The sequence below is a fragment of the Scleropages formosus genome, chromosome 4, assembly GCF_900964775.1.
Source record: "Scleropages formosus chromosome 4, fSclFor1.1, whole genome shotgun sequence".
Lineage (NCBI taxonomy): Eukaryota > Metazoa > Chordata > Actinopteri > Osteoglossiformes > Osteoglossidae > Scleropages > Scleropages formosus.
The window spans coordinates 19,931,929-20,004,017 of record NC_041809.1 but is presented as its reverse complement, the minus strand read 5'-3'; the positions used below and the strand labels follow the sequence as shown (position 1 = coordinate 20,004,017).

At 40.4% G+C, this 72,089-nt stretch overlaps 1 long non-coding RNA gene across 1 annotated transcript; it reads right to left on the bottom strand.

Moving 5' to 3' along the window:
• Positions 1–20,468: 20,468 nt before the first annotated feature.
• Positions 20,469–66,186, bottom strand: LOC108936139 (uncharacterized). Its single transcript, XR_001966254.2, has 3 exons — positions 65,958–66,186; positions 21,330–21,423; positions 20,469–21,199 (listed from the first exon to the last, which is right to left on the bottom strand). It is a non-coding gene; the product is annotated as an uncharacterized LOC108936139 (long non-coding RNA).
• Positions 66,187–72,089: the final 5,903 nt, after the last annotated feature.

The window sequence follows — 72,089 nt, the reverse complement described above, 5'->3', positions numbered from 1 at the left end:
TCAAGGTCTTCCAATACTCCTCCTTGGTCAACAGCGTGGGGTTGAAGAATGATGAAGATCCCTTGCGTTGGATACAGACCACATCCTTGATGGTGAGGCCCAAGAGTCATAAAACGACTTAAAGAGCAAGCGACTGTCTGGAAAGCTACTGTCTTCCTGCCAGTTTTTCAGCTGAAAGTGAATGGTGCTGTTAAAAGTGGTCTGCATCACAGGAATCCTCATCTTCACCATGGAAGCCATTGTCATCTTCTGGATCCTCAGAGCTGTCAATGTCAGCGGGACAGCTGGATTAACTAATAGAAACCCTCAAAATAAAATCTCTGTATCACTGTGGGGATGGCAGTCAAGCCATTTAAAACCCTGCACACTGGGCTCCATTCCTGCAAGGGAGCAGAACTTCTCCTCGAGAAAACTGCTGTCAGGCCACACACAGTCCTGCATTATATTCCACTATTCCCCTGCTAAAATCACCAGTTCTACACTTAATCAAAAGGCTGAGAAGAGATATGTTCACTTCTTGTGCATGTACATGCCCTGTTTTGCACAGTAATGGGGTTTTCCCTCAAAGATTCCAGAATTTAAGGTGGTTAGGACATGCAACGAAACACAAAAGAATGGTTGGGAATAAAATTTTGCTAATACTCATACAAAATTCACCACCCTGCAGCTCTCATTAGCACAACAGTCATTAACAGTTAAGCTCACTCTCACAAACATGTCAAAACACTTTGACAATGCAGATAACATAATGAGCAACAAGGGATGATGGGAAGTCTCTCCTCACCCCATCACTTCAATATTTACAGCATAAATATTTTGTATATGATATCACAATGGTCTGTCACCTAAATTTGTTTGTCGGTTAACTTTTTTATTGTGTCAGTCATTCAGTTATAAATAACTATAACAGCTTTACTAAGTGTGACACGCATGACAAACAGAAATACAAACTCTTGGTCCTGATCAGCCAAGGAGGGGTCACAATTAGGTGGTCATATTAAGTGTAACCTATGACTGCACTGCATACTTTACTCAAGCTCCTGTATCTATCAGCTTCCCTGTATTAATAACCCCTGTAACCATAGTCTTTCTTATGTTAGAACCCATGTAACTGTACACTTTCCTGAATTATAACTCCTCTAACTCTATGCTTTCCTACATTAAAAAAAAATGATTTTCACCCAATTTCAAGAACTGCTTGTCCCACTGTCCCACAGCAAGCCAGAGCCTATCTCGGAGACACTGGACGACAACCTGGAGAGGGTGGAGCAATCACAGGGTAAAACAGCTTGTTCAGGGGCATCATAGCTGAGGATCGAACCAGCAATCTTTAGATCCAAATGCAACTGCTCTAATCATGATGCCACCATGCACCCTGCAATTGTTTTTTTTTACTTTGCAACAAATTATCTCTTTTTGCTCCTCATCAGTTTCTAAGATGAAATTCATAAAGCTTTTCCGAAAGTGGACTATTTACAGACAACTGTATGTGATGTTTATCCACTTTTTCACCACTGACACGTCTGTGTAAGCGCCACAAGATCATTGTCTTTTTAAGAAGATGTTATATTAGAATGTAGCACTGGTGTACAAACGGCATACACTCACATGTCTTTTACACGGGGATGTCTCTAAAGCACCTGTGCATCACCAAGCACTGTGCGATTTTCCATACAGGTACATTTTTTCTCCTTTGACTAATTCCCTTTGCCTGGCTTAAAGAAAGTAAATAATGAAACCCTCCTTCAAACAAGCAGCTCAACAGTGACAGCAAACAGCGAATGTCACTCAGTGATTCACGCCTTCGTGGTCGAGTTAAAGGAAAATATTTACTGTTGAATCACCACATTAATACACAGGTACTACAGACAGACAAAGCAGTAGGAGATAGAAAGTCTGACTGTAAATCCTGTATCAGTTACACTGCACTTTTTCACGCTGATAAGAACTTTTTCTTCAATGGAGCCAAATAAAAAAAATAAACCCAAAGATGAAGTGTTAAAAACTACAGCATTTCTCTTTCTACTATTAGGTGTTGTCTTGCCTCCTCTGGGTAAGTGTTTCAACATTTACTTTGATTTTAGTTTAATCAGAAGCTAATTCATTTTTTCTCTTTTAATAATAATGTGCAGCAGATGGCATAGTGCTTAGAGTTGCCACCTTGCACTCAATGGACCTCGCTTTGTCACTTTAAGTATTCTCATTTTTAATTACTCTGGCTGCCTATTGTTATTTATTGTTACTGTTATTATTGTTATTGTTATTGGCATTATTTATTAATATTGTTTTGTTTTTGTGCAGTACTGTCTATTGTTTTTTATTCATAGTCTGTGGAGAAGTACTCAAACAAGAATTTCATGGTACTTGTACTTATGACAATAAACATTCAGCTTGAACTTTTACCCTAAACTGCTCCAGTAAAGATTACCCAGCTAAATAAATGGATAAATAATTATTTTTAGCTTAACATTGTAAGTCGCCTTGGAGAAAATTGTTAGATAAACGTATAAACATAGATGTTCTTTGATCCATCTAGTAACTGGCTCCAGTACTGTTAGTACCAGCACGGACGGCACAAGCACTGGCATCACCACTGGAAGCATAAGTACCGGAAGCAGCAGTACTGACACCAACACTGGAGGCACAAGCACCGAGAAAAGCAGTACTGACACCACCACTGGAGGCACAAGCACTGGGAGCAGCAGTACTGACACCTCCACTGTAGGTGAAAGCACAGGAAGTAGCAGTACTGACACCACCACTGGGGGCACAAGCACCGGGAGCAGCAGTACTGACACCACCACTGTAGGTAAAAGCACAGAAAGTAGCAGTACTGACACCACCACTGGAGGCACAAGCACTGGGAGCAGCAGTACTGACACCACCACTGTAGGTAAAAGCACTGGGAGCAGCAGTGACACCAACACTGGAGGCACAAGCACCGGGAATAGCAGTACTGACACCACCACTGTAGGTAAAAGCACAGGAAGTAGCAGTACTGACAGCACCACTGGGGGCACAAGCACTGGGAGCAGCAGTACTGACACCACCACTGTAGGTAAAAGCACAGAAAGTAGCAGTACTGACACCACCACTGGGGGCACAAGCACTGGGAGCAGCAGTACTGACACCACCACTGTAGGTAAAAGCACTGGGAGCAGCAGTGACACCACCACTGGGGGTACAAGCACCGGGAGCAGCAGTACTGACACCTCCACTGTAGGTAAAAGCACTGGGAGCAGCAGTGACACCACCACTGGGGGCACAAGCACTGGGGGCAGCAGTACTGACACCTCCACTGTAGGTAAAAGCACAGGAAGTAGCAGTACTGACAGCACCACTGGGGGCACAAGCACTGGGAGCAGCAGTACTGACACCTCCACTGTAGGTAAAAGCACTGGGAGCAGCAGTGACACCAACACTGAAGGCACAAGCACCGGGAGTAGCAGCACTGGAAGCACTAGCCTTCCCAGTTCCTCCACTATTCTTACTACCCCCTCCAGCATGGCCAGCGCCCAAGTTGGCAACACTGCACCCACGTCAGTGACCTCAAAGAGCCTTACTGTCACTTTCACTGTCCTCACTGTCAGCATGTTGAATGTATATGCTCCCATCTGAATTCAGAGCACAGAAAAAGGAACCAGGACCAAGTTGCACAATGTCTATGTCAGTTCAATAAATAGTCACCATTACTCCAAATTAATGTCACTTTTTCACTAAACCATTTTACCAACCAACTTCTACAACTGCTTATCCCGAATGGGGTCACTGTGAGCCGGAGCCTCACCCGACAACACAGGGCGCAAGGCTGGAGGGGACACATCCTGGACGGGACACCAGTGCGTTGCAATGCACCCCAAATAGGACTCGAACTCCAGACCCACCGCACAGCAGACACTGGCCAAACCTGCCGTGCCCCCACGCCCCCCTAAATCATGTTACTTTACTATTAATTTCATTTCCTTTTACACATTTGTTTATTTCTAAAATAGAAAAAAAGCTGTACAAAATGTTTCTGCAAGGACACAATACCTGACTCTGCGATAAATACTTTAGATAAGAGGCTCAAAAATGACAGTTTGTACAAATGATAGTTAAATTATTAATGCATTCCCGTGAACTGCTGTGAGCGACTGCAGCTGAAGTGACAGTACCAATTGTCATTTTTCGGTGAGGCTGATGTTTTAAGTTAAGCAGCATGATCAGAGATGTATGTTTTAAATGCAGAACAACTAACGCAATGCATTCAGTCTCAGAAGGTGACCTCACGGCCAGATATAAAAATGATCAAATATGATTTAAAATCTCTTTTGTAAGCTAACGCTACACTACTGAAATTGTGGGGTGGAATTTTGTATTGTAAAAATTCATGATTAGAAATCTCCCTATGTCTGTATGATGTGCTCATAATTTCTCAGATTTAAAGCTTGCAATTCCTGGTGTATTTTTATGCACACACATGTCGCACGGAAGTTAAAACAAAAAAAAGTCCTAATAAAAATATTGTTGTATTACCTTGTAATTATTTTCATCATTTGAAATACTGAGGTGTGTAATTTTAGAACACTGTACCAGTAAATGAGGGTGGAAGCTTTAGAAGTCCACACCTAGAGGGGGCCCACAAATTAGTTTTATTCGGGGGGAGCAGAGAAATGTACTTTCAGCAGGCCAAAAATTCCTTTTTACATCACGTTTATAGATTCCATATAAACTACATTATTATTATTATTATTTAAGTGCTATGTAACTTTAATGTAGGCACTACAGGAAGGTCCCTTTTGGGCTTTTAACCAATTGCTTTTATTTTATAAATACATATTCCTATGTTCTCTGCCACATGACAGCTTCAATATTTACAGAATTTTGCAATTCACAGGAAAGCGTGGGTGGAGCATTGCGGTAAAAGCCATTTTATTCATCTAGCCAGTGCCAATAACCACTTGCCCTGAAGCAGGATCATGGTAGTCTGGAGCCTATCCCAGCAGGAGAGGACACCACACGAGGTGCATCCTGGACAGAATGCCATTCCTTCATATTACAATGTTCCATATGCTCACACACACATTTCAGACAATTTAGTCACCAGTTCTTCTAAAACACATTGCCTTTGCACTGTGAGTGAAACCCATGCAGAAATGCAGAGGACATTAAATCTCCACAGACTCTGGCCCAGATTCAAACCCATGTTTAAATGCTCACCCCAGGCACTGCGAGGGACGCTACTAACAGGTGAGAAGACAGATGTCCGACACGAACGCGCGTTGCTGTTATGTCCGAACACGGACGAAAAGTAAAATGACCCCAAGTGCAGAGTGTATTTATAAGTGCGCAGTGCAAACTGTAAAGTACCGGGTAGAGGTGAAACAATGAACTCGGAGCAAAGAGACACACAGTGTAGCCCCACAGAGGTGAAAAGTGAATCCGTGAGTAAGACTTGAACATGGACACATGACGAAAGACTGGAGAACAAGAGGCAGGAGTAGACAGGATGAGCTCTCGGGACTGGAACATAAACACCTATGGAACAAACTGATGGAACTAATGATCGCCAGGAGAGCACAACAGAAGCACTGATTTAGAATCTGTAATATCTCCTCCGCCGCTTGATCTTTTTATACCTCAGCAACTACCAGATTGTGAACATGTGGATGGGTCTGGGCTAGTGGCAATGAGTGACGCCTCCTCTGGTCTGTAGGGGTATTGTACCCGTGGGTCGTGACAGATGTAAAGTAGAGACCCAACCATTCGTTTCGTCCACTCTAGAGGGCACATGGTTTTATTCTCCCAAACTGTTACTGTCATAATGTTGAGTCTTAATGCACCTTACAGGGGAAAAGGACAAGGATTTAAATGATAAAACTGGTTTGGGGGTGTGACATAGACAACTTTGTAGATATCCTAGATATATAGCGGAAAAACACGTTTTTGCTGGGTCTGACAATAATAGGACGAGGACTCTGAGTTGCAGAATTTTGGGGGTTTCCATGGGACTTTGCTACTGTGGCCTTGAGCGACTCAATTTTTATAAACTGAGTTGATAAAAGGCGCAATAACAGTTTCAGATTAAAGGTCACTCTGGATAATGGTGTCTGCAAGGCACGTAAATAATAATAAATTATGCTCCCTGAACCTTGATTCTTGCGGGTATTACATGTTTGAATATTTAATTGAAACTCAAGAGTGATTAGTCAGACATGTAGAGAGCAGAGTCATTAGGAAATGGGAACCTCTGTTTTGACATGTACCCCAAGGACAATTAAGCCATTGGTAATTATCCCATTACGACTTTTAGAGACACCCCCTTTCTTAACATTATTGTTCTTAATACTAGCAGGCATATCGTATGTAACAAGGCAAGGCTTTAGGTACACATGGCTTTTTAAAAGTACCCGTTTATTTGCACACACTGCTGTCGTTAAGGGCGTGAATTTGTAATCTGAAAATGCAACAGTGGAGAAGTACTGGGTGGCACGATGGTGCAGCGGGTAACCCTGGTGTCTCTCAGCTCCTGGCTCCAAATGTGGTAGGGATTGTAGTAGTACTGTGAGTGTGAGGTGGTATAATAAGAACTGTAATGTGCTTTGTTTGCAATTCCAAAAGAAAATGATGAATATTTTATAACATTAAAATAGATATCTGAACTGCTTGTCCCATACGAGGCCGCGGGGAACCGGAGCCTAACCTGGCAACACAGGGCGTAAGGCTGGAAGGGGAGGGGACACACCCAGGATGGGACGCCATTCCGTCACAAGGCACCCCAAGCGGGACTCGAACCCCAGACTCACCGGAGAGCAGGGCCTGATCCAACCCACTGCGCCACTGTACCCCCCTCAAAATAAATGTGTAAATCCAAAACAAAATTATACGGAATAAGCCTAAAAGAGCAGTCATGACAAATATGTAATAAAACATAAACAATAAACAATAAAAAAAGTAGAAGTCAAATACTTTTGCAATAACACCAAATACTTTCACTACCTGAAGCAGGGTATGCAGTTGTTAATATTCCAGTAAAAATATCCATCTGCATGGATGCATGTTAATCCATGTTATATAATATGCATGTTGCTTTGGAAAAAAGAATTGACTAATCAACATAATGTTTCTACCCATAATAATCCTCACTCTGTACATCATCAAAGGGTACATCCTACAATTGCACCACTGCAATACTCTCCAGTTCAGGTTTATTGACACTGGAATGCAGAAACAGCTCCCAGGATGACTGAAAGAGCAGAGGGAATGCGGAACGCAGCGGTAATTCGGCGCAGGTCCGTGTCCTGTGGGCACTCGGCCCATGTGCTCCGGCATCACTGGCTGGCACCTCAACACTGTAAATCAGCCTGACAAATGCAGGGCTGCAAAGAGTATTTGATTTGCATAATATACGGCTCATTACCTGCGTGATGTAAATCCCCTGGCTCTGACATCAAATCCAATTCCCATTAATATAACTGTTTGTCATACATAAGTTAACATACTTAAGAAGCAAATGGAAGGACTTTGTTTCTCAGCTGCAATGCAGAGCAGCATTCCTTGTGTTGACGGAAGAGTCTCTTCTGACAAGTGTGAAAACAAGGAGCCAGTGGTTCAAGAGCTCTTTGTCCTGTAAGTGCAACGGTAGCTGCAAAGCAAATATGCTGATGTTCATGATTAAATGCATTTGCGTTTATTCCTTTATCTGATGGTATTATTCAAAACTACCGACAATGTTCACATACGCACACATTGGCTGAGGCCACGGCGAGCTGGAGCCTAGCTCAGCAACACAGGGTGCAGGGGACACACCCAGGATGGGACGCCAGTCCATCACAAGGCACCCCAAGTGAGAATTGAACCCCAGACCCTCCAGAGAGCAGGACCCAGCCAAACCCGCTGCACCACTGCACTATAGTACTTCTAATTTTTTACCCATTTACACAGCTGGGTAATTTTACTGGAGCAATTCAGGGTAAGTACCTTGCTCTAGAGTGTTACAGCTCCAGATGGGATTCAAACCTATGGGTCCAAATGCAGGCGCTCTAACCCCTACACTACCTAACTGTTTCAAAAGAAGAAACAGCTGGAAAAGTTCCTAGAAAACACTCAGTGAAAAGGTAAACAGGCCATTCTTGTTTGTTGTTATTGCTTAACTGTGATCCAAAGGTAACATGCCCTTACATCCTGCTTACAGGAAGGCCGGGTCATGTAACCGGTTTCAGAACTGGTTTCCAAGATTTTAATTGGCATCGTGTCCACTTTTATTATTGATCAAACAGGGCATCTGAAAGGGAAAGGGAAAAGCCTGCCATGGTCACACAAGGCCAAACTGAAGAGAATGACTGGTAAGCCATTCCCGCTCGGCAGAAGATCATGGGAAAGACATCTTGATGCCTCGGGCCTGGTTGCTTCCCCCCATCAGTCAGTAGGTGTCGCTGTGACACAGTCAGGCGAAGCACTGCTCTCTTCTGCTGCCTCCTCAAGTGAGAGCCACAGTTCCGGTCCGTTCAGAGGGGTATCGCATAGACCTCAGTGTGCCTGTCCAAAAACTGGTATTCTCTTCATGAGAGGGTGCTTTTGCATTAAGGTACATGACATGAGTGGCTGGTAGCATACTGGTTAGTGCTGCTTCCTTTGGACCCAAAGGGTTCCAAGTTTGAATCCCACCTTCCAGCTGTAGTGCCCTAGAGCAAGGTACTTACCTTAAATTGCGCCAGTAAAATTACCCAGCTGAGTAAACGGGTAAACAATTCTAGGTGGTCTGACATTGTAAGTTGCTACGGAGAAAAGCATCGGTTAAAAGTATAAATGTAATATAAATAAGAAAAAGTACATGAATGGGCAGCTTATAGCACTGCATACCTGCTGTTTCAATGATTTGTGCAGGTGTACGCTTTACTTGACTCCTTTAATGTCTTTCCTTCAAGATTGTTTTTTAACTGCAAAACCCTGACTGCTAGCCACCAGCGGGCGGCGTGGTGATGCGACGGGTTCAGCTGGTGCCTGCTGTGTGGCTGGTCTGGGGTTCGAGTGTTGCTTGGGGTGCCTTGCGGCGGACTGGTGTCCCATCCTGGGTGTGTCCCCTCCCCCCTTCACCTGCGCCCTGCATTGCTGGGTAAGGCTCCGGTTCGCCGCAACCCAGCTCAGGACAAACACGTGCAGGTGTTGTGTGCATGTGTACTAGCTGATGCTTAACAAGTGGTAATGAATCAAAGGAGGAGAAAATATAAGAGATGGTATCCTCAGTAACAATGAGTTTTGCAGGCTTGTATTAGAAAGAGTGAAATACAAAAAAATAGTGTGTGTCTAGTTATATCTTCTTTGGTCATAAAAACAAAAATCAGAATATTCAGTACACCGATTAACTGGTTAATCTATTGTAGCTGGCAACGGATCATTTTAATGTTAGAATCAGTATAGATGTATAAATGCCTGCTTTCAGTTATGCAGTACTACGCTGTATGTGCAGGATAGCTAATCAGGTGTTTTCTTACATTTGATGTGAAGTCAGAATTAAAAAAGGGACTAGAAAAGCATTCATTTTTTAGAACGATCCTTGGGGTCTTTGCTCATACGCAAAAGAAAAATGACCAAATTACTGTAGTTTATATACTTAACATTACCTCATTCCGATATAAACAATTACATGCTTTATTCATAGTTCTAGTCATGCAATTTTATTATCAACCAAAGCAATTTCAGTTTATGTCTTTCTCCAGGGTACAGTAGCAGAGTTTGTCCCGTGAGCTTAATCCGCAACGTATAAACTGCAAGAGAAAGATCTCGGCGCCACCTGCTGCACCTGACCTGCACATGATCCGGCCTTCCTGTATCTCTTGTCTTCCTGCAAGAAGCCTGTGTACGCTAAGAACAATCTAGGACAACGCTATTGCTTTTCAGTTTTATTGCTTTTAGTGTTTTTAAGCTCTCCCTCTCTCTTTCTCTGAGGAATATTGCATCTAATCGCAGCGCAAGCATTTGCAGAAAATCTGTACCGGGCAATTGACAGGGACATTACCATAATTTTATTTCTGGCTTATTATAGAAGGCTGAAATGTAAACTTTTATAATGACAATACAAATGGTTTTGCATAATTACATACTTATAGCCAATAATTACCTAATTAAATCCAGAGCTTTACCTATTCGTTTGCACCGTAATTATGGCAAAATGCTTCCTTTCAAAGACAATGGGATATGAAAGAAGTATTTCAAACACACTACATTAAGAGCCAGAAAAGACATTATGATTTTTCAGAAAACAAAATTAATACATATTAATGGGACTTCATTCCATGGCAATGACCTGAAGGAACCTTAGAGATTCATAGTTGTGGGTTCAAAGTGGGGCTCAGTTTTTCTTATGTGGCACTTGCATGTTCTTCTGCAGTCATGAACATGTGGTTTAGGTGAACTGGTGACCCTAGCGAATGCGTGTAGGTGAGTGTGTGCGTCTACTGCGCTGGACAGGTGCTCACTGAGCACTCTACGTGCCTTTGCCTCCCCATAACTCATTCCACATCCCTGTTTAAAGAAAATGTTTGCAAAACTTTAGTCCAACCATATTAAGAAGTATAACATCAGCATTTAATTGCTGTTATGTATAGTCTGCATTTGACCAGGAAACACATTTGAAATGTTTCAGATTTCCAAGACTGGCATCATTAAAGATTTAACTATTAGAAACTGTCATAAATGCACTGAACATGTATCCATATACTTATCACTGCCATTGCTGACCTGAGATTTCCATCCTTTTGGAAGCAGCTGGGTAAATTACTGGTTTTCATCCATTAATCCTGTCTGCTAAGTGCTGTTTATAGTTGTAGCCAAAGCACTGCTGTGCTTTATGATGAAGGCAAGGACCAGAAACACGATGTTAATCTTTACAGTGTTTGTGACAAAGGAACAGTTTTAACAGTGTAAAGAAATAGGTGCAAGGCTGAAGGCTGGGGTGGGCACATACAGGACGGGATGCCAGTCTATCACAATGCACCCCAAGCGGGAGACAAACCCCAGACCCGCCAGAGAGCGGGAACCAGCCAAGCCCACTGTCCTGCTGCACCCCCTCCGCACTAAGCCACTTACGAATATATATAAATACACAAAACAGAGCAATTTAACAAAACAAATGCACAAGTATTTTACAGCCTGAAGCACACATCTTTGGACTGTGGGAGGAAACCAGAGCACTTGTAAGGAAAGGTACACATAGATTGGGAGAACATCCACACAGGTTTGAATCTATGTACGAACCCACAGCCCACGACCTGTGAGACAACGACTCTATTCAAAGTCATGGAATCTCTTGTCATTTTCTAAAAACCGACGGCGAACCTTTACGTAGGATCCAGTGGGGTTCCCGTTTTTTCTGTTTTTCTACCAGAGTTTTCATTCCCAGTTGTACACCTAACTCTGCTCTTACAGGATAAAGAACTCTTGAATCAGTTCCTCTTGGTTTTAGAGTCTGTTGCCAGAGAGACTCCACAATCTACAGTAGGAACAATTCACTGTAGTGCTGTTGGCAAACAAAGTCATTTTATTTGCTTTTAAAATAACTTACGTATGAAAAACACTCAAATCGATAGAAAGTGGATTTGATGTCAGAGCCCGGGGATTTATTTTCTGGTATCTGGAGGATCACAGACATATTTCGCACTGATAAAAAAACCGATGGACGTTGCAAAGCTATTCAGCTGTTCCTAAGGAACACACTTTAGCCACAGGATAATCCAATGGAATACATTAAAATGACTCGTCCTGGTTCTTCGAAACAAGCAAAACTGACCGAAACAAAATCAACAGGTGTCTGTAGCGCTTTTGAGCCTTGTTGATTAGATTAATGCATGAAAATGACTGGACTGAGGTTCTTCTGGACAAACGGTGACACCCCCAAGCTGAAGCTTTAATATTTTCTCCGTCACGGTACAAGCATAAAATAAACCGGTGTGAGATTCAAGAAGGACGCAGGTACCACGGAATGAGCGTCTGCAGCAGGCCATCATTTTTGTGGTTATTTCTCGAAATGTGGTCCGTGGTTCTTGGTGTTTCCATGGCAACCGACTCTGCTTGTGTATACTCTTAGGACATGGTCGGTCAATGTACAATTTAAATGAATTCCCCTAGGTGGTCCCTCAGAGAGCGCACTCTTTCCCCCATTACCGAACAGGACTAAAAAATCTTGACAGTCCCCACAATCATAATTTACATACATTTCCATTCACATTGTTTTACTTTGAGACACTGTTTTGGGCGAACTCTTTCTGAGGTGCATGGTGCTGGGATGGTGGATGCAAGGAAGTATATTTTTTCATATTCAAGGTTCTGGTTAATGAACTGTACAACATGAGCAAAGAAAAGGAGCTTTTATCAGTGATGGAGACTGAAGAGTCTTAGGCACAAGGCCAAGCTGTTCACACTGGCAAACAAACACTTGCCTCATCGAGCGTGGTCCAACTTATTGTATAAACAGCAATAAAGTACACTGTCTCACTTTGAAATCTGTGCTCAGTTTGAACCGGTCAGAGTCTAATGCTCTGAAACTACTAAATACATCAAACTGAAACATTGCATTCTTATAATAAAGAATAAGCTTTAATGAATTATCTAGAGTGACAGTATATATCTATTGTAACCACCCTAAGAAAGTGTTATAGATTCTCAGTTATGTAACTGAGAATTTGATTAAAAGGTCATAACATCATTACATTATTGTTATTAACAATTAATAGCCACTGAGTTGTAACAATTTTCCAAAAAGTGAGAGTATGCTCAGCTTGCTTGTTTAGCTCAGCATTATTGTTTGGGTTTTTTACTGTATATGGTTGAAGGATAGCCTCTGCTAGGGGGATATTCAAGTTCCCTTCGGGGTCTGATGGGAAGGGACATCGAAAAGATGAGGTCAGTACATCTTCATGCCAGCAAAATTAAAATTAGATTATACCGAAAATAAAATTATACTGCCAAAGATGGATGCTTTTAAACTGTGAAGCTCCATTTGTGTTTAAACTGTCCTGCGTTATTCCTGCACAGAGGTCATGACTACAAAGAATTACTGTTGATGATTCTTTTTTATTATTTTTCCGGCCTTACCAAATGCTCAAATGGTAATAGAAAATATAAATAAGATTTTGTAAAACATTTCCCATTTTTTTTTACAAAGGTAATCTTTCACTTCCTACGTTGATTGATTATTCCAATGCGAGATGTACCGGGGAGCTGAAATACATCATGTGAATGTTTGGCATGCTATTATTCCACTTTATCATAATATGTACTTTGGGCCTACCATAATTCATGCTCTGGGCCCTTTCACACTGCAGCCTGGAATAGAACAGCTGACAACTTTTCTGGCCATGATAAATGTTTAAATAAGCCTTAAAATGTTTTCTCTCAGAATGGCAGCAAGCCCTGAGTGCAGGCACAAAGAAGGAAAGGCAGCTCAGTTGTAATATACTTCACATTTAGGATTTGTTTAAATTTCTTTTTAATAGTGCAAGATGCTAATTGCAAAATGTTACTGAGTTGCCTGTAAATTAGCAAAAATAAGAGACACAAGACCTTGCCAACAAGTAGTCTCACAGAGGTGGCGTTTTGTATTTGAAGGAAATGATGTATGGCATTGCCAACAACATATTTGATATATTTGATATGGACAAATTTATATCAGTACATAAGATTTGCCAGCAATGAAGAAGTCATGTGGCCAGAGGAGGTGATCTCTGGAGCTCTCCACTTTCCGTAAGGCTGATAAAGCACAATTACTCTGACTGTGATGCCAGGCAAAGCAGTGGCTGTGGGCAGCGACATCTAAACTGATATTTTATGTACTTGCAGAGGACTCATGTTGGTGTTGAACAAGGTGCCTTGAATTGCTCCACTAAAATATTCAGCTGTATATGTTGACCAAACTGGAAGTCAGTTTGGATAAAAGTGTAATCTGAGCACATCACGTCATCTCAGATATCAAAGGTGTTTCACAAAGCATTTTACCACATTTCTCAGCTAAATTGGAAAAAATGATTTAAATGTTTTGATTTGCCTCTTTGTTTACCATTGCCCCAGCTTCTTTTTAATCCAAACAATAATGTCAATACAGTCTATGGCAGATGTTAATTTTATCTCTGAATTTCATCACATTGTGAAAGTATAATATTTGGAATAGCACTGATATTACCATAGTAACATTTCCCCTCTTCCACTAATGGATGATGCTTCATTAAACTTTAATGGTGAACTCATCTTCTGTGAAGTCTATATTTTCAAATGATAATGAATATTTACCAAGTTCACGTTGTTTTGCTGCCTGTCACTGTTGCCGTGTTGACACGTCGTTGCCTCTGCAATTAAAATTCTGTTTTGGGTTGCTCCCTTGCATGTATTTTGTCTGTTGAAATAACTGAAACTTGTGTTGTCCTGGCGAGAATAAACAATCAATACTACTGCATTAAAGTTGAAGTTAAGTGCCAAGAGTGTCACAATCAAAATAATGTGCAGAGCGGCCAAGATGCATTAGAAGGAAGCTTCCGCGGAAATAATCTGCATTCCGTGAAGTAACGTGCAAATGAAATTGTTCGGATTTTCCTCCTCACTGAGCTTTCTGCAGCGAATGCATTATTTGCAAGCGATACTGTAAAACAAAGAAATTGTGGAGCTTATTGAGAGAAGTGTGCTGCTATTCTTGTGGTTAATATACTGTTAAATAATGTATCATTTCATCTCCTTGCAGTAGTGTAGTGGTAACTGAGTGGTGAATTTAATGGTACTCTCACACATTCATCAATAGAAATTGCTTTTCAGGCTTTAAAACTATGTTAAAGTGTCCTTTACACAACCTGTTTGAGTTAATAAGAGATACACATCGTGGAGTAACATTTAAGGAATCAAGTGTATGTAATAAATTTTATGTGCTTACAGATACTCTGAATTTGTAGAATTTCACTGCTTAATTAATATAGAAAACTCACAGTTTTATGAAAGTTAACAAACTATGCAGATTAAACAAATTAAACATCTGTTTTCTCATACTACATAACAGTAGCTAGTGCAGAAAATGGTTCTTGGTCTCAGCTGCTAACCTTGGCTGAAGTTGGAAAGAAAGGTAGCTTTTCACAGAAGCCTCTGTAATACTGTTTATTTGTAGTCGAAAAAGAATGTACTAATGTTCTCTTGGCTGGATTATCAGAGTAAAATGAAATTAGATTCTATACGTTCTGTATAGCTCCTACAGTAATTTTGAAGCTTGGAATTAATTGATTTATTAATTTTGTTAGTTGGCCAGTTATTAAGTTATTTTGCTGTATTCAGAATTAGTAATTCATTGGTTAATTTATACCTTCAAATTCAATGTATGACTGTGGTTTATGGGGTTTGCGAGCTTCTGCAAGCATAATTTGAACATATCAAATATAACATGGAAATTACCACAGAGTTTTACATTAATTATGTATTAACTCCAGTGCATTATAATAGAAATGAAGTGGATTACTGAAGTAGGTTGTAGAGAGCAGACAGGAATGAAAGAAACTGAAAAGGCAATTAAGAAAAGGCACAGCCTACTTTTTTGTAAACCGTTGCTTTGCTTAGAATGACATTTCTCTCCAATTGAACATGGATCATGCACATATATTTCATTGTAATTGTATCAGAATCTAATGGGGATCCTGTACACAGTGCTCTTGTTTAGCATTTTATTTCAAGAAAGTGAAAGCACTGGAAATGTGATGATATGAAATCTGGAAAGAGTTTAGTATATTAGAAAGTGCTGCTGTTTCTTAACACAGACATCCTTTTGCAGTAGAAAAAAAAAATATTTTTGGAGCTGCCTTTGCAAAATGTTCTGGCGGAAGATGGGGCCATGCGTGCTTGCGTGTGCATGTGTATGCGTTTGTGTGTGTGTGTGTGTGTGTGTGTGTGTGTGTGTGTGTGTGTGTGTGTGTGTGTGTGTGTGCATGCTGGTATTTTCTGCCTGTGGTAAATGGGAGATGTCGCAGATGGACATCCATATTTATTAAAAATAAAAAAAAGAAACACTGGAAGACATGAACTGCAATCATGCCCATCCAATCTGCTGAAATCTACTAGAGATGGTGGGCTTCAGGGGCTTCATTACCTCTTGCTTGGCCCACAGGCTTTGAAAGAATCGGTGTGGTCTAATTTAAGGGGCCTCTTTCAACTACAGCCCCAGTGACAACGGAATGTTAATTATTGTGGATGAAAATTATCTGCAGAGTTCAACCAATCATTCCCATGTTAATTAAACCTACTCCGAGAGAATAAACATGTAATCTTCTTACCATAAATTGTTGATGTACTTGATGGCAGCCAACCAAAGGATACTGATGAAGTCTAACTGATTCAAACACATTCTGCTTAAATTTTTGCAACTGACCAAAGTTTTCTTAAATAACTATTTTACATAGAGTGTCTTTAGGCTGAAATTTTATTGGATTTCTGAATGGCACTTTCAATAGTATTGTTGCACCAAAAAAGAAATACAAACCTTAAAGAAACACAAACAGCAAAGTTCTGATTAAAATTAACATTTACGTAAAGCTTATTACATTTCAGGGAGGCTGGGGGCATCATGGTTGGAGTAGCTGCCTTTGGCTCAGAAAGTTGCTGGTTCAATCCCCCCCTGGCTATAGTGCCCTTCTGCAAGATGCTAGTTGTGCACTTCCTCCAGTACATTCACCCAGCTGTGTACCTGGGTAACTAGTTGTGGTCCTGTTGTGGACTGGTGTCCTGTCCAGGGTGTGCCCCCTTAGCCTTGCAGCCACTGTCTCTGGGATAAGCTTTGGCTCACTGTGACCCCACTCGGGAAAAGCGGTTATTGAAATTATTTGGTTATTGCATTTCTGGGTGGCAAAGCGGCGCAGCAAGTAGCCCCAGGGTGGAGCAAGGGAAGGTGGATTCAGTACCCACTCAGTCTGTGTGAAGTTTGTATGTTTTCCCTGTGTGTGCATGGATGTGCTCTGGTTTCCTCCCACACTTCAAAGACATGCTATTCAGGTGGGTTGGTGATGCTAAAATTGCCCTCATTGTGTGAGTGTGTGCATGTATAGTTATCCTACCCAGAGTATACTCCCCTTCTGCATTGCACCCAATGAATCTGGGATAGACTCTGGTTCACTGTGATGCTGAATAGGACAAGTGATAAATGAAACCGGATGGGTTGGATTATTCCATTGACTATGCGCAAACAGCAGATACAGTAAAATTCATTTAGATATGATTTCAAAATCCTGAACTTCTCAATAAATGATTCTTATAAATTTAGACATCCATCCATTGCCAACAACCACTTGTCCCAAGTGGGGTTGCGGAGAGTCGGAGCCTAACCTAGCAACACAGTACTGCGATCGCTGCAGCTCAGCTACATTCACGTCAGTTTTGACATCAGAGAAATGCTCTACATAATAAGTCAATCATAAATCAAAGAGGCCAACGGGCTGTACTTAATTCAGCTCTTGCCATAATTTATTCTTTGTGGCTGACAATAGTATATCTTATTGACTCTTTCATTTTCAGTCATTCTGCAAGTTCTGCATCTGACTGGCTTTGCAGATTTATGCACTTTTACTGGCCTTAATGTCCACCTTGTGTCAGATAATGTGATCGGAGACAGAGCTGTAGAGATAAATGCTGATTTTGCACAACTGGCTGCTGCACCTCCAGTGTCAGATTGCTTCATTTTAATGTGAAAGTTCATGCAATAAAATATGTGAAAGTGTGATGCTAATCCACTGCCATTCCCTCAGGGCAAGAGTTATTTATAGCCATATTCCACACCAAATACACACACACACAAGAAAAATGATGGTTCAATCTATTTATTTGTTTGATTATTTATTTTAATTTGTGGTGTTCAGCTTGTGAAAATGCTGCTTAATCAAATAAATCCAAATAAAACAAAGCTTATTACGATGGCACGTATGTCCAGATAACATATACTGTGAGGTAAAGGTTGAGAATTATTTTGGGATTATAATGAAAAGGCAGAAACCTCTGAGATTATTATCTTTTATTAAGATGCTTCCGTATTTATTTAGAGTTTATGAGGCTAAGATAGGGTTGGCAAGAGAGAAAAGAGACTAGGCCTTCTGGCAGCAGCTCTGTGTGGAACAGTCATGGCAAGCTTGATCTCACTGCTGCCAATAAGCTCTGTGAAAGAAAATAAAGAATAGCTCCATCAGACAACGAAACAGCCATCTCTCACATTTATACAAAAATATTAGTAAATGTTATAATCCATGTTTCATATGCTGTAAATACATAAAGTTCGCATAGTGCTGAAACATTCAAAAATGTACAGCAACAGTTGTGTGTTTTCAGATTAAAAAAAAAACTTGGATGTAATTATAACAATATTGTGTATCAGCAAAAAAAGAAAACTAGATGAGAATTTTATCTTTGGTAGAGACCTGAGGTCAGCAGCAGCTCTGACATTGGTTGGCAGCATCTTTATCAGCGTTTCAGTTGCATGACTGAAGTGGGTAGTGCTGGAGCATGGGTTCGAATACCGCTGAGCTGGAGTTTGCTCGATTTCATCTCCCTCATGTTCTCCACAGGTGCTCTGGTTTCCTTCTATATTCAGAAGACATGTATTTCAGGTGATTTGTTGACTCTAAATGGTCAATGGTGTGTATGGTGAGAGAATGAGTGTGTGATTCCCCTCTGCCCTTTGCTTGAACCACCACAACCCTGCATTGGATCAGCAGCTATTGCAAATGGATGGATGGAAGTCTATTTTCTTGAGCACTATTCAAATACTGTACTTTTTTTTTAGTTTTGCTAATTTACCATCATAATTGGTTCTTTAGTGTCGGTAGTCTGGAATAATATATATTCTTAAAGGGCACTTCACGGGTGTAAGGCAATTCCACATCAACCTACAACTTAATTTCGGCACAGCATTTGAACTCTTCAGCACATTCATGTCAACCTGAAAGAAGTTTGAAAGGTTTCTATGCAGCTTTTTCCTCCCATTCGCAAAAGGTCATGATCAAAATTGCCGTTAAGAGGAGTAATTGTCTCCTGTGCTTGGAGACCGGAATGAGAACTTGAAGACTGTGTGGTAAACTAACCATGATAAACTTTTAACAGGGTCAACAGAAAAGCAAATAAACACCCACATGTGTGGTCATGTTGAAAGACACACTCAAATAAAGCCTTTCTCTTTTAAATGCAAAGACATGGCTGCTGTCCCTGGACAATAACATCCATTCATAATTGCTTGTTTTTTAGCCATCTGCGCTCAATTCCATGCTTTTCAGCTGCAATTGTGTTGCGCGTGTGACCTTGAATCGCGTAAACACTCGGTTCACATTTGTGCTTCTATCTTATTGAATTCCAACAGAAGGAGCCCATGAACATTTCTTTAGAGCTGGATTAAGTGATAAAACTACACATTTTTTTCCCCGCATATGAGGTGCTTTTCTCTTTTCATCACAAACTTCATCAAACTCTTTTCATCCAAATTGCATTTTAACTGTTATGCTGAACAATATCCGTCAGAACATACTGTATTTGATTTTTCCTAAAATTGACTATGGCCACAAAGGGGAAAGGATTACCATGGGTGCTGCAACAGATATTGCACTGATTTTATGAGTTTTGTGGTAAATTACAGTTTTAAATGGAATGTAAAGTAATTACCACTGTTTCTAGTGGACCTTAAATGAAACACAGCATTCATGAACTGTATTTGTGAACCTCAGCAAGTTTAATATTGTACACTTTTAAAAACTTTAAGCAAAACTAATGAGGCAAAATAGCAGTATGTCTTCAGTCGCCGTGTGACCCTCTGCAAAAACACTGGATCTGTTTGTCTCCTCCATTGGCTTTCACATCATACATTCAAGACTTGAAGGCTTAGACTCCCCTCCCTTTATCCAAGAACATTTGGAGATCTGAAGATTCCCCACAGAGATGGTGAAAATTAAAATAAGAATTCTACAGGAACCTTAAAAGACAGAGGATGCATTTCAAAGCTCGGAGGTGTTTGTTTTCCTTTGTCATTGAAGTTGTTCCTCCGAAGGACCTTGGGAGAAGTGGTACACTGAGTCAGTTGGGCTTCCGTTTGAGTTTACTAATTACCCTGCGTTTCGCTGTCCCTTGATGCTGTGTTAGCTATAGACTTGTCACAATGTGGGCCACCAATAGTCACAGACCTGGGCAACAAAATGAATGAATAGCAGAATAATTAAAGACTTAACATGTCAAATCTCTGGGTTCCAGGGGAGATGTTTTGATGTTTATATACCCCAGACAATATTTCACACGGACTAACAAATTACAGTCCGATGCTGATGCAAAAATAAGTGCACTGTAGAGCTTAATATCAATTAACTTAGTCTCTTTTCTTTCAGATGCATTCTTTACAATCCTTCTTGGGTTACCAGGAAATTACACTGAAATCCAGCTCAGCGGATGAAGTTATCTGCATTCCACGTGTAGCTGCAGTAAAGAGCGACTGATGTTGCGGGGGGGGGCTGATGTCAGTTCTTCCAAAAAACTTTGGCAATTGATGAACTATTGCCTGTTTTCAGAGACATGGCTGAGGAACAGTGATTTACAACGAGCAAGTGCCCGCCTGTCAGTAACTTGCGGTAGAATATCAGTCGGATTATAGCAGACTTGGGTGCAGCACACAGACAGTAGTGCAGTGTAGGTAATGGATCTGGCTGTCTTCTCTAACACATTCAGTCAGGATTTTAGAATAGTACTCCTCCAGGTGATTTTTAAGTCATTGAGATATATCATGTTCTTCAGCATTAGTAGGGGGTATCCGTAAAAACACTTAATTTAGCAACATCCTTAACCTTAGTAGCTAAAATAAATATCTCGCTGAAGAAATTGTAAACACCTACAAGACATTTTCTATTTTTGAAATGTCTATTTTATATCAGCTCTGTTACTGTGCTTGAAACTGTTTTGTCCATATGATTCAATTTAGATTAGGACACAGTAAACAGGCATAACAGGCCACTTGCTAAGGGAGGCCTTTCTTTCCAGGGAGGAGGAGCTGCATTTCAAGATGTGTTTCAGGAGAAGCTGCAACACTATCCCTGCTTCAGGCTCCTGAGATGAAGAGGAGATACAGAGATGTGAGGGTCTTCCAGCCTTTCCCAGGTGTTCAGGTGTGTGCTCTCATTCTGCCCTTCCGCTGGCTAATGCTCCCGTCTCACTCCGTGGACATGGAGGGTATGGCTGAGCTGACCTGTGGGAATTGTAGAAGAAATAAGGCTGAGAGGATAGAGGCCACCAGATGTTCAAGACATCACTGGTGTCTGTGATCTAAACAGGCAACAGAAGGTCAAAACAGTCCATTCTTGATGTAAAGCACATACCTACAGGTTCTAGGAGGCTAATCCATTACTCGATCAAGGCGGAGTGAACAGGAAAGCAGGCAGAGCAGGCCTGGGAGCAAAAGAACAGTCACACCTGTACGGAGCAGAGACAAGGGGTATTGTATAAGCAGAGATTCAAGAGTGGCACGATAGCTGTGTGACTGAATGCAGGTTTGATTTCCGCTCACCCTGTGAAGAGTCAGTGTGCTCTCTCCATGTTCACGGGAGTTTCCTCCCACAGTTCTAAGACATATTTCATTGGTGGATTTGTGATGCTAAACCGTCCGCAATGAGTGGCTCTGTGTTAATCTACAAATGGGTGGAGTCCTGTCCAGAGCATACCTTGCCTAACATAGTGCTCTATACTTCTGGACTAGCTTCTGGAGCACTTTGACCCTATTTTAGGATAAGCAACTATTTATAGTGAGGGAGTGTATGAAATAAGGGTGAGTAATTCTGAATGGATTTTAACATCTAGTTGTTTAAAGACTTTACTGTAGTTTGGAACATGTGCAATGGAACACACAGCTGACTTCCAACTTGTTTGGCTTCTGGCACTAGGCAGTCTCCCTCTAAGCTATAAGGTAGAATAATACTGCAGAATACACACACACACACACACACACATTTTCAGAACCGCTTGTCCCATATGGGGTCGCGGGGAACCGGAGCCTACCCGGAAACACAGGGCGTAAGGCCGGAGGGGGAGGGGACACACCCAGGACGGAACACCAGTCCGCCGCAAGGCACCCCAATTGGGACTCGAACCCCAGACCCACCGGAGAGCAGGACTCAGTCCAACGCACTGCGCCACCACGCCCCCCACTGCAGAATACACAACAAATATACAACAAATATGAACACAGTTATACGGCCACACACGAACCACTGAACATACGAACATAAATGGTGTAAATGTAAGCATAACAACATGGAGCTCAGGGATTTCTAAAAAAAATGCAATGTAATGTCTATAACCGCTTGCCCCAAGCCGGAGCCTAACCACGGCAACACAGGGCGCAAGGCCAAAGGGGGAGGGGACACACCCTCGATGGGACACCAGTCCCCCACAAAGCACTCCAAGCGGGGCTTAAAGCCCACACCTGCAACACAGCAGGCACAGGCCATAACCACCCCACCTCACCATACCACCCCCCTTCTGAAATAAACTGAAATGTTATTTTTTATATAAAAATTATGCTTGTTTTTTTTCTGCTTGTATATATCCAAACAATGTAAGGGTATACTTTAACATTTTTTAGGTAAATTGTCTGTAAAAGGTTTGTTTTTTTTTTTTCTCCCAAGGTCAGCAATCCTTATAAATGAACAGGACACAAATATGCTAGGATCAGACCTTGCATAGTTTTACCGAATGAATCCCCAGCTGGGAAAATCTTTCTCCAATACTTAGGTGAGGCTTTATATTAACTGGACCGGTTGTAAAACCTTGAATAGATTGATGTCTTAGTTACTCTGTTTGATGCGCCATGCTGAGATTAGTTAAATTGAAATGAAATTGGGTGTTAAATAAATATCTGGCGGAAACCTGACAGTGACAAACGAGAAGGTGAGCGAGACTCAGAGGTTCACTCTTCTTAGGAGACCCATTGCGTTTTCTCTGCTGTCCACTGCATTGTGCTGAACCTCAGTGATGCCAAAGAGGTTATGCAGCTTTAGGTATAAACTCTAGAACTTGTAAATAAATAAAAAGTCAAGGGAGACTGCAATATTCACTTTAAAGTTCACAAAGAGTCAGAGTCTATGAGTCTATGACTTTTACAGTTGGTGGCCATTTATTTTTATTTGGAGCCTTACAGTTAATTTACCGTAAAATGGAAAAGCCAAGATGAATGGAAATTAACCTTTGTGCTTAGTTTAAGTGCAGACAGGTTTGGCGGTCAACCAGGATGCACCAAAAGCAACAGAGGATGGAGGGCCCAGGGCAGGAGGCAGGAATTGAGGTCATTATGACATCATGTTAAGGTACATGGAGAAGAGCAAAGATTAGCGCTTGGAGAGTTAAGGTGCATTCAGTGGAAGAGGATGGAATAAGAGAAGGATGAAGAAGAGGGCCAGAAAGGGGTAGCGTTTCCAGCAGATCCCTTTGGGTTCATTACATAGATGCTGGGACAGAAATGCTGTACCAGGTCCTCTGCTCAAAGTCAGAAATCGACACCTACCTCCAAGCCATATGCAACCATTCCACCAGAGACCAGGAGCTGGAGCTGTATAGGTCCTTATGTAGTCCACTGGTTACCTTGGACCAGGGTGGCCACTCAGCCACATCTGAACCAAATAAACCCAAAATCCCCAATAACGTAAAAAGAGTGACGGACAAAAAAATTTAGTTGCAGATTCTTAATCAGCTCTGTACTGCATTTCCTAGCGATTATCTATCAATTCTTGCTCCATGTTTACATCCTTCTAAAGTCTTGTTGACAATGTGTTTGTTTTCTAGTTGAAAGCTCCAGTCCTGTCTGCGCCTGCCCTCCGCACCCTTGTCCCAGTCCTGTGTCTCTGCCCAGTCTATGTCTTATTACTGTATACTCAGTCAGTTTCCCTTACAAGAACACTCAGCGCGTCCCTTCGCTACATGTTCCTTGTCTCACTTTGGCACTTTCTTTCTTTGCACCGTGCACATAAATGCATTCATTCTGCTTTTCAGAACATCACCCTTTTTCTTCGTATTTGGACGTACAGCAAAACACGACCGTGTCCATGTTACCTCTGGACGTGACAGAAGTTACAACAGACTGTTTGGAAAGCAAACGCAAGGTCAACTGATGGCCCAGGTAGAGTACCCTTCAAGGTCTAAAAGCAATACACAAAGCTATTGCATAGGTTCTGGAGGATGCTGAAGGTCATGTGGAGAAGCAATGGAGTTATTTTGAAGGAGTGCAGATCCTTGAGGAGAATTCAGAAAGGATCGAGTAGTTCAGAGTTATCTCTGTTCAGTGTAGAAGGTAAAGTATTCTTCAGCATTGTCAAATGGTCTTTAACAGCACTCTTCCTCAAGAATGCATACAGGATATTGAACTTGAGCGCAGAAAGATGGTACCTCGTTAGGTATTGCCCATAGAATTTAGTCACAAAATACGAATATGGTTGTAAGAGATGGTGGGATGCAAATTTCTAAAAAATGTAATTTTTACATGACCAGGAGAGTAGTGGGTCTGAAAGAGATGTTTTTAAACCCTTCTTTAATATTCAAGAGGATTCAGCTGTTTTGAGGGAGAGAGGGAGCTCATTCCACCACTTCGGTGGCAAAACCAGGAACCTACAGACTTTTGGTTTTCAATCCCTTGTAAGTGGACCCACCGAGCAGCCAGGGGTTGAGGAGCGTTGGAGTGTAGGATGTGATGCACTCTAGGCTGATCATTTAACCATTTTTTTAGGAAATAAGAATGCAAGTAAGTTAAATACAATACCATTCATGAGTTTAATTAAAAACTGAATAACTCATGGATTCATCTCTTCCTCAAACTAGAAACAAGCTGATCAGACTGATAGGTAACGTAATCTGGATCTCTCACTTCCAATCTTTTGCAATGCATGGTGAAGATTTCACAACCCAAATTTTAGATTAACCCTTGTTCTAGCAACTATGGATATGAAAAAGCAAAAATGTATCCAGTACAGCAAGTAATTGCAAAATGCATCAACCACATCACTGATAAAGTTAAATAAATAAAAACATATTCAGCCATTGAAATGGGTTCAAGCATGTAACAAGATGTAAAGACTTGGAGACCTCTCTGGTTCAAACCATGAGGAAGGTCACATGGAGTCATAGGTGCAGGACAGTCTCTGAATCGCATTAGTTCCCCCTAAAGTCACTTTGCCGCTTTCATGTCAACACACGATCCTCACAACAGGAAGAACTTTTTATAGACCCATTTCTAATTCATTAAGCTGCCCACATGCACTCAACATTTAAGAAAAGGGCTTTCAAAGGGATATTTCACACATATGGACAAACAGGCTGTCACACAAGAAAACAGACACAGAACCTTGTGCAGTGACTCAAACAGCTTATTCACAACATTCGTGGGCAGTATTTATAATAACAGGAACTGTATACTCACAAATAGTCTCACATTTGTCTAATTATTCATACTATTCCTTTTGGTCAAGAATGACTGAGCTCTCATGTGTGCAGTGGTAAAACAACCTGAAAATATTAGTGCAGGCAGAAATGGTTAAGGACACTGGCACTGGGTAGTCAGAAGGTTGCAAGTTCTGCCCCACTTTTTGCTAATGCTGTGCGTTAACCATTTACCTTGAATTGCTCCAGAAAATACTCCAGCTGTATAAAATAGTTTAAAATCTGTGCAATGAGTTTATGAAATAAAGTATACTGAGAGAAGTGAAAAAGAAAGCTGTGCCGAAGGTTCCAGGATATCATTGTCTAAGTAAGCCTGTTTGTACAGAAAGATTTTTGATATGTTCAATCCAGAAATGATAATGTACAGAGTGGCATTGGAAATAATTTATACAAACTTGGTGTTTAGGAAGCTTATACATGGTGAGTCTTGGTATCCAAGACATTGGCGTCCAAGGATACAGAACAGCTGTCCTTAAAAGAAAGCGAACACACGGTGAATTAAGCAAATTTTACAACAGACAGGCTTTTAGGATACTAGGATATGACATGTTTTTTGTTACTGATAAAAATGTGACAGAAGTGTTTACAATTAAAATTGTTTACCAGGGCAGAGAACATTCTGTATCTAAATCCCAGAATCAGTTTTGAGAAGATCAGTTTTGTTGCAAATGAACTGCTCATTAATTTCCACTGACAGTGTGGTGCCAGAGTGCTGCAGGGTAATCTTGCACATCATTCTTGCAAGCGGCACCCTTTACACTTGCAAAGGCCAGACGGGGTAACACAGTTCTGTCCGAAACAGCGGAGAACATTTCAAAGCAATAAAATTTTCAGGACACTGGCTCCTCAAGTTATAGACAGTTCTCCAGTAGAGTTCTGAATTTCAGGAAGTACAAATATTTTTTCAGTTTTTCATTGTATTTTCTTCTGCTGTCCGCTGTTCAAGTGTTAGGGATCAATTACAAGACCACAATCACTGCACATGTAAACGGAAAAGTCAGTGCATCAGAGGTTGAAATGGTCAGGATTGGAAATGGTTAATGACACTGCTTCTCCTGCTGAAGGTTGCTGGTTCCAGTTATGAGAAGGGCGATACTGTCATGTTACTTAACTTTAATTTCTCCAACACTACAGAAATAGATAAATATGTTTTACAATAAGGTACCTTCTTCTGTAAAAGTCAGCTAAGCAATGGAATAACAAAATGATGACTAGGGAAACTATGAACTTAAATCCACCAGCATACACATATCTTTTGTCTTTTAGTGTATGGTACTGAATCTGTCTGCACTAAGTACTGTGCATTAAATTGCTAGTACATTTGCTATACCAGTGAGATTAGAAATCTGTTGCTCATAAATTAACGTGCATTGCCAAACTTCTGCGACTATCAAAATCCTCTTGAAGAAATGGTTTTTCAAAGCAAAGACAGCTTTATTAGATACTGTGCTATAAAAAAAAAATCCACTGAGAAACCACAACAAATGCATTTATGAATTTACTAGCTGTTCTTTTTTTCAAAAGAGGGAACAAGAAATCATAACTACTTAAAGAAGTCTAAACAAAATCACTTAATGATAGATTTCCTCACCGCATGAAGGTCAAGGTACAATACCTGATCTGCTAATATAAGTATCCTATATGGCTTTTATCAGCTAAAAGTATACATATTACCCATGTTATAATAATGTAAGAATTTCTTTGATCACACTGAAAACATAGTAACAGAAAGTTCAGTATGACAAAAGTAAATAAGTTTTAAGAAAACACATCATCTATCCTAAGTCTAACTGTTTGTGTTCATCATGAGACATCTGATTTGTTTCCCCAGCAGCAAAAGTCACTGTTTTATTAAAAAAGCTGCTGGAGTTTATTGTTTTATTTCCTACTGTACATATATATAAACTGGTTACACTATTAATGTTATTTTTATATGTTACATAGTGAATTATATGTATTATCTTATAGCATGTTATGTTAGTGGAAGAATCGTCATTCTTATTATGTAACCTGCCCAAAGGTTCCTCTAAAAGTTCTTATTATTGGAAATGGGAACTAACGAGGACTCAAAGAATTAATGTCCCTGTGGGTGCAACACCCAGTTTAATTTTTCACTTGCCCGTAATACAGACTGCCACTTGGAGCACTGTGTAATTACTGTGTGCTTCCAAAAACAAATTTCAGAGGAATGTTCAGATGCTAAGAATGAAATCCACATATTTATTTCACTTTCAGGATGAAAATTTCAAGTTGCTCCGACAGAATATGTAGAGCACAATGAATTATTGCACTATAACAACCCTTATTAAAATATAAAAATGCCAACCACTAATGCTACAATAATTGCTCTACACAAATACAGCATGCAGCCATTAAGTCAAGTCGTCTACAATAGATAAAATGTTACAGACACTATTTTAGCTTCTTCAAATAGTCAATTTGTTGCTCATGTTACTAAAGTGAAAATCACCTACTAACGGTCTTTTAGAACTAAGTATGGAAAAATACAACAAATGAAAGGCGAGGTGATTTTTTTGGTCAGCTCCATGCATTGGTACTTTCAGATGGACCAGTTGCAGAAATAGAACCTTACATTTCTGGTTGACTGGACTGCTTCATGCCAAGCAGGGAGAGGTGGACCTGTGCTAAAAATGAGAAGTGCTCATCAACTGTACATGGATTATATACTTTCCATGTCTGCCCCCTGTGTCCTGTGAAGCTGATTTGATTTGCCAGCTGTGCATCCTGGTATCTCACCAGGGGAGTACCCGGTTCACATGAAACGAGGCCGCGTCATCCACAAGATGGGCATTAATATTTCAGTAATCACTTGTCTAGGATAGTGATTGGGGGCTGATTGCTTTAATCAGCCCCATATTGACGTTGTGTATGGTTAAGGAATTTCAGAGATGGCCCTGAACAGCAAAAAAGGACTTGCATTGCCAGATGTCTTTTTCAAAGACGTTGACCCGTTACACCCGATGACCTACTGTATCGCGGCCATGCAAAGATACCTCTTTCCACTGTCAAGGGCACAGAACTAAAACAGGCCTCAGCACATTTTTGTTTTAATGTTTTGTATATGTCTTAAAAACTGAATCCATGGCCAGGAAGGATCATTCCTAAATACCGAGCGAGAAGTATTCTGAACATGTTTTGTAAAAAGGGTTTCTTTGTACGCTGTCAAAAGAAAACGTTTTGTAATTCTAATAGTGATGGCAAGTAAGGTGCAAAAAGAGCAGCGTGCGTATGGAAGCATCCCTTGCAAATTCCGTAAGATATATTTTGTGTTATTTCATGGTGTCTGACCGAACAGCCAGTCTTATTAAACACCATTTTGGATCCCAACTGTCATTTTCTTTTAGCAGTGTTTTAGGCAGCATCAACGATTTTGTGCTTCAATGTGAAAGCTCTCGTTGCTTCTCGTCTGTGTCTATAGTAGCTGTGACCTGGTGTTCAACGGTGGCTCAGTGTAATTGGTGTCACTCCACTGGGGCGGACAGGAGAAGCTGGAGCAGTTGTCAGATGTCCACTGCTCCTGTTATGGGTGGTACTTCTTTTGGGTCCAAGAGTGTCTACGCAAATGGCAGCTGGCTGACAGGCAAAGCCGGCCCTACCTCATAAGCGACATAAGCTCCATGGCCGCCGGGCGGCCCTCTAACAAATTAGTCTTGCCCAAAAGAGTGCGTCTGTGAGTGAGCTGCTATGTCACAAATTCCATGAGCACAAACTGGTGAATGTCAATCATGTCCCAGAAAAGAAGGAGCGGAGAAGAGAAAAAGAATAAAAGAAGATGAAGAAGAAAGGTACAAGTTAAGCAAGTTAAGGCAGTATTTTTCCAGGTTTTTAATTGCAATGTTATTCAATTTGTGTTTACTTGGATGAAGTGGCAGCCTTAGACAGGGAATTGTGCCGTTTTTCATTATTAAATAAATATATTGAGAAAACATGTTACCTGCTTAAATATTAATAAAAAGAAATAGGAAGTTCTCAATATTTCAATATTATTTTTTGATATTAATTCTACTGTTTTTCGCTGTCATTATTTTAAAAAAATCATTTTCCCCTTTTATTTTACTACATCCAACAAACTTAAGCGGTATACATATATACACTAAGTTTGTGTACAGTAATTGCATGAAGTCAATCGAGAAAAGATACTGTAGTATTGATTACACAGTGAGGTGAGTGGGGTCTAATTAAAATCCTGCTTAGGGCTCCCAAAAAAGCCAGGGCCGGGGCATACGCTTAGCATATTGAGTATATTATATTGAGTATATTAGTAGTGCATGGCTGCCATTTTTTATGAACACCGTAGCGATTGACGCAACAACTAAATGATGGTGTTACCAGTGGCACTGTACCATTATATTGTTAATTGTCTTCTTTGTGTGGTTTATCAGTTTTGCCTTGATGGTCATACATGTGAGCGAAAAATAAAAGTATAATTAAAGAGTCAATTTGTAAATCCAAGTTGATTTCCCAGGATGACGAATACGTGTGGAGAACATGAGCGTGAGACTTTACACTGTGCTTATGCTTACATCTGTAAAGCTTCCCAAGCTAATCGCAGCCGACAATTTACTGGTCCAGTTGATTTCATCACAGCGCTTTACATATTCAGTTTGACACTGAATACAGATGCCACTCTTAAGATATGTAAAGCAGATCATTGGGCTCCTCTGTTAATTCAAATAATTAGATAATTATCTTCCATAATCACTGGGTCCCTGGTTAATTTGCTATAACAGCAGTACAGATCTGCCTGGCCACTGCAATAATTACATAAATAATTAGCTGTTTTTAATCCACCTTTCTAAGACTTATTACCTGTTTATCACGAGCTGTTATTTTGAAGGCCTCTTGGCCACACAGCTGCTGGTGGTTTCCAAGTGACCCAGAAAGAGCTGGGATAAGGAATGTTTTGATTAAAAACTGGCTGTGAAGATTTTGGCAGCTGTATCTTCCTTCTCATCGATGGGCATCGCATTTGCACTAATAATTACAACGGTGGCAAGCTTTGGCTTCACCTGATTAGAATGCTCCACCCTGCAACAAAATACATCACAATTCAATGACAAATTGACAAAATGGTACAAGACATGGCAGTGGTCACTTTTTGGTGTTCTGCCAGCAATGGGGAATTTGTCCTGGTGTGGCATCCAACTGGTTTTCAGATCCAGGGATAAATTGATAGGATGCTGCTTGGTGGGGGAATTCTATGGGATGTCATCTCCAATAAAGAATCAATACGCTCCCTCTGCAGGGACGTCTGAGAAATCAAAATTGGTCTCCATGACAACCCAGCCATCCTTCACATGCTCAAGCTTGCTTTTTCTGAAGAACGTTTTCTTTGAAAGATTGAAGGAGGTTAAACTTGTTTAGGGTTTATGATCCTTTTTGCTCCGTGAACTCGAAGGGGTGCATACTAAGCAGCAGAAAAATACAGTATAATGCTGTACTTGTGCATCACTCAAGTCCGTAAAAGTTAAACCTGGAAGAATATTTCCAACATATTTGACATAAAAAAGCTTTGCTTGAATGCACAGAAGTACATGGTACCATGCAATGTGCAATTTAAGGTAATATCATTCAGCGTTTCTGTCGCTATGGAACCTGAAAATGCCACATTTCATTTGACACATTTGTGTTGTGGCAATAAAACATGACGCTGGAAACAACAAATTACGAGGACCAATGTATTCAGGCATTTTTTCTCCAAATTGTTATGGAGCAATTCAAGGTTAGCAGTGCATGGAGGGTTTATATATTATGTAAAGGAATACCAGCGCTGATATATTCTGGTTCAAGTAATATCCATGAGGCAAAAGTAAGTCAAGTGGTTCTTTCATTTCTCTGCAATTGTAAATCTGCTTCTGTGGAAATTTGTTGATCAGGAAGGGAATATTTTTACATATGCACTGCTCTGAGCAAACAGCCAGAAAAAAAGGTACTTATATTAGTGGGGATAATTAAGCGTAGACCTAAACAGGTTCACTAATTATTTGTCTATACAGAAATCATTATCTGTGTAAAAATGTGAAACTTTTAATAATATAAATTAGCATAATTAGTGACTGGAGTAAATTTGGGAATAAAAACTTATTAGAGGGATAAACATGAACACTTATCTGAAAAAATTAACGTAAAGTCTCAGTTTTTGAAGAATGTTGTCAACATCAGTTTCTTTGATGAGCACTAAGAAAAAGTTTAATTTACAAAGATTAGCCTGAACAGTTTTTGAACGATTTCATCTCGAAAAGTGCAACCATTGTGAGTGAAGTGAGGTACATAATGGTATAATTAGCAAATAACACACTTGTGGATTATTTATATTATGTTGAACACTTCTCATATACAGCATTGCCATAAACAATGAAAATGGTTGATTATGTATTTTATGAACTCACCTTTAGGTGTGATGATTTGAAACAAATATAATTTAGACTTATAAATGATCTGATTCCAAAGAAAAGATCAGAGGAGCACTCTTCAAATTAGTGCAAGTTACTTCTTCTTCAGCATCTTGTCAGGGACTGAAGGCAGACATAACACTCAGTGTAAAAACTAAGTTGTCCTGAGGCTTTAAATGTTAAATTTAATGCATATTAGTTAGATCAATGATTCCGCAGCATATCCCTACAAACGCTGTATAAAGGTTAGAGGCTGCAAGAAAACATCAAGAACTCATCATGGAATATTAAAAGAAAATTAAAATTACGAACTGTGACAGAAGTGTTTACGCCACTCATAAAAATGGTCATTAAACAGTTCAGAGGGGTTACGCACATCTTTGCCCTAGTATTCTTTAAATGTAAAGTAAACTTTATTGGCAATTAAAACCTTCTGAGCAGGAGTTTAATGGAAGTACATTATGTCAAACTATGGGCGCACACATTTAAATATTTGTAGTTGAAAGAAAGCATATATTTCTGTAAATGTAAGAATAAAAGCAACACTGAGGTAAGGTAAACTGGCGATGTAACAAGTGGATGGAGATCAGCAGTAGTCTTCCCTGCCTTAGAAAGGTAATGTGTTCTTAAAAACACTTTATAAAGTAAATTCTCATAACTCAAAGATGTAATTACCATTGTTTTTAATGGTACAGATTTTTCTAATCCCCAAAAGTGGCATGTATTTGTACTGAAATACCACCAAATCTCATCAAAGTGAAAACAATTACTTAAAAAAATGAACATTACTTACCGTATTGCAACACCACATCATGAGTCAGTTTCTCTTTATAATTACTGTGCAATACTGTATTGCCCTCATTCAGCTCTTTCATTGCTACTATATACCGTACGCTGAGCAAAGTGTGGATTTACTCCCATTTTGTGCTTCAGGTGGACTGGAAATGCTAAACTGCCCTGAGTGTGAATGTGTGTGTTAAACTGCTCTGCTGCTGACACAGGGACATAAAGTCAAAAACTGTCCAATGCTGTCACCACATAAACTTTATGGGGTATGCTAAAATAAACTTCTTTCTACACAAAAATTATGAATTACGTATAATGCTAAACGTTTATAAAATACACTGTAATTCCAACAGACACATAAATAATCAACATAAAAATTGAAACCATAAAAACACCTACACAGAATAAATATGCCTATAAATCTGATCCGCAAATGTCCGACTGCATCTCTTCGTGTTCACACGGGTTTCCTCACACGGCCCCGACTGCCAGTAGTGTATGTGTACGTGTATGTATGTATGTATGTATGTACGTATATGTGTGTATTTATGCATCTATGCATGTTTGTATGTGTATATGTATTTATGGGTACATTACACTACTGCACTGTTTAAACATACAAAGGATGCTTCTGTGCAGCAGTGTCATGTACACATAAATAACACACACACATTCACACTAAGGATACTTCTGTGCAGTGTATCTAGCACCTTGCAAGTCACCTTGAATAAAGGTATCCGCTAAATACTAGTTAATAATCACCGTACATTGCTTTGGAGAAAAGTGTCTGCAAAATGAATAAAGGTAAATGTGCGGAGTTGTCAGGATTTGTGTGAAATTCAGATGAGGTCCTCGGAAACACAAAGCAACACCTCTTAAATCAAAGCTGAGGTATGAAAGGAAACGTCTCATAAAGTCGCATTCGTGTAACTCAGATGGGTGCACCTTTGGGTGCGACTGTACCCTAAAACATTTTTGCTGAAACAGACACCCTTCTCTTGAAAAACCAACATCACTGTAAACTTCTTACATTCACCTTACAATGTCTAAATCAGCTACTTACAACAATCTGTATGTCTCTATCACAAACTCTAAATTACTGCCTAAACTGTAGATTCTTGTCTGCAGTAACAACTTATAAACATGTTAATATTAATTGAATTAAGTCATAAACACACAAAGGACTAGTGACTTTACAGGCTTTGAAATGCTGCAACCCACGAGCAAGTGAACGTTAAATAAAACGGGAGTCTAGTCCAATTTAGGTTACAGATACATTTTTGGGATACACGCACATCACTTAATATTTTGAAAAGTATAATCTTAATATTAATAATTCATTCAGATTGCAATACTGGCCAGCAATGGCTTGTCTGAGCGCAAACATGTAATCCCATGCACATATGTTTTATAATGGTATATATTGTAAACACAAAAAATTTGAAAAAAATAACAAAAATATCATACATAACTGTAAATGATGCAGATTTAAATTATGCATATTCCATGCAAGTTTAAATGTGTAACAGATGCATCAAAACAATAGACAAATAGGCACAGGGGACCACGTAACACTAACATAATTTTTTTTTAAAGACCGTATAAAACTACACACATGAAATTAGAGCTATGAATCTCCTGGAACTGTCTGACATACACAACTGCACAGTGAAAGACTACCACCAAACGGGTGACCGAGAGACCAGGGATAAAACAAAACGATGTATGATGAACAGTGCTGTGTAGACCCTGAGGGTACATACTGCAATTTCCATGTATTACAGTGCATTTGTATTTTCCCAGCTCTGTCTTAGCAGTTACTTTATGAACTTTAATAGGGCATTCATGAACTTTAATAAGGACGAACCATACTTAATCAGGAGTATTACAAACTTCCCTGCCATCACCTATGCCATCAAATACTAATATCTTTGTACACATTAAACTATAATGGAATTAATGTAAGGGACCAGAGTGTGAAACAGCTCAAACATTAACTCGTGAGGTGACAACTTTCCACTGTGGGTGCCTCTGAGCCACTTCTCATACGTCCTGCAGTCAGTTCTTTTGAACATAAATATGATCCCGATAGGATTTTAAATGTAATGTACTCATGCATCAGACTACTATATTCCATTTCAGGATTTATACAGCCAATCAAGCTTAAAGAAATAGTGTTAACATTCTTCTCTGTCCCATTATTTGCAGCAGCTGAATAGTTGTCATTTTATGTAATCAGTACCACAAATCTTATTACTCACCATGTTGGTGTTAGGTGGGACAGTAAAAGTCATGCGGTTTGAATGGGTTATGAAGGGTTACCACATGGAGGTGATACTGACAGGTTGTACTTCACCTGACGAAAAAAATAATGATTAGCAGATTGAAGTATTTCAGACCATTTTACAATGAATTGTGCATAACAATGCTTGGGTATAGAGGATTTAGCTTTGAGCCTCTAGGAGGAACCATATTGCTTGGCCCCATGAGAACACAAAAGGATAGTCAATGTAGGGATAATATGACATGAAGAAGAAAAACACCCTCTTTCAATCCTATGGTTTTACATGTTACACCATACTGTAACTAATCTTCGGCATCTTACCATTTCCTTACAGTAGATAAGCCTATCATCGTGTGACAAATAGAGTTTATTTTGCCGTTATTTCAACAAAATAAGCCATAGAGAAGTGGTGTCAAAAATTTTGATGATGTACAGCATGTGCGCGTAAATCCTATGACTCAGCCGGCAGAGTGAATAATTATCATTTTAGCATTTTAGTCCTCATTTTCTGGAAATGTCATAAAACACCCAGCTAGGAGAGGGCAAGCCCATCCAAATGTATCCTATGAGACACCAGGTTGTAGAGCACACACTTTTGAGGTTAAGATACTTTTGGGTTCACATCTACCTGAAACTGGAAAAATTGATGAAAAGATGCCGGAGGTGCATTTTAAGCACGATGCTACAGCCCAGTATTCATGCACCCATGAGAGCATTTTAGCTTCCTGGCAGTAGGCTTTATGACTCTTGATCCTGCATCTGACGGCTGGGAGAATGAGCAGGGGAATGCTCAGTACATTTTAAAAGAATGCTTCACACTTTTCTGCACCTTGAAGAAAAAAAGCAATGGGATTAACATCTGCCTCAGTTTAACCATTTATTGTGGAACCAAATGCAATAACTTAGTACTCAGTGTATTATCTTTGGTGTCCATCCTCACCTTCCAGTTAAGAAATCTCTGATTAAGAAATATGTTTCAGTCATGAGAACCATCAATCGTTAGCCATTCACTACGAGTGAAGGAAATTTGAGAAAACTAAGCACTGCTATGAAGTTAAAAAAATTCAAAAGAATCTTTTCTTCAGTGTTCTTTGATATGATGTAACCTGACCCTCATAGGACAGTTGAGATACTTGTGGCCATTGGGCAGCAATAAAGTTCAGGATGTCTGGGAACTCATTATGAACGAAATAGTCAAAAGGTAAGACTGTACATACATCATGGAGTCTGGGCTAGATCCATAGTAGTTAGGACTGACAAACACCCATGTGTATGCAAATTCTTCTCTCACACCCAAAGCGAGAGAAGAAACTTTCATCATAGTCATCCTAGGAGCGTAGTTTGCTGATAGTCATAATGGGAACACAGAACACTCAGTGAGATGGTAGAAATCCCTCAGCGTGGCACTGCCCCTTGAAGCATTTACTCAGCAACTAAAGTAGCATTCGTACTCAGCCAGCACTTATAAGAGAAAGCTGGAGATGGAAACCCGTGGTCACTAATACACCCATCAATTTTATCCAAAGGACATTCATTCTCAAAAAAATTCATCTGTAAGGCAACTGTGGAAATTATTGCTATTATTTCTTATGAGTGGATCAGTGCCTAGACCAGCAGTTCACTCAAGGGTCACCTAGAACATACAGCCATTCAACATTAAACCCCTTTTAATATTCATAAATACCCTGAGATAGTATGGTATTCCATCAGGGGTGTGCCCTGGCTTGCCTAGCACTCTGTGCTTCCGGGACAGGCTCCGGACCACTGCAACCCTGGCTTAGACGAGCTGCTAACAATAGTGAGCAAGCAATCTTTATAAAGAAGTGCCTCTGTTAACTTGTTGCCCTCTCTGTCAAGCTTCATAAGGCACTACTACCGGTGTAAGTAGCATGGTAGTTAGAGCTGCCACATTCCACTGAAAGGACCCATGTCCAAATTCTGCCTCTTCCTTGAGGAAGGCACTTACAAGGTACTTTTTGTGGAAAAGGATCAGCTAAGTAAATATAAATTGAAAACACAGAGTGGACTAGTGAGTAAAGTGAGGACTATGCCTAACGACTGTGTGAGTTGAAAAAGTTGACTAAAACATCTGTTTTGTCATCCCTAGAATGACCTCAGCTGCTTTTTTGGACTTGGGTATATAACTAAAACTTATATATAATATTATTTATATATTTTTAAAACAAATTATAAAAATATCAGTTTTATATTTTTGTTTGTGGGTATATTTACCCCCACTCTACCAACAAAAATCTGAAGTTGCAACACCTTGCTCTCTACAGTGCAAATTTAACTGTGCTTGACACAGTCCCAGCTCATGTTAATGACTTTGCCAGTCTCAGATGCATCATATGGGACTACCAGTCATTGACATGGACATTGTCCATTTACCCTGCAGTGTATTCAATATGATCATATCATACCTGCCATTGCTTGCTGAAACATGGAAGGGGTCTCACAAATAAAAATGTAGCAATTAGATATAAACTGAAAGGTGTCAAGAATGCAAAAGAGATTTCCTTTCATTTTGAAAACAATGGATTCTCTCTGCAGGCTGCAAAATGAATTTCAGCTATCTTCACTTTGGAAAACAAACTCAAAACACACAAAAACAAAACTCCAAACACCAACTCTCCACATTCCTATCAGGGTCTCTGTATTAATAGACTTTAATTAATCCAACTGACTGCACCTGGTGCATCTTTGTTTGTAATAAACTCGACCCAGGTGCTGCTGTCAGTCTGGGAGATTGGCATGTGGTCTGGACTCCTGTATGCCGCACTAAATTACTCTCATCACTAACATTTTGTTGATCTTTTCCTTCAAAATATTTTCTTTGTTAATAGGAAAGCAACAGGGGTGTCGTCATACAACTACTGAGCATGTATACCCCGCATTATGAAATTTGTGCGTCCCAGGAAGGGCAAATTCACATCAGAAAACTCAGCTTGCAACTTAATCATGTGTGCTTGCTGTGTTGCAGAAAGCCGCCTCTCAACAGGGATTGGAATATCTTGAGCTATGTTTGGTGTTTCTGGTCCAAGCTCAGCTTTATCTGGAATCAGTGTGACAAGCATCATGTCCACCTCCTCCTATCGTTTTTAACATATTGAGGTGATACAATTGTTATGAATAACTCTTGTCGCCGTAAATAACCCTATGATCTACATCAGCAACTTGGGTGACCTTGCAGTGTCCTCGCCACTTAGTGAGTAATTTAGAATAAGAGGTTGGCGGCAGTACCAGGACTTTACTTCCTTGTCCAAAGTGTCTCTGTGTTGAGTCTCAGCTGTTCAAATATGACAAACATCTTTGATCAATGTGTTAATGTGGTGCCACAGCGTGACCCCAAGACTGTAATTTTGCTTGCTGGTCTGTGAAGTACTGTACCTCATCTTTGCTTGGGTTTGAACTCTCCGCTCAGATTTCTCTAACGAGCTCTGAAATTCTTCTGAATTATTGCCATACAACAGCTCATAGGGTGTGGAGGTCTGGGGTACCACCTTTGTAACAAACAACAGGGGATCAAACAGTTCATCCTTCTTAAAGGTATATGAACAAATAATGCAACTACAGTATATAGTTACAAATAATATGTTTTAATGTTTTATTAAACCTTTCCATCAAGATATAGTTTTGTAAATGAAACATATTTGTGTAAATAGCTTTAATTTCTAATCTGTGGAGCTCATTCAGTGTACAGTGAAGTGATCTGTATTGGTCTGTGAATCAACATAGCAGTGGGTGGGCAACAGTTAGCAGAAATATAATGTACTGACCCTATTTGCTGGTACTGGGTTCTCAGTAACCAAAGCAAACTAATGCTTTCAAATGCTTTATTCCGAAGGCCCACTGAGGTCCATTCCAGCATTTTGGAAAATGGTCCCGATCACCTACAGGAGCTGCATCAGAGCTCATGGAATGGTTGGGGGTTTACACATTGGCATCTGGTGTTTCAAACACATATAGTGCCGTCATGTAACAGGTACCTATCAATGTCTATTCTGAATCAGTCCAATAAAAATACTCTGCTTTGTAATTAGGTAAACAAGTGTTAGTAGCTTTGTCTTCACAAGTATCAGCTAAATAAAGATTACATACAAATATATAATGAAAATCAAGTGCATTTTGAACATATTTGACTTCATCTGTGTGCAGTAATTAAGCCAAGGGGCATAAAGGTAAAGAAGAAAATTGAATATTACCAGAAAAGAAACCAAAATGAAGTTGGGGAGGGACTGAGAGGTTAGAAAAGCAATAGTAGATACAGTATAGGGACTTTCCTTGAACAGAAGAAGGAAAAAGAGTAGACATTAGATATCGTCTTTTGTAGTATACACAACTACTACAAGCAAGAGCCAACTTTATATTTAGCATTGTTTTGTTCTAACTGTATAAATTAGTCAGTTGAGAGACTGGTGGGAAAGGCTCCAAAAGCCACAGAACAAACGAACAAAACACTCAGGATTTTTTCTCTACACAGATTCCTCTGTCCCATTATAACCTAGGAGTAATGAGACTTGTTATTCAGACATAATAAGAATGCAGTAATTTAAAATATTCTTACATGCACCCTAGTCCTTACATATTTTGCAGTACATTCATTAACATTTAGCTCCATACAGTTGCAAAGCATTCTTTTATCTAGTACAAAATGTAGGTTTTCTTTTCCGTTTCAAGTAACTGGGAAGAAACAGCAACTGTGAGACTCACCTTCTACACAGAATGTTGCCTCTGAACTCTTTACGATGCCATTTACACAAATGGAATAGGGTGACTTCATTACCATTTTAAAATTAACTTAAGATCACCTTTGACTGTGCCTGTTTTTCTAAACCAGTACTGAGCTTTAGCTGTTTTTTTTTTTTCCCTTCAGTCTCATTCAGCATAAAGCATGTTTACACTGTTGAAATCAAAACGGAATCTTTATTGTCTGCCGAAGGTCAGGAGGAAATTAAAAACAACCTAATCAAATAATCCATTACATAGGGAATAATTGTGCCCAAATGTCAGCATCTTAATTAATTGTTCTCTGTCCGAGTGGTATTTTTCACATCTATACAACTCACCTGACGTAATTATTTTGGTTCTTCTTTATTATATTTATTTATGGCTATTGGGCAAAATGTAGTTTTTTTTTCTACATAGTGAAACAATTTTTAAAATATAATTGCGCATCAAATTGTACCTCAGTCGAGCAGCGAAGAAGTAGTATGTATCCATAGCTAAGATGGAATGTCACATTTAGCCCTCATCTTTTTAGGCAATCCTTAAGTAATACAATATTTAATTACCTTTAGAGCTCTTTTAAATGCGAATGTGTTATTACACATCTGTGGTCCAAAGCCCATTTGATTATGATACAGGGAGACAAAGATCTCTGGTCGAAGGTGAGATGATCTTGATAGAGGATTTGAAAGAAATATGTGGCTAAAGCATGAATTAAAAGCATTGATGCAGAGCCAGCTTTTCAGAGAGAACTGGCGTTTCATTATGCAGCTTTATGTCACAATGCAGGTTATGTGGAACACCAAAAAGATTTGCATCTACACATTGTGAAGCTCTTTATATAAATCCCACATTTGGAATTTGTGGTAGTTCAATAAGACTGAAGGGTTTATACTTTGTAATATCATTGTGTGCCTTCCCTGAAGTCCTGAGCCGTGCCATTGAATCTGTAAAAATAAACAATGCATACAATTACATATTTTTAGTTTATTGTCCATTTAATAAATGGGACATTGTTTCCTTTCGTAAGCCTTGAGTGTCAAAATTAGGATGAATTTGTTGAATACACACACACACACATACAAAAACAAATTGTGTTCTTTGCCAGTAATTTAACAAATGTCCAGTATCATCAACTCAACGAAAATGATAAGCTGGTTATAAAACATTAATGTATTTTAAATTTGGGATTTTTCCAGCAAAGAAGGAGATACAACATATGATGTCTACATACCAGTATCAGTAACATAACCTGCTCTGATACAGTCTTTAAGTGTTTTCAGGATTTTTCAAATGTTACATTATTTACATTGAATTACTATTTTTTTCATTGAAATGGGGTTTTAAAAACTGACCTCCTAACTGCAGTTTGCTGCTTATATGTTAAATTTAAAAATAATAGCTTTTTATCTCTATCAACTTTTCAAATAAATAATATGAATACATAGTCTTTCTTCCTGAAACTTTTATTTTCCTGAAAATAAAAGCATAGCATGTCAAAGCACTGAATAGCTGTACATTCACATCTCAACAGTACACTTACTATGGTGTATAAACTGTGCAGAGACTTCCGATACAGACTATACTTCATAAACATCTAATGTCTTCCACTTTTCCCCTTTACATTTCTGTATCTGCTTTGCAGCCTTTCATCAGAAAGGACACATCTTGTGAATAGAAGAATTGTGATTTATGGGTCAAGAAAGCTGAAGTAAACGAAAAAGCCTTGGAAAGTGTTTGTGGAAAAAAATGGACCTTTCTCAAACATATGAAGAAACCCCATCAGTTTCAAAGGGCATTCAACATTACCCATTTGACAGAAGCACTTGTGAAAGGAGTAGAACTAAGGTGAAAATTGATGGTCTGTTGCTCAGGCTTTTCACAGTTACTCTAGATACTGAAGGACAATGAGAAAATACAACAGCCTTCAAAACCGTGGCTTAAATTAAAAATGTCGAGAACTTCACTCTGCTTTTAATATCTCCCAGGCAACACCTGAATCATAGGTCTCTACCATGTCTGTCAACAAAAGCTGAAATCTAAGCTTGGGACCTGAACATAAAATTCTCTCCATACAAATCTCAGCCATTAAATCAAAAGCAAAAACTATTTCTTCAACATAATGCCTGCAAAAAAATCCTGTCTTTTCTTTTGTGAGTGGTACTTCTCCGCTATTTATTTTGGCTGTAATATGGAGCAGATTCCTGTTGAAAAGAATCATGGGCAACTATCCATAGCCTGGTACCTACACAATGGCCAGTGCTGCTTCATTCAGGGAACCCATGTTGCCCAGACCTTTGATTTTAATATCAGACCATTGTTCCCATGGTGTGACAGAAATGCAAAATCAGATGCAACTCAGATTGGGACTGGTGGGAAGTGAGCATGTAGTAATCATAGTTGCCATTCAGGTTTTCCATTTACACCATGCAAAATTTGGAGCTTAGACCCTCTGGATTTGCTTAAAAGCGAATCTGTAAAATTGGATCTATATATGAAACACTGAAACTAAAATGATGAATGAAATATGAATTTGCTTACATATTACACTGTATGTACCTTTTTGCTTTGTACCATATGCAAGTAATGAACAGTGTAAGAAAACAATATATCTAGTCAGGGTGAGGTGTCTTGGTCCTTTTTATGAGACTATACCAAGCAAACAAGGAATGAATGACTCAGCGGTTAGATGTACTGTAAATAAAAGCCGCTGATAACAGAGAAAATGCTCCGCAAAGGGAGGAGGGTGTTGAGTCATGTGCTCCTTTCTATGCAGTTGCTGAAGCAAGGAAGGGTGGCAACAAATGAGTTGCCTAAACTGTTCTTCAACAAGGGAAAAAGCAATGAAAAAATAGAAAATAGTCATATTGCTGCTGAGCCTGTAGAGTCTAGAAGAAAGATCAGTAAGAGTGCTAATGAAAGCGACTAGTAAGGAGGGACATACTGTTGCAAAAGGTGTCAAGCATCATTAAAAGACTTAAGATTACAGGTTATGAATCAGTAGTAGCAAACATCAGGCATACTTAAACTAGTGGCTGTAGCATCCAACTGCTCCATCCCCCCAAACCCAAAATGCTCGGTGCTGGTACAATCGTAATACTACATTGCACCTTTAAAATTGCATACAGTGCAGAAACATACCTCTCAAGAATACCTTCACTCCACAGAGACTCATTATAAAGCTTTTCATTAATAAGCTTTTTTTTCCCCCCTCTGTAAAAAGTTTTTATTGGATTTACAATTCTTATAATTGGTTGCTGAAGGTCTTTTCCAGGGCAAGCACTGCGAAGCATGTTAATTTTATAATAAGGATCACATGTTCTTCAGTTTTGTCTGAAAACTAGGATGCTCCAAAAGCAGTCTGCTGGCAGTAATTGTTTGATCTGAACAGCGCCACCAATGTCTTGACATGATTCATTCTAGTAATCATGTTTTTTCTGAAGTGCACTTTGTTTTTCATAAATAATAATCTGCCATAATGCCTGACAAGTGAGCCAATATTGTGCATGTCACCTTCCTATCATCTTTTTAATTCTGAAAGCATTAACTTGCCTTAATAGTATGATAAAGAGGAGCCTTGTGAGGGATCATCTATTGAAATTGACAGCCTTTTCAAAAGAGCATGGCGTGTGAAGATGTGAAGAGTTTTCCGTTTGCTCTTTGTTAACTTCACAAAAGAGAATTTGACTTTTACAAAGGACACAAGAAGTACACAGCCTGTATTAACAGTGTGGTATGTTTTCATCCAAGAGAGTAATTCCACATTCACATGATCTACTAATAGCCAAAGGCAGGGCCTGGACCCCCAAGTGCACAGGAGTCTGTGGTGAATTGATCACTCTTCCCATGCTGCAGGCAAGACATTGCAACCATCTGAGTGGAGCAGGAATGTCACTGAAGTAGGTGTTTGTTCTCAGTAGTGGCTGATGTACACTATAGCATGACCGGAAATATCTGCACCACTTAACCTTCTGCTCAGAATAGATGGGCTGTTATACTACCCACATGCAGCAGGTAGTATAGTGAGAAGAGTGGCTACCTTAGGAATCAGGCTCCAGGTTGAAACCCCTCTCCTGTTAAAGCACACCTGAGAGTAGTACTTACCCTCAATTGCTCCACTAAAAGTTACCCTGCAGCATAAATGGGTAAATAAGTGTACGTAGAATAATGGCGCAAGCTGCTTTGAAGAAAAGTTTCAGCTAAATTAATGAATGTAAACGTAGAGACGTGGTATTCGTACATCCATGCAGAAGTGCTATAAAGCCCAAGGAGCGCTTCGGTACTATCATAAGCAGCGAGCCATTGACTTTCTGTCTACCTGAACCCATTCTTAAAGGATTATAATGTGGTTGTTATAGCCATGTGATGAAAGATGTAAAGGCATAATAAGACACAACGTTAGTGATACAACATTCATTAATGATTTCCTTTGCTGTTTGTATGTTATCGCTTTCAAGCATATGAGTGATGATTTAAGCAGTAAGTTTAAGAGAATCCAGGTGGAGGGGTAACCTCTCAGTGCCTCATTTCCTTGAACAGTTTTCCTTGCCTGAGGTGAATTACCAGCCGGAAGAAGAATCAGCTGTCAGAAACTGACAGACGTAGATGAGAAAGGGAAGCACACCTGGACAAAGTAAGAGAAGATGACACCGCTGCTGCAATGGCTTGCGGGATCTTTCGAAGGGGTCAAATGCACTCATCTCTCTGCCGAACAGAAACGCTTCGTGCCATTAATGATATGGGGCATAACTCGGCAAGGGCAGCTCGAGCTGACCGCACTGAAAATCCCAAACATTGTCAAAAAACCCAAGAAAACAAGGAATCGGAGAAATCTGTCGAGTCTTGCTAGAACATGCACCGCCTGCGCAAAATGCACATGATGTAATGATAGTTATTATAGTGCCAGTTGTTTCAGTGTTTAATGTTTCAGAGTCATTTCTGTGAAGTGCTTTGAGACAATGAGAGAATTCTGCCTGGCAATTACCAAAGCACTAGCAACAATAACAACAACAACAAAGTAGGACTGAAAGCCCTCTCTGGGAGAAAGCAGATGCTTTTACATTTGAAGGTGTCTGACCCATCGTCCCGACTGGGATGGCCATGAGAGCTGGCGTTCGACTCCATTGTTTGAAACAGTTGGCCGTGCTGTTACAAATTATCGAAAACAAAAAAACAGGAAAATGCAAGACATGCCTGCATCTACATTTCGATCCTTATTTTAAGGATTACGGGGTGGTAAAATACTTAATGAGAGGTGAGGTCGACCTTTTTGTTCTGCACAGTTAAAGGTAGTTGAGGCTGAAGTAGCGATGCACTAACCCTATCATGTCTATTAGATCTAAACATGTGTTCATTACATTTATTTTTTGTATCAGAAGCTTTTCTCCAAAGCAAATTCCAATGAACTCTATGTAGTGTCATCAGCCCACACACCTTATTCACCAAGGTGAATTACACTGCTAGATACACTACTTACAATGGGTCACTCATCCATACATCAGTGGGACACACTCTTTCTGTCACTCACACACTATGGGTGAACCTGAACAGCATGTCTTTGGACTGTGGGAGGAAAACAGAGCACCTGGAGGAAAGCCACATAGACATGGGGAGAGCATGCAAACTGCACACAGGCTGAGAGGAGATCGAACCCACATCCTCTCGCTCAACCTAGGCGCTAGGGGTTGCACAGACTAGTCAACTCGTCGATTTGTTGAATTTATTGCTCTGTGATGACGCTTTAAGCTTGACATTGTCTAGTCTCTGATCACGTGATTGACGCTAACGACATGGACGCCTCCGAGAAGAAAACAGATGAGGAGGCTGGTGGGTCACCGCAGTTAACCGGCAGCGGTTCATCAAGCGTGTGGAAATACCTCACTAAAAATGAAGCCTGTGCTACTGCCATTTGCAAAATATGCAAGTCCATCCTGAACAAAAGTACAAGTGCAATGCACAGTCATCTGAAAGAAAAGGCATCTGCTAACACTATCAGAGAAACGATCCAAATTGGTCCGTGTACGTTGCGTTCATTCTTTTTTTGATTAGAAATTGAAAAACAAAATGTGAATTACGATGCCTTCATTCATTTTTTTTGTTTTAAGAATGAAAAAGAAATTATGAATTAACTGGCAGAAAAATGAGAAAACTGGCTTTTAACTGTGTTTCTGAGCACACACACAAAAATGACAAGGACTTGTCTAGTTCATTAATTTTCTCTTTCCGTTTAATCATACGAAGTGTAGAAATCAAAATCTCACAATACCAAATACGATGAGTGCCCTAAGTGTGCAATTCTTTCAGTCTAACAGCATCAGAATCAGAACGAGCTTTATTGCCAAGTATGTTCACACATATACGGAATTTGTCTTGGTGGCAGAAACTTCCACAGCACAGACAGAATGAAAGTGACAAGACACCGATGAGAAGACAGAATATGTGAATAAAGAATAAAAAATATATAAAAACATAAAGTATACAATATACAAAAAATAGTCACTAGACATATGTATGTACAAGTATGTTCTATACAAATGCAAGGGAATGTGAGTAAGACATGTGATAAACAGATATAATTATAAATATAAATGGTGCCATTGTGTATTGCACTGGTTTACTCTCTGGGGGGGGATTTAGCTGTTCATGAGGTAGATGGCCTCAGGAAAGAAACTTTTCTTGTGCCTGGCTGTCCTGGTGCTCAGTACTCTGTAGCACTGGCCAGATGGCAAAGGTTCGAAGAGGACGTGGCCTGGATGTGAGGGGTCTAGAATGATTTTGCTCGCCCTTTTACTGACTCTGGACGAGTGCAGTTCTCTGAGAGCTGGGGGGGATGTGCCGATGATTCTTCCAGCAGTCCGAACTATCCGCTGTAGTCTTCTGATGTCTGATTTCGTAGCTGAGTCGAACCAGACAGTTATAGAAGCGCAGAGGACAGACTCGATGACTGCAGAGTAGAATTGCATCAACATCCTCTGTGGCAGATTGGAATTCCTTAGCTGGCAAAGGAAGTACAACCTCCGCTGGGCCTTCTTCACAATGGAGTCTGTGTGGAGCTCCCACTTCAGGTCCTGTGAGATGGTGGTGCCCAGGAACCTGAATGACTCCACTGTTGCCACAGTGCTGTTCATGATGGTGAGTGGGGATCATGCTGGGGTGTTTCTCCTAAAGTCTATGATCACCTCCACTGTTTTGAGCGTGTTCAGCTCCAGGTTGTTATGACTGCACCAGACAGCCAGCTCTTGGACCTCCTGTCTGTAAGCAGACTCGTCGCCATCCTGGATGAGGCTCATGAGTGTAGTGTCGTCTGCGAACTTCAGGCACTTGACAGAGGGTCTTTTGCAGTGCAGTCGTTGGTGTACAGAGAGAAGAGCAGTGGGGAGAGCACACATCCCTGGGGGGCGCCAGTACTGATCGTGCGAGTATTGGATGAGAATTTTCCCAGCCTCAGTACCTGCTGCCTGTCCATTAGGAAGTTGGTGATCCACCGACAGATGGAGGTGGGCACAGAAGAGTTGGGTTAATTTGGACAGGAGGAGGTGTGGGATGATGGTGTTGAAGGCTGAGCTGAAGTCCACAAACAGGATCCTCACATAAGCCCCTGGTTTGTCCAGATGTTGCAGGATGTAGTGCGGTCCCATGTTGACTGCATCATCCACAGACCTGTTTGCTCGGTAAGCAAACTGCAGGGGGTGGCACAGCGAGTAACATTATGATCTCACAGTGCCTGGGTGGTGTGAGAAGATGTGGGTTTGATCCCTGCTCACTCTGTGCGGAGTTTGCATGTTCTACCCATGTCTGTGTGGGTCTCCTCTAGGTGCTCTGGTTTCCTTCCACAGCTGCTCAGGTTCCCCCAGAGTGTGTGAGTGACAGAGAGAGTGTGTTCCACTGATATATGGATGAGTGACCCAGTGTAAGTAGTATATCTAGCAGTGTAAGTCACCTTGGTGAATAAACAGTGTGGGTTCATATCACTACATAGAGCTCTTTGGAGAAAACATCAGCTAAAACAATAAATGTATAAATGTATACATCTAACAAGTAGCCTAAGCTGGATGTAAAAGTGAGCTGCATTGGTGGTCTTTTCTTTGGAAAAAATGTACACTCTGGAGCCATTTGCACAAATGATAAATAATTTCATATAAACTAGAGCAACATATTCCGAGAAGCAGACAATCTAGTACAACATGGTGCTGCGCGGGGTTGTTCAACAATGAGCGTCCGAAGAATTTGTGCTCGGCACAGCATTGTAAGAAGAGGACACTCTCTTGCTGCTTTTGAAAAGCACCTAGTGATCCATATTAACTTATGATCAATAACTCGGAGTGAAACCAACCTGTTTGATGAAGCCACTGATGGATTATGCACGGTTTCAGTTCCTTTACGTGTGTTGTTCAAGAATACCACAAAACGAAATAACTCAAAGTCAAAAAATAATATGGTAAGGAACTATAAATGAGGGATATTTTAAATATTTTACATTTTGGGCAAAAAATGGTTTTTAAACATTGTTAATTCATAATTTGTTTTGCATTTTTAAAACAAAAAAATGAAAAAAGAAACAGCATTTTTTTTTTACATGGCTACAATGTCCCATCTCATCTGTTATACATACCTGTTGTCAGCATATGCATTCAGTATGAGAATACAGATTGTCGATTATTGCAAAGCATTCCCTTCTCCTGTGTTTTTATTCATTACGTCATCAGCGATTAGTTGTTGTCGACTCGACTTTCATCACATAAGTGTTGATTTTAAAAAATCTGAAGTCATGCAACCCCTAGCTGGTGTGAGACAGCAGCACTACTCTGTGCCACCGTGCTGTTTATTAAAAGCTGCACAGCGTGTGTGACACTGAAAAAAAAAAGGAAAAAAAAAAAAACCCCTGCGGTCGCAACATGCTATGTTGCTCCGAGAGGTCATAGACGATGTCCGTTGATAGTTCTTGCCCTATCTGACCGAGCAGTTGTTAATCAGCTGGCTTAACATTTTCCTGGTGCCACTTTGTCAGGAAGCTCCTTGGCTTGACGAGTGCGGTGCGTGCGGTCATGATGAACTCTGGCAACCCAGGGGTCAGAGGTCAGGGTGCAGCCGTTTGTGTGGCAAGGGCTGTCTGGAGCATGGAGGATACTGAAGTAGCAGATGAGTACCTCTGCCCTTGGGAACAACCTGCCCAGCTTACATTAGGTTCTGGTTGTTTCCGTCAGCAGCGCAAAAGTGTGACACGAATCCTTGTTCAATAAGTGTGTTGTGTGTGTTTGGGACATGGTGATTTGGGAGTTGCACTGCCAAGAAGCAAATGCATTTCCCTCTAACCAATACACAGATTTAAATTGAATTACATTTATTAATTTAGCTGATGCTTTTCTTTAAAGCAACTTATAATGTTAAGGTTACAATTATTTATCCATTAATACAGCTGGGTAATTTTACTAGAGCAATCAAGGGTAAGTACCTTGCTCAAGGGTATCATAGCTAGAGTTGAGGCTCAAACCTACAACCTTTGGGTCTAAAGGCACTTGCTTTAACCACTATGCTACTAGCTGTCCCCTGCTGAAGAAGGCTAAAGAATCACAACAATCATTAAGTTTGCTTATAAACTCTTCATAAACTAGCAGTAAATGCCTTGCTAACAGTTTCAGGAGTCTTGGAAATCCTGACACGTTTTACTTGAGCTGGATGCCTTGAAGCGGAGTCTTGCATTAGTAGATTTGGTGGGGGGGGGGGTTATGAACTATTTATAAGCAGACTTTAAACTGAAGCATCCCATACTTCATCGGTTGCTCTGTTTATATGTGCATAGCATGTACCTTCCAGCTGACTTTCAAATGCATGACACTTTGAACACTCAGCTAAGGCTCCAAGCTCTTACATAGCAAAATAAGATTTATTCAGTTCACTTGTTTATTATACTACTGAATGTACAACATTTATAGGCCATCCAAGGAATCAGTCTTAAAATTTTGTGTTTCACCTAAGCGTTACAATTCTGGTGGTAGTGGTGGTGATAATAACGAACTGCATGATAATAACAATATTATTAGATACAGTATAGTAATTGGCTATTGGAAGCAGCTGAAAGTCCTTTGTTATTCTCTGCCTCTACCGCTCTGTATTACAGTACTCTTTTTTTTTTTTTTTAGCAACACTGACATTTAATTCTTTACTCTTGTGCCTTTGAATGAATGCACACAAATGCTCAGTGGATGCATTTCGCTAATGTGGATTTTTAGCTCTATATTGAAAGCAGTGACAGCACTACTGCCAGATCACAAAGACCACCTGGTAGGTAAGAGACAGGAGGTAAATGATTAACAATGCGGATCGCCTGGGGCCTAATTGACTGATTAATTGAAGTCAGTGGCTAGAAGAGTGGGCCAATTTTTATTCTACTGCACTTAAAAAAAGTAAAAAGGTTTCTCACATGCAGAGCAACTGCCAGATATTTTCAAATTACTTCTTTTTAGCTCTTAGATTTTAATCATTGTCAGATTATCAGCATCAGAGATTTCAGTCAAATTAGAAAGGTTTATTTACACTGATCTTGTCTATAAATGCAAGGAGGTGTGGTGGCATGGTGGTGCAGTAGGTTTGACCAGGTCCTGCTCTCTTGCGGGTCTGGGGTTTGAGTCCTGCTTGGGGTGCCTTGCAATGGAGTGGTGTCCTGCCCTGGGTGTGTCCCCTCCCTCTCCAGCCTTGCGCCCTGTGTTGCCGGGTTAGGCTCCGGCTCACCGCAACCCTGCTTGGGACAAGTGGTTTTTGTGTATGTAAAATGTTACATTTTCTTAAGATGTGTGCTTGAAACCAGATTCCTTGCATTTCTGTTTTTCTTACAGCCCCCCCCCTTTTCACAGTAGGAACTAACACAGTGAAGGGATTATAGTTCATATTTATTATTGTTCTGTCTTATAGAAGCAAATGTAGGAATGTCGGTTTAGATTTTGTTTGTTTTTGTTTTTGTTTACTTAGCTGATGCCTTTGTCCAGGAAAACAAAGCCAGGACTGCCAGAGCACATTGGTGCTGTTCAGAATACAGGGTACCAGTCACGTAAGAACCTGAAACAGTTAAAACAGCATCAACCTCTTTACAAGCACTAGCAAGATCAGACTTTTAATAAAATCTCAAATTATGTTTACTCTTATTGCTCCATGAAAAGCTTGTGTACGGTATATACAGCATGTGCGTAGGCATATACTGTATGTGTCTTTGCAGATGTGCTCATCCTGCTCCAAACAATAACTTTTTTTCAGATAAATCAAAGAAAAGTTCTCTCCCTGGTGCCCTGCATATAGACGTCAACATAGATGAGAACGTAGAGATGCTCGTACCTATAGTACACGTATCGTGATTATCACATTCCTTGTGTGTGCGCTGGAAAGGATCCCCCCTCCACCACCCAGATCTTTGTAGCACAAAATCACTTTGGGTGCAGAAATGACGATTGCTTTTCACCATGTGTGAGAGTGACAGGGCGGCCCACTCACCGCAAACACGACAGCGAGCCTCTCCGCGGACTCATTTATAATAACGCCAGTCTCTATCATCCCTCCGCCATATTAAACTGATCTCCCTCTGCCACTACCTGCTCGGTTCTTAACATGCCGCGAGAGTCGGTGCAGATCTATGATTGTGTTTTATTTTTCATTTGGCTGATATTATTTACTTAAATTTGTTTTTTTCCCCCTTCAGGTTGTACAAGGAGCCCGAAGTTATTTGTGGGTATCATTAACTTTCCCCAGACGTGTGGCGACTTGCATTCCCCCATAGCTGTGCTGTTATATTGGAAATTGGAAAGCTAATTCACACAGAAACTCACCCGTGATGTGTGTGGCACACAATTTTTAACCTTTTGTTGAGTGGCTTATCTTTACGGCAGGAGAGGAAAAATCGACACTTTTAAAAATATAAGTCTGGATCGAGAGAAATGCATTTAACATCAGCACATTAATTATTTGGGATTGCCGCTGGACTGCCCTCTCAGGTGCAGCCTGGAGGATCCCAGCCTCTACCTCTACCTTATATCTTTATGACATTTAACAAAAGGTGGGACGAGGATCTTGATTTTCTCTTCTTGTCATTTCCAGTCAGCTCGGGTGGATATGCCCAGCATCCAATGCATTTCTCTGCTGCAGTGCTATCAATGAACTTGTCTTGATATATGTGGACTTGTATAGTGAATGTGAGTGTATACATAATGTGTAGAAAAGAATTTTGCAAAAGCTTTCACTTCAACTTAGATCCCATTAATATCTTGTAACTGACTTTACCCTGCAATGAGATCATCCAGGATGTGCATTACTCAGCTATGCACCCTGTGATTCTGGGACGGACTCTGGACCGCCATGACCCTGGCTTAGGCAAACAGTTACTGGCAGTGTGTGGTGTGTGTGTGTGTGTGTGTGTGTGTGTAATTTTTACATAAATTGTATAGTTCAATATAGTCAACATTTCTTAGTGTTTCATGTTATCTTTCCATTTTTCTCACTTGAAACCCCCTTATAGGGTGCTCTTTGTCTACGATGTATTACATTTATTAATAGTTTTCTTTACATCTTTTAGTAAACAGTTGCGTACAACTACGGCCAGCAGTGCTTTATGATAGATTAAGCCCAATTATCATGCACTTAGTGTCAGATTCGGTGAATGTGATCTGTTTGTTTTTTTTGTTTTTTTTTTAAACACACAGATTGACACAAATTTGCCGGTGCTTTATTTAACATGTCACTTGTAAATATTGCCGCAAATGACTGGCTAAATAATGAGCTCTTGTTAGACCATTATTTCTAAGCCTGCTGTTGAGCGAGTATGAGTCTAGTTAAAATCGTTCAGACATTCCCACATTTTCCTGCGTGCTCACGTTTTTGCCTTGCCCGCTGCCAGGGAACACTGCATCCTATTTGTTTCAGTGTGTCTCTTTGAAACTGTTGCATTTATAAGACCGTGATACTGCATGTTCTGTCACCGCTTTTCTGAAACCTCAGGAGATAGAAGTGGAAGGCTTGCCACCTTCAACTCGGTTCTGATGAATTAAGACTAAAATCTCTCACTCCAGGATATGAGTTGCAACATTGCAAGTGTTTGAAGGTTTGTATGACATTGTCTGAGAATGTAAATACTATCTCGTTGGCTGATTTTTAGTCCCGTGCATAGTTTCAGTGCAATTGCATTATTTCCCTCCATGTGAAGTTCATTTAATCTCAGTAATGAAAAAAGGGCATCAAGCGTATCAATTTGCGAAATGAATTGTTTGATGCATATGAAATACATCTATTGTGTCTGAGTGGGGATAATGAACAAGTTACTAGAGTTAAGTTTCTGAAATGTTTATTTTTTTTATTAATTTATTTATTTTAATTTATATTTTCATTCATTTTCCAACCCCATCAAGAAATGAGTAATGAGGAAGGCCATTTAGTAACGAGGCGCGTCACCAATTAAGCCATTAATGAGACGTGATTGCAGCGAGCTCTGTGATGTGACACCTGGCACCACTGCTCACCAACGGGACCCTCAAACCGTATCGGTCCCAGTTTGTCCTGTTCCAGTAACACAAAGCAGTTGCTTTCTCCTCCCCGGGACACAGCGTGTGTGCAGTTGGCCGAGGTGATTACTGTGGAGTCGTGAGGAAACGAGACCAAATTAACTGGGCTCCTGCGCTGAAATATCGAGGTGCAATATGCAAATATGGAAGTGATTTGTTTTTTTAGTTACATTATATTCGGCAATGGAAATTATTATGTTTATGCCGAAAAAAGAACATACTGTCTTTCCTACTTCTGTGAAGAAAGTGTAAGTATAGTACATATAATTTGAAAAGTTTTATGGCACATAAAAGAATAATGGCACTGTATGCGTACGCCTACTGATATTCATGATTAATACATTTTGTTGTCAATTTTCTTGTTATACTGCAGTGAGACTTGTGAATACTAATAGCTGTGCAGCCCTGGACTATTACAGGTAATATCGGCCTCCTCGCACACCCTCCGTGTCACAAGAACATGACCCTATGTTGATAAATAAAGGCTGAGGATGGATTGAAATAGATGGAGTTTGAATGTTTTGATCTTCACTCCTGCAAAGGTTTCCCACAGTTCATTTTAAATGTCAGCCTTTTCTCTTATGTGAGGCATCTACTCAAACCCCTGTGTCCATGTCTTTATGTGAGCAAATATCAGCACTGAGAGAACTGGACATCACACTATATTCCAGGATCTAGTTCTCATATTGCGTGAGGTGAGGGTGTGATACATAGATTCCTCATCTCTTATGAACAACACATGTTTAGGGAAAAGGGGTTGATATGCCATGTCGTTAATTTTTAATAATAAAAAACAAGAAGCATTAGAATTAGTACTAATTATTTTTATGACCCTTATACAATTGAGTATGATTTTTACAATCAAGACCATAAAATAACTGCTGATTAGATATTTGTTAATTGAAAGTTGAAGTATACAATGTGGTAATTTTGTTTATATAGAAATTCTTTTTTCTATGGATGGTTTAAATACAGTTCAGTGATTTTCTAATCACAAAGGGCTAAGTTATGAAGTTTATAATTAATTGATTCTCTGGTTAGCACTGAATATTATATTTAATTAAAACTGAATAAATGAAATAGGAAGAATGAATATTCAATGTGTCTACCATTTTCACTTAATTTGATCCACTTTCATACATGGACAATCCATGTATAAATATAGACAAATTTAGTGCAACGTGGTCTATTTACTGCTTCGGGTAAGTTGAACTTAAAATTGCTATATAGAGAAAAGCAACGTCCAGTGTGGTTTTTTGTCATGCCTAAGTCTGGTTAACCATCTGCATTGAGTCTAATGTGCAATAGTGGCTTGATGGAACTGTCACTAAATTTTAAAGCCTTCTTTAAAGAGTTGAACAGAAAGACACAATTCTGTTATGGCGTATATGAATCAAACACTGCAAGACAGTTTGCACATGTCTGTAGCTGCTGGATTAAACAGGATCAGAGAAAATGTGTTCTCAGATATGAAAAGGTTAGCAATCAAACAGATCAATGTGGTATTATGTTGGAGGGTGTCACTAAGCTAGTGGTGCATTTACATCAAATGGGCCAAGGCACTCAGCAACAAAATGGGACAGTATAACTTCTACTGCGGTTCTCTTATTGCACATGAGGCTGATAATTTCTCAGAATGAACAGAAAGTTTCATGAAATATGTCTTTGACTTAAAAGCCAGATTGCAGGTAAAATACTTGCATCCATTATGCATGTAGATATTCTGCAGCCATCTTATTTGCATTCAAGGAATTTACAGCATAACCCAACAAAAGCAGATGTGTTCCTATTTAAATAATTGGTCATTTGCAGTTGTTTTTCTTTCTTGTTGTTGTTGTGCACCATTTTTTATTAATTATTCAGACCCTTCTGAAGGAGTGGTTGAACATGTGTTTGGAGGAAGATGCTTAGACACAGTGTCACATCAAACAGCAGCCCCTGGGGCATTTTTCTCCGTTACGTAAAAACAAAAGGCGCCAAATTAATCATGACAACACGTGCCAAAGAAGTGAAAACTTCTGTCAGCAGAAGTCAGGATCATTAGACACTCGCTGTCAGAGGCTGTGTCCATGTTTCAATTCAGTTCCATTGAGACGGCGCACACCTCGCCTAACCGGACGGTTGGGGGTGACAGGAAAAGCCCCCGGGAGGAGTGGGCTAGGGAGCCAGGGAGCCAGGGAGCAGGAGTAAGGAACGGCATGGCTGCTAAGCCGTCCAAAGCTCTTGCGGACTGGCAGCATTTCCAAAGCCCTTTCATGTGCCATGACTCAGCGGGCACAGACACACTTCAAACAGCCAGTCTTCCTGTGGATCTGCTCTGCCATCTGAGATGCAGCCTCCCACCGCCGACAGACCACCACAGTCACAGTCAACTCAGTGTTTATTCACCATGGACGATGCGGAAATCTCAGCTTTCCTCCCAACACAACAGGGTTGTTGGGATGAGGGGTGGACTTCATCCAAGTGTGGCAGAGGGGGCGTCAGAACAGAAGAAAAATTGCAGAGCAGGTATGTTTCCGTACAAGGCGATCCTGACACCACCCACTTGAGTTAAACCAGAGAGAATGGGTGGCTTGGCAGCGGGCACTAGAGACATGGAGATTTTAAGTGCAGAAAGCAAATGCAGGACAGGTGGAAGGGAAAAGAGCACATTGCTGAGGCTGCAGAAGGCCCATACCATCCTAACCAGAACCTCGTGGTTAGGAAAGTGAGGGAGGATGCTGACAGTTAACATGCTGACTGGGAACGTTGCGCCGATATTACAACGTCTAGTTTGCAGTCAGACACATTTGGGTCATAACACAGTTAGGGGAATGAGAGATGGCAGGGAGCTACCTGCTGCTACACACAACAGCGCGCTGCCAACCTGCTTCTGTCTTGTGCCACGCTCCCTCGTAATGAAATCTGCAGTCTCTTTGTACAGTCTCAAAATCAGCAGTCGCTTCACCGGTCAGAATCAACAGGAACAACGACTGGTACGTTAAAAAGTGTAGCCTCGTATAGGAAATATGTACAAGGCTGCCGGGAAATAAGGAACTGCAGCCCTTGTAGTATCCCCTCATTAAAATGCAGGCTTAACACCATAAAACTCTGCAATCGGCAAAGAAAGATACATGATGGCAACCTAAATTATGTCGAGCATACAGTGGAAACATTGTATAAGGAGGAGGTTTAGAAATGTGAGATTGGTCTAGATTTTAGGACTCAGAAAGTATTATGCACAGGAAGGTAGGTCATTTCACAGCTTTAAATCCACATCAGCTGTGATTTTTAGCAGGACCACAGATTCCCGCTGTGCTTGAGTATATTGGATGTCGCCAGATTCCCCGCAAAGAAGCAAACCTGGTTAGAATAACATCTTTGTGTGATAAGGAGCAGCGATAAATAAATAGCGAGTGAAATGTTCCACGCGCAGACTGTGTAGGCATACAAAAATGTCCACTGGCTAAGTTTCATAAGTTTGATAAGTTGGCTGAATAAACATTTTTGTTTTGCTGGATTTGCGGTGGGGGGTGGGGGGACAACACACTGGAAATGAGTGTGAAATATTCATGAAAAGAATGATAAGAAACACTGTGATATAATCTTTAATTGGCACTTCAGAAGACCAGAGGTGTTATCTGTATCTCCAACTCACAGCACCGTCCTGTAGCGAGGCTTTCTGGATGTCCTTAGAGCTCAGACGCAATAATAATCCATGTCTACATGTTCCTGGATGGCCGCATCGCGAGCACTGACTGCGGGAGCATAATGATGAAATCACAGGCCAAAAAGGAAATCCATGGCACCATTCACTGCGTTTGACTCCCCGGCAGCCAGAGAGGCCGCGCGCTGCATTGTTCGCGCAAATTGATAGCCGTCTGACAGATGCGAGGTGACCCGCAAAAAGCACAAATCCTTGCAGGACAGACAGGTTTCTGAGTCCAAATTTAATAAACTTTCAGTGGAAACCAAGGATGCTGTAAGCAATCATATTTGCTGCGTTCAATGCCACCTGACAGTTGGTCGACGATGGCGAACAGATGCAGATCTATAAATGCTACTCGCAGGAAGCACCATGCGCAGAACTTGCCTTTGGCTGGAGGGAAAAAAACATCCAAAACGCATGTGAGGTGACAATAATGCAGTAAAATAACCACGGAATCACTATGACGATGAGCAATTGACTTCCCATTTCCCCACTGACGGCTCTGTCAAAATGACAGCTGACAAACTGTCACCTGGAGCTGTGATTGGATAATTAAAAGCCTACAAGCTGGAACAATCCCTCCGAATCTGCTGCATATATGCTGGGCTGGACAGACAATAGAGCCAATCAGCTCCCTGACTTTTCTAAATGAATAAGGCAGGGCTGATTTTTAGGCAAAGTAGATGGCTAATTACCATAGCCATGTAAACAGTGATTACCCTCAGTAGATGCAATGCAATAAACAGACAAAAAGATGTTACGGTCTATTGCCCCCATTGAAATTATGGGCACTCTGTATATTGTGTCATAGTTCTTTATTTAAGTATTTTATCTACTGTGTGGGATACTGCATTAGTACTACAAGAAATTTTAAATATGGAAAAGACGGATTCATCGTACAAGTCCATAACTATAGGTTTACTTCGTACTCTCTGCGTGTCATATTTTACAGGTGTTGTGGTACATTTCTACCTGTTTTCCCGGGACAATTACTTGTTGGTCTCATAACATGAGGCAATCATTAGATACGGGTCTTCTCATTAACAAAACAAAAAAAATTAGAGAGCATGGTGGTGCAACAGGTAGCACTGGTTCCTCAAAGCATCTCTACCGTCCATTCAGATCTGCGTTTGAATACGGCTCATTGTGCTCGGGATGTGCATGTTCTCCCCCCGATTGCACGTGGTTTCCTCTGGATGCTCTCATTTCCTCCAACTGTCCAAAAATGTGTTTCAGGTGGACTCGTGACTTTAAATTGCCCTTAGTGTGTGTGTGACAGTGAGTGAGCGAGCAAGTGACTGCGTTGCATTGTTCTGCTGTATAAACAGGTGAATTATTGTAGGGAGTGTGATGTGGTGAATCTAGCATTGCTAAGTGACCTTGCACAAAGGCACGAGCTGAAATATTACTTAATAACCATTGTAAGTGGCTTTGCAGAAAAGTATCTGCTAAATGACTAAATATAAATGTTCTCCCTTAGAAACTCCAGGGGTAGCAAGGGGGTGAGTGGCTTTACTCCCCATCCAGTATTAAAGCAATCTCAATGCCCCCACTGTTTGTGTATAACTACAAAATGGTATTGCAGTATTTTAATGAAGTATTTTTGGTCCAGCAATACCTGGCACATTGCTGTGCAACTTTTACAAACTGTATTAATAAAGCCTCTTTTACTGTATACTGAGCATTGAGTGTTTTGTCTCTGTTTTATCGTTTTATGTAATTAGAAAGACAGAATGTAAGCACTGATTAATCATGGTAAAGAAGGGTCCCAGCGAGAGCTTGCCTGCTATTTCAGGGGCCTGTGGCAGTATGAAAGAGGGACACAGCGGATGCCAGAGCTTTTTTGACTGTCAAAGCACACTGGCTTTGTGTTCTGTCTGCAGATGGCGAGAGTCGCAGGTCCTGCATGGATGCGGAGCCATATCTGGAAGTGTAGATATGAGCCAGTGCTTAGTCATGCAGACAGGAGAAAACTTCTGGCCATAGAAAAAATTTACAAGAAAGCTGTAATTAAGTCCTGCAGATGTAAAAAAAGCAAAACGGCAGAAGTAAGAACACTGGTTCTCCAGCAAATTAGGCCTGTTGGTGTTGCAACGTAAAAAATGCAATCACTGCGTTCAACAAAGCCATGACGTATTGTACCTGTTCTGCTTTCTTTAATCTACACTCATATATTCCTCACTAAAATGTCTTTTCTTCATTAACATGCGAAACGGCTTAATTAAGCAACAGTTCCTTAAATTTATAAACATTTTTTTAATTTGAAAGAGCGTTTTGGTCAAAGGGGATTTTAAAAAAAACCCGGAACTGTTGTGTTGTCACAGCATGACAGATGTCCATCATGAATCATGGCCACAGACACAGAAAAGTGTGGCCCTCGTTCATCACAGCTGAGCAATAATTCAATCCTGTCTCCCAGAACGGAAACTAATTTCACCTTTAAAGTGTTCACTGCACAACACATACTTAACAGCTGAGTAAGGCAGCATGGAGAAAAACAGCTGCACATCAATCATATTTAACGTCCAAAGTGCCCTGGGCAAATTTTTTGTTCTTCTGCATCAGGATGAATGTAGGGAAATTTAAACACATAAAGCATATTATATGATACATGTATTGTCAGTTAAACTTAAACTTGAACTATAAACTTGACACATCAATAAGTGAAACATTAGTAAGAGCTTTTTTTCTGTGTGGGTAAATCACTTTTACTATCATATGAACATTGTTTCATGCAGTTGTGGCATTGGAAAACTTCCCAGAGAAATCGCCCAGGGGTAAAGTAGTTGGAGTTGGACCAAAATGTGTAATACTTATATGACAAGTCAGAATAGCGTTAATATCATGTCATATAATGTGATGGGTATAGCTTGGTGAAAGTTTTTTGGTTCCATGGAGTGTGTAAGAGCAGGTCAGCAAGAACATATTAAAGCAGCAAATCCAGAGTATTTACTTCCCTGCAACAGACACCACCAGTGAAGACAGTGTGAAACACAACCTTGGTTAAACTCCTGGTCTTTGACTATTTGCTACCTAGTATCCTTTAAAATATGCATGAAAGCAAGTTGCTGAGTTAAAAACCACATAAGAAATGGATGTCGAGAGGCATGCACGGACACACTCCTGTCCTAACTGTGGGGATGCCAAATGTGACCACTTCACCTGTCGCCCATTGTAAAATGACACCTTATGACTCTCTAGAGCTTACAGAAATCATATTAAGAATGCCTGCCTGGGTTCACAGTTTCTCCATTTTGAACCAATGTTATTCATGTTATTCTCACTGGATGAATGGGTGTTTTTGTGGTCTAATGGAAAGTTAAATACATACTCACCAAAAATAAGGAGAAATTGTTACAATGGGTACTGAGGCCTACAAAAAACTGGAATAAACTGTTAAGGCTAGCACTGACAGTGGTAACTATACTATATAATATATGTGTGTATATATATATATATATATATATATATATATATATATATATATATATATATACACACACACACACACACACACACATTTTCAGAACCGCTTGTCCCATACGGGGTCACGGGGAACCGGAGCCTACCCGGCAACACAGGGCATAAGGCCGGAGGGGGAGGGGACACACCCAGGACGGGACGCCAGTCCGTCGCAAGGCACCCCAAGCGAGACTCGAACCCCAGACCCACCGGAGAGCAGGACCGTGGTCCAACCCACTGCGCCACCGCACCCCCTTATATATATATATATATATATATATATATATATATATATATATATATATACTGTGTAACACACATATGTGTGTCTGTGTGCATATTCATGAAGATAGATAGATAGATAGATAGATAGATAGATAGATAGACATGCTCTCTATTCAATGGACACAAAACACAACAGTTTCATAACTCTATCAACAGTGAGCAGCGGTAAGCAGAAAGTGATGATAGAGTGCGATGGAATTTTGGCCATGGGACTTCCGCAGACCTTAGCAGGATACACAAATATATCAGAAACACAGAGAGTCATGTGACAATAATTGAACAAAACGATGAAGATGATGGGACAAACTGCAGGAAGGACTGACACTGGGGTCCATTACATGGCGTGGCACTGGCTCTTGCTTTTACTCAAGATGGATGCGTGAGGTGACCTTCATAATACCTGTGAACTAAAAAATGGAGAATGCAACAACAAAAATGAAAAATAGAACAACAGGTTTTTTGTCTCCTAGACCTGGACCAGTTCGCTGTGGGTGCCATTACATTCACTCGGTTATCTACTCCTCCCCAGTTACACATGGAAAGCCTTCTGGAGTGCTGAGATTTCACTCATATTCCTTGGGTTTCATGTCAACCCTACTGGGCTGGGAACCCATTTCTGCTGTAATTCCCCAGAGGTCAATTAAGTACACTTTTTAACCCTAGGCTCCAGATACCAAAATGCTCTGATAGTGAAAGACAGTATGCAAGTCCTTCCATCACACTTTATGTGCACTGTCTTACCGATATATACATGTTACAGACACCCCTCTACTCACATAAATCTGACTAGCGTAAATCCGGATTTCTGTAAAAAATTCCCAGCATACACATTATTTACTGATAGCGCTTTTATTTTATGCAAAACATCTGAAATACGTTAAGTGCAAGTCGGCGTAGCCGGACAAGGCAGGAAGCTGCATCTTCCGAGTCCCTGTGTGTTTTGAGCCGTGAACGCATCTCCTCTCGTTAGTGTAGTGCTTTTTCGCATATTTTTTTACCATTTTCATTATTCACAATGCCTGGTGCTAAACGTGCACTTGAAGGAAACCAAGAACCGTCTCGCAGGCGTACGGCAATCGATTTGGAGATGAAATTGAAAATAATAAGGAAGTATGAGGGTGGAAAAAGATTTCCGTCTATAGCACGGGAACCAGGCTTAGCCGTATCGGCTATAAATACGATAGTGAAGGATGCTGCACGTATAAAGGAGCACGTGGTGACGGTGAATGGTGGGGGAGAAGGGGGAATCTGACATACGTCACTTTTGACTTACGTAAGGGGTTGAAGAACGGTCTATTTGTGCAAGTTGAAGGATGTCTGTACTTAGCCTATTGACTGGTTATACAGAGACCCAGGAGCCAAAATGCATGAAATATACTGTGTGTCTTTAACAGCCCTCCTTTATACAAAAAAATTTTGTAAATTGAAGTCTGAAGTTTTTCTTTACATTTTTGTGAATTTTCTGAAGTAAACATTTCTGAAAATGCTGGCCAGCATATGTCTCGCCAGTGTTACTTCTGGGGCTTCACTCTACTGATTTGTGTTTGTGTTTCTTCCTTACCTGCATAGATTTTTGTTTTTTTTTTCAGTTTTTTTTTTTCCTGAAGACACACACTTCTTTTCAGTGAAGAAATGCATCTCTGTGGAAATTCCTTATACAGTACATTGCATTGCAGCAGGTGCTCAGTGCGCTTTAAAGTTTATTGTGAGGTTTTCTGTGTCTTACATTAGTTATACATTGAGTCAAAATGAGGTATGTTTAAGATTTTATTTGCTCTAGCTCTGCACCCTTTTCTCAATATTTAAAATTATTGATCAATAGGCTCTGAAGCCCTACCTAGAGGCAATATTAAACTTTGATTAGTCAGCAAAGTAATATCTAAAAAAAAAAGGAGTGAAATGTTACTATTATTTTTTGACTGAGGTCATGTTTGATTAAAGAATGTTATAAATTACATGAAGTTGCTGATTTGTCATGGGGCATTTCTAGTACGTATTTCTAAACCCTGCATAGACTGTGTAGTTTGATCTCTTATGCGAAGAGCTGTCCAGGTGTTGCTTAGAGGATGCTTCTGGACATCGTATTATTTTATTTCATCTGACAAAAATATAGTCTGAAGAAACTGTTAAGCCTTATTGAGATGGGCTGGACATAATAATTCATGATTTTATTTATGTGAAATCAATTCTCAGCTCACTTTGAAGACTGAACAAATTACTAATGGGAAAATAAGATTGAAAACAGTTCATTATTCACCTTACTGAATGAATAATTATTTGGTGCTTGTTTGTCCAAATACTGCTAAACCTGAATTATGTGTCTTAAATACAACTTAACACAGTTTAAGTGTGCAAAACTGCTTTTCTTATTTGGGAAAACAGAACAACCAAGAGGACTCTCACTGTTATTATAAGATCTCAGATATTGTAAATGACTACTGTAATGACCTTTTACAGGGGGAAATACAAATTCTCAGTATGGGCATTTTAAAATATGGATAAAATACAATATTTATCTTCCCTTACAGGGTCTTTAAGGTGCCAAATAAAAAAGTATTAGAAATACAGCAGCAAAATATTTTTCTCAAAAGATGAGTTCTTGCATTTTAAAGTAACTTTTTTTATCTTTACTTTTGTGTCTTATTTTGTAATATAGGTATAGATAATAAATATAGATTGCTTAAATATTCAATAACTACTTTCCAAGGTAAATTGCGCATAGGCATTAAATTATTTACTCCTGAAGCAGCCTGTATATTATTGCACCTTGTATAGTATGAGCAAAAATACTGCAATACAATGACAAGAATTTAAAAAGAACTATAAAGAAAAAGCTGCAAAGAATTTAAAATAATAAACTAATAACTTAATTCATGGGACATTTATATGTTCCTGAATGGCTGAACTCTTAAATCTGACTTAGAAGCCCAAAGCACACGAAGACTAATTCGAAGGTCTCCATGGGTCTCCAATGAAGGAAAAATATACAGAAGCAGTTTTTTTTTTTTCCATTTATATGGCACAATGTTTGTTGAAAAGCTATTTCGGGGCAAAAAAAAAAAAAGTTTCCACGGCATCATGGCTGCAGTGCACTTGTAAGGGAGCACACCATAATAGGAGTGGAGGACGTTTGCAGAACAAGCTGTGAGGGGAGGACAAGCCAATGTGAACAGAAGGCCAAGCAGTTGGACACGGGCCTTCGGAAGAGCGAGCCTTCTGTGTCGCTCGTTCCATTGTACCCAGGGCAACTCCATTTAAGCGCTAACATCACAGTCGCTGGCTCCTTCTCTCCACTGCCTTCGAAGCAGAATTATGCCAGTTCAGCAGCAGATTTCAGAGATTTCAAAGAAAATGTCTTATTGAGTTATTCACTGATTCATTGTGGCGCCCACCCTCCTCCCCGCTGTGTTTTCTCGTTGCTTGTTTTTGGCTCTACCATTCCCACCTTTAGCAAGTGATTTCATTTCCTTTCTCTGCATAGGTTTTTGTTACGTTTGCTTATCCCAGTTTAATCCCTCTTCTTCTCGTTCTAGCCATGCTACGTTCACCTCTCTGCTTCCAGTCGTTTCACGCTATTTGGTTTCTCGTTCCTTGGGCTAGTGGCTCCTTCCCCCTGCTTGCTGTTCCAGTTTGTGACCATGTGTGTTTATCTCATAAGTTCCCCTGCCTTCCCCCAGAGTGTGCCTGGCCTCAAATCTCTTCTTCCCATTCCTTTCGGAGGTCTTTTGCAATCCCTGCCATTCTACCCTTTTTTCACAAGGCACTGTTGAAATTTGAAAAGTATGGATCGATTTCCTGCTTACCTGTCTGGTGACCCTCGATTCTGCACCTCAGAGCTGTGATTTGTAAGTAGGTCTCAGTGCAGATTGTGAGCACACTTCTGTCATGGGCCCCAATGCTTAATGTCTAAGTTACACTTTGGGGAAATATTTTCTAGGTGTAAACGCAAAGTTTCTTTTTCGATTTTTCGAACGAAATCTCTTTTGTGTTAGGGTGAATGAAAGAAAGCCGGTTTTTTTATGCATCACACACCAGTTTAAATTAAATGCATCACAACTAGTTTAGAGGAACTTGGGTTATGCTATGTGTCACACAAACATGTGTTTGTAACAACCAGTCGTTCCATACTCTTTGAGTTTACTTCGTCGCACCATTTAAAGTTTCGTCTTCCCCGAAAGCGAATCGCACTTATTTTATTTTCGGTTTGAGGTGTGACTGTAAAGCAGGGAGAGAACTGCTGCGAACGCAAAAGAAGGACTATGACTGTCGTGATACAGCATCTGCTAGGAGATGAACATACCAGAGGGTCCAATTACTTACAGGCACCGACTCCCATCCGTGGCCACAGAATAATGAATGTTAGTCCTGCACACCCGCTACCACCCAAAGCGATGTAAGTGCACAAAGAGTCTTGTGTCCATCACGACAGGTTTACAGTGCAGTGCATTGGGCAGTGTGACGCTACGGGCTTAGCAGCTCGAACCAGAGAATGAATGGCAGCATAATAAAAACACAATAAAAAATACAATTTGCAAAGCAATGCTGTGTTTCTAGAGGGGCATTAACGTGTATTAAAAGATTGTGCAAATGCACCAGCCCAAGCTAGACTGTAACTGTGATTAATTTTCAACTGCACTGGAACGAGCGCTCAAAGGGGATATGGCCCACACCTGTCGTACACATCCACCTGGCTGCATTTAGCAGACAAACCTTCACTTCAGTTATTTATGCTTTTCATTCGTTTTCTGTAATGCAATGACAGCGTGGTGTGGTGTTGAACACGATTGAGCTCGGGACTGGAATAACCTCTCTTCTCTGGCTGCCATGAGCCAGGAACAAATGACTTTTTCTTCCCCATCAACCACCTATATTTATTTTCCCACATCACAATAGCTGGTCATTGTTTAAATATGACAGTGATGGAGTATTCATTGTTATGATTCTGACACGCTATAAAACATCACACACATCGGCATGGAGAGAGATTAGGAATCAATACCCAGCACCATTTCCAGTTACCTCTGGGATTCATAAAGCCCTTAACAAATTGTGTAAATATAAATGCCTTGGAACAAATAAATAGCTCTGTCAGCTCAAGATGCAAAGGCATCCTTTCTCGTCTTTGACATCTGATTTTTTAACTAAATATTTGTACTAGAAGCAAACAATATATTAAATATTACAATTACTTTTTTTGCTTCAACATCAAACATTTTCAAATGTCATGCTGGGCTCAACAACTTAAAAGCATTAAATATGTGCACCTTTCGAAGGGCATGGAATTTCACCTCTGTCTAGGGGTTCGAGAATAACTGGTACTCTTCAGTGCAGAGACATACCTGGCACCGCAGAGATTCGGCTCTTCTTGGCACATCTGCTGCCCTCAGTCAAGTCCAGGAAGCTGAGCAACATCTGCAGTGCCATGTTTTTGAGAGATGCAAGAGAACATTGTTACAGAGTGCACAGCATTTCCAGCCAGGCAGTAAAGTGTCCCTCGGCAGATGGTGGCGGGCGCCAGAGATGCCCAGTGGATGCTGGATAAGGCAACAGAGACGAAGGGCGATGACCTGCGGAGGCCAAAGAAAGGAGAGAATGGGACTGCGGTAGCATGGCATAGGCAACATAGCTGAAGGGGCAGGGCTCCCAACCTGGGGGGTAAAAGCAACAGTGAGTGTTAGTGAGTGATTCACCACCCTCCGCCACAAGCGAAGACTTGTTGGCATCTCACCCATGTGCCACTGTGCCTCACATGAGGAGTCAGATCCCAGCAGCTCCAGCTGTTGCAGTGTAAGAAGAAAGTGGTCTCACATTTCCGGTAAAGCAGTCCCCAGAACTGTGTTCCAAAGCTCTCTTTTGACCTTTTGAGTTACATAAAAAATATGAACCGGGGCATTTACCTTGAATGCTTCACATATATACTTTACAAGGATTATTTATTAATTTTAACTTGACCATCACCTGCAAAAAAAAAAATAGATGCGTATTCTTTTCTGGTTTCTACGCTGGACTATTGTGGGGAAACTGTTAAAGCATGTTTTTGCACGTCCTTGGACATTTCATTCTTGTAACAAAAACATTTTATCTGCTGCTGGGTCAAGGTGGCTTGTATCTTTGCAATTCGTGTGTATTAATTTGTTCAACCTCTTTTGGCTACATAAGCTGCTACTACATGAATCACGTAAGCATTTGTGCTTTTATTAAACTATCTTAGGTATTTTATATGGAGCTTTTTAAAGTGGCCTTCAAGCATATGGGGTCTCATTATAGGGTATGATCCGGGAAATCAGAAATACGACCTTTTGTACTGCACCTCTTCTGCAATGACAAAAAAACAGGTTGGATGTGAACTAGACCATCAGGGATGTTCTGCAAATCAGATTCCACCACATTCAAAGTCATTTTCTCAAAGCTGGGTCTCTGCTCATCGTAAAACCCAAAGTACTATTTTTATTTTTATTTTTTTTGGCTGTTGTAGATTCTGTGAAACTCATCGATGCTGCGTTCTACAACTGAAACCGATGTGTGATCACCCCCCGTTAGAGCAAATATCAGGACATGAAAAGACAATGGAGGGCCAAGCTACGACCAGACACCTTATTTTGTTTAGGTTACCTGCGCTGGTTCTGGGCCACTGCTGGTGAGCAGCTAGCAAAGCCCACGAATGAACCCTCCATCAACATGTTTTCAGCAGTCTGAAAAATCCATTATGTGCAAATCTTCCAGTGTGTGTTTATTCTTTCACCTGACAAAGTGATGGGAACCAAGGCCAAGCAGTGTATTCTAAATGCCAGCTGAAAAAGAGAGTCTTGTCGGGTTGGGTGGATATCACTCGTGCGGAGGCTCCCTCGCAAGCATCTCCACAAAAAGGTTAATATATTATATATAGGGAGGATGCTAGCCATAGGCTGTGAGATGAATTTGAATAAAACTGGGCACAAATGCCAGAATGGTTAATAATGCTTGAAGTCTAGATGATATCTGATACTATCAGCTTCACCGTGGACTTTTGCGGACAAATGTACAAGTGCCAGGAGAAAACAAAGGGTTGATTTTCTGTGGCATTAACTTGTAGCATGGGTGAATATAGTCAAAGCAATAATTTCTTATATTCCAAAGGTTAATGTTCTTTTTTCATTTTGAAAATTACCCTTGGTGCCTAACCATGTGAGGTAAATTGTCTGTGTGCAAGACTCTGCAATGCGTCAAAAAAAGAGAACCTTTTACCCACCATGTTTAATAAGATGACCTTTCAGTAATTCAAATGGTTATTGAAAAGGACCAGGATAGGCCAAACCAGCAGGTGAATGTGTGTAGTTATTCTTTGGATCACACCTTGGCTAACATATGTGTCTTTAAACACTCCAACACCAAGGTGGTCCTACTTTTTACACTACAACAGCACTGTGTTCGTGCACCTCACACACTTAACCTGCTGTGAAACGTGTAACCAAGACAAACACGGGAATTTGTGGTCACATTTTGCAATGTGCAGATTGTGCAATATTTTTTTTTTTTTTTTTTTTTTTTTAACTTTCCAGTCTCCTGTGCTTTCCTAACAGCAAGAAAGGGTGGAGATTTATGTTTTCGATCATTAATAATGAAGCTCTTGCCGCAATGTTTTGCAAATTGCTTTGTTTACCCCGTTTTAATTTTTTAAGTGACTTAGAAAAAAAAATGTTCAAGGCTGCGATCCGTGGGGATAAGCTTTCAAAATATTCCGACACCTCATTCAAATTAATGCGAATTGAGTAGGGGTTCCACTGGAGCCAATTAACTGTCAGCTTCCTGTATGAAGGACCATCGGTAAAATCACGTTACAGTGTTCGCCGCTAATGATTGACAACAGGAGAAATGCTGGCACCTGCTGTTCTCCCCGCCCTCCCGCCCTGCCTCCCTCCCTCTGTCTTCCCCTCACTCTGCCACCATCAAGTCAGCACAAAAAATTTCTGCTTGTCACTTTGTGTTCCGCGTGTGTTCCCCGGACTATGGGCGAAGACTGTGTGGACGTTAATGAAAACAGAAGTATTAGGGATATTCTTCACCGCGTGTGCCGGAGGCCACATCTTCTGAGGAAATATATATGGGGCTGTCACCGCGGCACTCGGCTAATGTCAGCCAGCAGCCAGAGGATTCACCTTGACTCACGGCCGGGCACAAAATCGCACCTCATGGCATTGTTTAACAGCCAACGCGAGTCTCGCGGGCTGCTGATAACGGGAGCGGTCAATACAGCAGGTCCACAAATCGCTTCATGATGAGGGGGTCGTAAAACCTCAGTTTGAACGATCCCCCACTCGCAGACAAATCGCTCAGGTTTCTATGTGTCATCCTGCATTGTGAACCACAGCGAATTGACTAGCCAGTAAAGTGATGGGGGGACAAAAAGGCCAATTCTGACTTCCCTTTGGATTTTGCCCTGCCTGCTGTTTTTAATTCTACCATTTTCTTATTCTCTAACGCTTTAAAGTTAACACACGCTGAGCATTTTAATGACTGCAGGAAATATGGCAAGAAATAAATCGCAATAATTCCTCTAAATTCCGCCAGAGCGGTTTCACAACTGAGCTACAGTGGCACGGAGTCCCTTCGATGCGGGATTGCCAGTAAAGAGCGCATTTTGCGCCGAACCTGTCTTTCTGACAGCCACGTACCTGATTGCCTTGCTTCGTGGGCCGAGGAGGCCGACACGGCCCTTCCGGGAACTCTTTCCGATGCAGGCCGTGTCACCGGCATACATGGGCAAATCCCCGTCTCTCTGAATGTCTTTAGTGTCCACAAAGACTCCACTACTGTAGCCGTTGCACTGAAGTAAACACAGATGCTGAATTTTAAATGGATGGAGTCGCACCTCATCGACAGGCCTCCGCAGCGTCGCTAGGAAGCAGCCCAGAAGTCAACGCCGACAGTTTCACTTTTTGGTTACACTCTGACACCTAAGCCTCTCCACTGGGGTCATCGATTGTGGATTACAGAGCCTTATTGTACATTCTCACTGTATGGTTTTCACTGCCGACTGAACACCTTCTTGGGGCTGTCGGCTCGGGGCTCGGGTTATAACACTGGGCTTCTCACGCACAGAAATGAGGTAAAACATCTTTCAAACAAGGTGAAATTATGCACTATGGGCATTACAAGGCAGAGGCTAAGCAAAGGGCAGATCTGTTCAAAATAAGACATTTCTTCAGCTTTGAACACTGCACATGTGCTTGTGAGCAGCCATAAAGCCCAAAGTGCCGCTCAAGGTTCGCCTGTGTCTTCCAAGCTCAGCGTCCTCATTACGATCTCTTTAAGCTGTTCTTTCTGTCTCGCTTCAGTCGTGTCAGTCAATATGCTGAAAATAACCTTAAGCCTTTTGCTTTTTCTGCTTCTAAATCTATGTCTCCGTTTACCTTTACTTTGTCTCACCATCTATTTATCATTTAGCTGTGAACTGGAAGATTTGAGACGATCTGGGGCCACAGAGCATTTCCAGAAAAAAGCCTTTGCAGGTGACTGTTCGGTGACAGAGTTAATTTGCAACTGTGCAGGGCTTCTGAACGTCCTCTGCGGAGCTCACATAAAAATTGTTTTAAATAATTCTTTTTTTTAAAGAAATTATTACTTCACATTTACATGCACATTTATTTTGAACATTTTCATGCACTGAATAGGAGAGTACAAGCTCAAGGTGCGTATAGATTCTATAAAGTACACTGTAGATCCAAGAGACGACGGGGTCCAAACTTTCATAAGTTTGGTGTTTCCAGTTTGGTACTTCTTTTATAAGTGAGCCCATGTTGTAACGAGCTTCCGGTTTTGACAAAAGCTGAAGAAAGTTTAACTGCGGTTTTCTGCTGACAGAAGATTAACGTCAGTAAAAGCAATGTGCACGGGTGTGAGCGAAAATAGGTGATGCATCACAGCGTTCATATTTCCTCAAAACCGAATGAAGTGCAATTCAAGAGTTCATGTTTTTATTGATGAACCACAATGTAATAAACCAGAGCATCCACATGTGATAAGTTCTGTAAATGCTATTATTGCTTCAGGGCTATTTAATGATAAAGACATCGTATTTGGCCGACTTTGCAACTCAGTCACACCTGCAAAGCATTGCTGGACGAGTCAAAGTGGCATTGTTTTGTAGAAAGAGTGAAGCTAAATCGAAAGATTGCGGGAAACAAAATGGTTTTTCAAACGTTGTTGACTTGATGGTCTTTGCAAATTAGTTTCCCGACAACTGAGCAATTTTCTAGCCGTACTGCTTTGAAGCAAGAGAGTAAAGTTACACCAAAATAACATGGAAGTAAAAGGCTTTACAAAATGAGTGACAAAAACAACGTAGCTCTACTACATATCGTTCAAAAGGTTTTTCACAGAATGTTAACTTTTTATTTTTCACTGTAGGTTCCTGTTGTACTAATCGCTCGCTATATTGCGTAACTTTTCTTTTCGACTTTCCGAAATGTGTTTGGGAACCACCGAGATTTGGAACACATGGAAAAGGAGTGCTCAGAAATTAGGGTCCGAGCTCTGATCGTGTTGTATGCGATCCCACTTTGTATCGAGCCTTGTTACGTATATCTGGTCTATAGTGTATAAGTAGAGTCACCATTCAGTCACAGTCGTTTTGTTTTGTTTTGTTCTTTGAATTCTCTCTCCTCAATTCTGAAGGGCTTGCTTCTAGTAAGGCTTTCTCATATGCAGTTTAACTAAGTTCAGAAGAATGTTGCAAAAACATTGTTATTCTGCTTTTGTTCAGATTATTCATCTCCATCTGAACTCCCTCATAAGGTTCGTTCATCTTGCAGACCTTTCCTTTAAGGTTTTTTAACTTAATTTTTCTGTTTGCCTCTGTAATTTCACACATTCCTGTGTTGAAATTGCAACTGCCTTCAGTGGCGCGACTCCTGTTTTGTTAATTTGCTCTCTTTCAATCCATTCTCAACGTTCACATTAGATTTGTTTGGCCTGCCCTACTCGCCAATAATTATCCACTCAGCTTCTGCATGCACCCTGTGAATGATTTAACTCGATCTGAAGGAATGAGCTTCACCTGGGTTCGGTGGGATTTTTTTCATTACTTTTTTACGAGCTGCTGTGTTTCACAGGTATTTGGCAGGTATCACCTCGCCCTTCAGTATTTCCCTTATTTATCTTGACTTTTTCGGGTGTTGCTGCAAGATACATTCCTTGCCTGTGCTCTGTTTACACAGTGAATGTGTCGCCGTTTTAAAGTTTCCGACACATTTCAGAGTGTGGATTCATTAGTGGAATCCCTGTACATTCTCTGAAAATGTTTCTCAGTTAATCCCGTACACGTACCACGCTCGCATTAACGGGAATAACTTTTTTGCAGTTGTTATTTTCTTCAAATACCAAAACTTGGTGCTGTCTTTGTGCTTGTTGGAAATCCAAAGCCTCCCCTCGTTATGGAACCCAAAATGAAATCGCCACATGAGGCCATGCAGACCCAAGGAGCGGCAGACCTG